Source organism: Callithrix jacchus, chromosome 3, assembly GCF_049354715.1.
Source record: "Callithrix jacchus isolate 240 chromosome 3, calJac240_pri, whole genome shotgun sequence".
In the NCBI taxonomy this organism is placed as follows: Eukaryota; Metazoa; Chordata; class Mammalia; order Primates; family Cebidae; genus Callithrix; species Callithrix jacchus.
In genome coordinates this window covers 123651875-123723963 of record NC_133504.1, presented here as the reverse complement: position 1 = coordinate 123723963, position 72089 = coordinate 123651875, and the positions used below count along the sequence as shown (strand labels likewise).

The following is a 72089-nucleotide window of genomic DNA, read 5'->3' as shown; positions in this document are numbered from 1 at the left end:
GATTTGGCAAGGTTTTTGCCTTTTCTTAAAAATGCAATTAGAAACTATCAGAGTGCTGGACGTAGGGTGGTAAAATAATTCAAAAAGATCAATCTATCTGCCCTGAAGGAAATAGACTAAAAAGGACAAGATTGAAAGATAAATTGGGGAGTATTTTAATAACCTACTTAAATTATAACACTATTAGGGCAAAGAGAGCAGTAGTGGAAGTGACAAGAAAGTGTTGAATTGGAGGTAGAGATAGATTAATACTTAAATCAGCAGAGCTTGATGGTTATAACCAGGACATCTAGGAGAACAAAATGGCATGAAACTCAGAAGGAAGAAAAAAAAAATCAAAGATCTAGAGTGATAGTCAACACTGTTTAGTTAAAAAAAAAAAAAAAAAAAAAAAACTAGGAAAAAAAGAGAAAGAAGGAAAATGTCCCTGGTTTTGACCTCTGGATGTCATGAAGGTTGATAGAGAGTGCTTTTAGTGAGTGCTGAAAGTGGAGGCAGGATTGCAGTAGATTAAAGGAATTGGTGATGGCTGTTGGTGGAGAGTACTTATTTAGAATATTGGCCATGAAAGAAAATGAAAATGGCAAGCCTTCAACTGTTCAGTTGTTGATTGTATAGTTTTAGAATTATCAGCTTGTGCTTTTCTCTTGGGCCCTTTCTGTGTTCATTACAGTCTTTAGTAAAAGAGAGTTGACATCAAGGAAGAGGTTAAGATTATTAGTTAAAACGGAAGTTGGGAATACCAGTGGTTTTCCCTTCTTCCAGTCACCTCTGTCACTCTGACCACAGATAGCTGAGAATTGGCTCTTACTCTGAGTTTCAGGAAAGGGATCAATGTGTGTGAGTCATGTGCTTACATTAGATGAAGTCTTGATTACAGTGGGAGAATCTGGCTGTGGGAATATAAATATGTCTCTTATCAGTGGGTAGGGCCTTTTTATACATGGGTGGGGCTATGGAACAGAAATCTGAATTGAAGACCATACACATTAGCTATATTGAAAATTCATTCTCTTGCAATACACATGATGGCTCCTGGACCTGCTGATAATGTTGCATAATTTAGAAATTATGAGGAGGGTTCAAGCTAATGAGTATAAATCTTAACTGACATTTCAGGGGTAACAATTTGTTATCCTTAGTATAAGAATCTCCATTGTGGTATTGCTTAGGTTGGGGGTAATCCCCAGTAGTTAATATGTGTTTTTTTTTCTGATCCTTTGTTATTATTTGGTACTTATTAGAAGAATTTAATGTTTATTATTAGTACACTAATAGCAATTCATCATTTCTCCTTAGTACCAATCTAGATTGTAAAAAAAATTTAAACATAAACTGTAACAGAGTGTCTGAATTTAGGCCCACACTGTGAAATTTAGGTCCTAAAATACATGTAAAGAACTAACCTTGGAAATTAAATTATAAAATAAGTAACTGAATTATTTCAAAAGCTTTTACATGGCGAAAATGCAAATTCAGCATATAATAAAAAGAACTATGCCTCTTTCACAGATTCTAATGAACCCTATTACATTTTCTTGCTAGAATGTGCAGCACTTGGTTTCAGGCTTGGGATACATTCACAGGAAACAAATCCACCAGGTCATGGCCCTTTATAACAGTCATACATCAGTTTACGACTATGGAAAAGGGATTTCCTGAGTGTACATTCCACCAAAGGACAACTTTAGGGGTCAGGCTTCACTGTTATTCACCAACCTCAGTAGCAGGATCTTATGTCACTGGAAGCCAGTTATAGCATGTAATAAAGATGTAGGTGTTTATGTGTGTGCACACATCTAACAAGAAGCTCAGAGTCTAATTTATATTTATGGCTACTGATACGTCTTTAAGTCATACTCTAGACTGCAGAAAATTATTTGTTTTAATTACAAAACAATTAGTTTGTTTTAGCAAATTTTCAAAGTAGCGTCAAGTAAAAATGTTAGGTTACCTTTTATCTCCTACATGTTAAAATTACCACTATTAACATTTTCATGTATAGTTTTGCAATCTTTTATGCATGTGACTATGGGTATGCATACAAAGTAATGGAGTGATTCTTTGGGTACCATTGTGTATCTTGTCTTTATCGCTTAACAATGGCATTTTACATGCCATTAGTAATTATTTTGCAGCATTTTAGTGACTGCATAATCTTAAAACAACACTCTATTATTGGATGTGTGAGTTTTTTCCAGTTTTCCACAGTAGCATGTAAATTTTGATGAGTTCCCTTGTAACAAAATTGTGCCTCTATTTTACCATTTCCTTTGAATAAATCCCCAAAGTGAAATTACTAAACCAAATCTAAGAATAAGCAAATATTGTTTATGATACAACTCACAGCAATTATTTTTTAAGTTGCAAGTAATAAAATAAAATATATACATATTAATATCTACAGGAGACCTTGGCAAATGATTCAATCATAAATGATCCTATGAGCTTTCACCCTACCTGATTCATCATTCCTTCTTCCTCTCTGAACAATTTGAGAAAAGTTACAGATATTACAAAACTCTGTCTCTGAATACTTCAGTGATTATTTCCTAAGAATAAGGATATTCTCTTACATAATCATAGTCAAGCTGTCAAAATCAGAAAATTTAACATTGATTGAATACTTTTATCTGACATTCATTCCATATTCACTCAAATTCAAATTGTCCCAATAATGTCCTTTATGGTTATTTATTATTTTTTTCATTCAGAATTCAAGCTAAGATCACAGGTTGTATTCCATTATCAATCTCTTTAACTTTCTTTAATATTAAACAACTCTTTAGCATTTCTTTGGATTTTTGATCTGGATATTTGTAAGATTACACCTCTGTTCCAAATTGTCCCACATTTTGGGTTTCTCTGCTGTTGGTTCATAATTAATTTAGATTATGAATCTTCAGAAGGAATATACTGGAATTAATAATGTGTTCCTCAGAATACTTTATACTGGAAACCCTAGGATGTCAATTTATCCTGTTCGTAATATTAAAATTGATCATTTTGTTAAGATGATATGTATTAAATTTCTCCACCATAAATGTACTATTTCTCCTTTTATAACTAATAACTAATTTGGGAGGATCCAAGATGGCCAAATAGGAATAGTTCCAGACTGCAGTTCCCAGCAAGAACAATGCAGAGGTTGAGTGCCCACCACATTTCCAAACCAATTTTTACTGCCCATAGACCAGGAGATTCCCTGGACGAAAAGCGCCATGAGTTTTCAGCCCCGCAGTTTCAGTATGTGCTGGCTTGGCGCACAGAAACTCACACAAGTCTGGGCGGCCGTTACAACTGGCGCCTGGAAGGCCTGGGAGACAGAGCTGCCCATTCAACTGAAAGGGAGGGGGCAGAGACAGGGAGCCAGGCGATCTGGCTCGGCAGGTACCACCCCCACAAAACAAGCAATCTGTAATGCTCTGGATTGCCAGTTTTGCAGCAAGCGCAGCTGGACCAAGGTGGTCCAGCTCAGTGTGGGGAAGGGCAACCACCACTACTGACAGTCTGCCACTACCACTTCACACAGCAGCTGGGCAGAGCCTGCAGCAGCTCAGCAATGCCTCTGCTGACAGACTGTGACCAGACTACTCCCTGTGGGACAGGGCGTCTATGAAAAAAGGCAGCAGCACGACAGGAACTTATAAATAAACCCGACCTTCCTAGGACAGAGCACCTGGGAAAAGAGGCGGTTATGAGTTCTTCTGCAGCAGACTTAAAAGTATTTGCTCAGCATCTCTACATGGAGCAATGGAGCTCCCAGCACAGCACTCAAGCTCTTATAAGGGACAGACTATCTCCTCAAGCAGCTCCCCAATCCCTGCATACCCAAAGAGACACCTCATAAAGGAGAGCTCAGGCTGACATCTGGTAGGGATGAAGATAACAGAAGAAGAAACCCACAGCAACCCTTACGATCCCCAGGCAAGCAGGGTCTAGAGTGAACCTCCAGCAGTCCTGCAGCAGAGGGGCCTGACTGTTAGAAGGAAAACTAAGAAACAGAAAGAAATAACTTCATCATCAACAAAAAGAATGTCCACTTAGAGACCCCATCCGAAAATCACCAACTACAAAGACTACAGGTAGATAAAGCCAATAAGATGGGAAGAAACCAGCACAAAAATGATGAAAACACCAAAAACCAGAACACCTCTCCTCTTCCAAAGTATCACAATTCCTCACCAGATAGGGATCAAAGCTGGATGGAGAATGAGTCTGATGAATTGACAGAAACAGGCTTCAGAAGGTGGGTAATAACAAACTTCTCAGAGCTAAAAGAACATGAGCTAACCCAATGCAAAGAAACTAAGAACCTAGAAAAAAGGTTAGATAAGGAGCTAATTAGAATAAACAGCTTAGAGAACAATATAAATGACTTAGTGAGGTTTGGTTTTGTTTCTGGTAAGTAGGAACACATTCTCAATGTTTTGTCAGAAGTATTCCTGGGCCATAGAAACTAGGAAAACAAACAGCTTCCTGTATCTTCCATGAATGGTGGAAGGTAGCACCATGAGAAGATAGTATTATAGCTCCAGCATTTCCTTCCAGTGGGACATTTGGTCTCCTTGGCCTCTGTATAGTTGCAGAAGACAGCAAAGCATATTCAGGTCTTTCTGCAGCTCGCTGTCATCAAGTGCCCATAAAGAAGACTCAGAGCCTCCTGTGAGGGGCTACCCTGTTTTAGAGACTGTACTGCAGAAGTGGGGAAGAGGTAGCACAGTGGTGTATACAAGTCTAAAGAAACCTCTCAGCAACCAGTTGGAGGGACTTGATAATCAGGAATGTGAACAAAGATGTACCTATGAAGATATTAATGAAGATGCTTTTTATAAGAGCACATACTTAGGCACCACATAAAAGGTCGGTGAATAGGGAACACATTGCTGGTTAGGATGTGAGTTAGTACTTTTTTTAAAATCAATTTTTCAAAATGTAGCAAGAATCTTAAGCTGGTAATTACACTTTGTGAAATCTATTCTGAAAAAATATTCTGAAATTCATGTAAAGAAACTTTACCATTATGTCCATCACATTATTATTTGTAAAGGCAAAGGCTGGGAACATCTTATACATGTCAGAAGTATTCCTGGGCCATAGAAACTAGGGAAAAACAAATCCATATAAATAAATATAATATTTATTTATTTATTTATTTATTTATTTATTTTTAGACGGAGTTTCGCTCTTGTTACCCAGGCTGGAGTGCAATGGCGCAATCTCGGCTCACCGCAACCTCTGCCTCCTGGGCTCAGGCAATTCTCCTGCCTCAGCCTCCCGAGTAGCTGGGATTACAGGCATGCACCACCATGCCCAGCTAATTTTTTTGTATTTTTAGTAGAGACGGGGTTTCACCATGTTGACCTGAATGGTCTCAATCTCTTGACCTTGTGATCCACCCGTCTCGGCCTCCCAAAGTGCTGGGATTACAGGCATGAGCCACCGCGCCCGGTCCAATATAATATTAATAAAAATACTTTAATACCATTGGGAAATGCTCTGTATAAAACAAATTTGTTCTTTGGAAAACAAATCCATAAAAATAAAAGTAATGTTTATGAAAATATTTTAATACCATTGGGAAATGCTCACCACTTAATGGTAAATGAGAAAATCAAAATATAAAACTGTTTTAGTTGAGTCCTCTGGGAAGCAAACAATTGGGCAGGATAATGCCTGTGACAGATAAAGGAGGTGATAAAATAGGAGAACAGACTTCACAAGACAATGCATGTCTGACAACTGTAGAGGAGAGAGGGAAGAAAGAGCATGGGGTAAGAGGAGACCCTGGCTGTAGCTCAACCCCAAGAAAATCTCAGCCAACAGGAGCTCTGGCACAGAGAGTGCTGAAGATGGTGCATTGGACGGAAAGGGCTAGGCCCTAATACTCAGGGCTCTGCTTAGTCACGTGCTAGAGCTTCTCATGAGAACGCAGAGATGCCAGAGAACAGGGCAAGCAGGGCTTCTCAAACATTACAGCAGATTTTAAAGAGCCTGTTGGCTGAAGACTATTAGCTAACTCACTCCTCACCGCTGATCGGCACATTCTTTCTGAATGGGAGATCTTACTGGTGACCCTTCACACTGCTACAAAATCTACTCAGTGTGATACTGGCTTTGAGAAAGAGAAAGATAAATGAGAGAAAGAGAATAAGTAAAAATAAAGTTAATCTTTATTATCTCTGTATAATCTGTGTGAATATGAGTTCTGAAAAAGTCATTTATGTATTTTACGAATTTATTTGTTTTCTTTTCTTTCTTTCTTCTTTTTTTTTTTTTTTTTTACACTCTGTTGCCCAGGCTGGAGTGCAGTGGCACAATCATAGCTCACTGCAGCCTTAACCTCCTGGGCTCAAGCGATCCTCAGCCCCCTGAGTAACTGGAACTACAAGCACATGCCACCACATCCTGTTAATTTTTATTTTTATTTTATTTTGTTTTTTGAGACAGAGTCTCTCTGTCATCTAGTCTGGAATACAGTGGCATGATCTCAGCTCACTGCCACCTCCACCTCCTGGGTTCAAGCAATTCTCATGCTTCAGCCTCCAAATAGATTGGATTACAAGTGCCTGCCACCATGCCCAGTTAATTTTTACATTTTTACTAAAGATGGGGTTGCACTATGTTAGTTAGGCTGGTCTTGAACTTGTGACCTCAAGTGAGTCACCCTCCTCAGCCTCGGAGATTGCTAGGATTACAGGTGTGAGCCACTGTGCCCAGTCTACTAATTTTTACATTTCTTGTAGAGACTGAAGTCTAGCTATGCTGCCCAGGCTGGTCTCAAACTCCTGGCCTCAAGGATCCTCCTGTCTCAGCCTCCCAAACCCCTAGGATTACAGGCATGAGCCACCACACCTGGCTATTATTTTACAAATTTCTACAATATCATGTATTATTTTTACAGTAAGAAAATTGACAAAAAGAACTCACATGAAAATGAGTGTCAAAAGGAATAAAATACATTCCCACTCCCATCTGAAATTAAATAATTGTTTTTAAAAGCTTGTGTAGATTCCTGTGTCACAGTAATACCTAGTTACTTTTTCTATTGGAAGAGGAATACACAATTCTTCAGTAATTTGCAAAGAAATCTGTTTTTGGTAAATGTTTTCCTGTGAACTCGTGAGGATTTTTCAGTACTGTTTTCAGAATGAGCTCTAAAGTTGATATTTTAAAACAAAATTGGGGGCTGGCACGATGGCTCATGCCTGTAATCTCAGCACTTTGGAAGGTCGAGGTAGGTGGATCATGAGGTCAGGAGATGGAGACCATCTTGGTCAACATGGTGAAACCCTGTCTCTACTAAAATAACAAAAATTAGCTGGGAGTGGTGGCACATGCCTGTAGTCTCAGCTACTCAGGAGGCTGAGGCAGGAGAATGCTTGAACCTGGGAGGCGGAGGTTGCAGTGAACGGAAATCACGTTACTGCACTCCAGCCTAGAGACAGAGCGAGACTCCAACTCAAAATAAATAAGTAAATAAATAAATCAAAATAAAATAAAACCAAAATTAAAAAATATAAAGTTAACATTTATCACAACCTAATAGCAAGTCCTAAGTTTCTTTCACCTTGCCTAATTAGTGAAAGAACATGTTAAAATCTTCTTGTACTTGTCCGCAAAATCACTTTGAAAATGTTTATTTCTTTCTATCTTAAAAGTAAATATAGAATTTAGAAAATATAAATAGAAGAAAAAATTTTCCTAAGATTTCAATGCCTAAGACAAAGATTATCTCTGTTTCTGGTATTCTTTTCTGTACATAGATTATATATATAATTTTAGATTTTCTTTTTGCATTTAACACAAGACTGTTTCATATATTTTTTTTGAGACAGTCTTGCTCTGTCCCCCAGGCTAGACTGCAATGGCACGACCTCAGCTCACAGCAGCCTCTCCTCTGCCTCCCGGATTTGAGCAAGTCTCCTGTCTCAGTTTCCTGAGTAGCTGGGACTACAGGCACATTTTTGTATTTTGATAGAGACAGGGTTTCACCATACTGGTCAGGCTGGTCTCAAACTCCTGACCTCATGATCTGCCCACCTCGGCCTCTCAAAGTGCTTGGATTACAGGCATGAGCCACCATTCCTGGTCTGTTTCATATGAATTTAATAGCTACATAATATTTCATGATATATAGACCACAGTTTAGTTTCTCACTCCTCTGTTTCTGGACATTTATTTTCCAGTTTTGTCTACTAAAATAAATATGTTCGTCTTATTCTTATGCAGATATTATACTAGCCAAATTTTTTAAAAAATTTTAAATAATGTACAGTTTGGAAGGATTTTTAAAGTTTGTGAAAAACTGAAGGCTATGTAAATGACTGTAACACTTAAAAACAGAAACTCTTCTACATTTGTAACTCTGCCTGCACAAACTGTGAGTGCAACACAGGTGTTGCCAGTTTTAAAAGATGTTAAAAATAATTACATCAATAACCAAGGAAGAATATTCCAACAGCTGCTTTATTTATGAACGTGTTAAGTTCTGAAAGAATGTTTCAAAATTCTTCTTACGCTAAAGTCAGTTTATAGGTATTTTACCATATTGAAATGAGTTAATCCTTCAAACCATTAAAAACTTGCCATATTTGTCTCTTTCTTGCTAATATATATTCTACAAAGCATTTTTTAAACAAACCATGATCTTCTCCACTGACAGTTGGCTAGGGCCATAACATCCTCCTTCATTATCTCTATCAGGATAATACAGAGCTGCCAGGACAGCATGGGTTATGTTCCACATTACTGCTCTCTTTGATATAGCTTAGAAGCCAACAGCTCCCAGCCTATGAGCTATCTGTGACTTGCTAGAAAAGCTTCAGCAGCCATACCTTCAACCTTTAAGTTTCCTAACTTGTTATTTTCTATTCCTAGTCTTTTGTTGAATTAATATTAACAGGCATTCAATACTGATGTATATTCTCTAACCATAATCTGAAGATCTTCCACTTTTGTCTGTAACATTTTCTGTTTTTAACTACTGTGGATAGCATATAAACAGTACTCTTGGCCTATTAATAGTCTCTTACTGTACAGTGATCTATGTTTCTGAAACGTCTCAAAACTAAGCCAAACAGCCTATAAAACAATCCACCCAAGGGCCGAAGTGGCCCCTCACAGTCTCATATGCCACATTTTAATGGCGAGCAGAGCTGATCTACTTTTGCATTGTATTTCTTTTTTGTATACATAAAGCATATATATGTTTACAAGTTGAAAGTTCCCGAGTAGTGATGTTTCTATAATAAAAAGTAATTATATAGATATCTCTATTTGTACATTTACCAGATTCTATTTATATGATGTAACTGGCTTATACTGAAATATTTTTTATTCCAGATCTCTGCTACTCAGCCATAAATGTTCTTGCCAATATTAACATCAATCTTTGTATTAAGACTGATGATTTACTTTAAAAGGCCAATGTAACAGAGGAGGCGTTACCCACTAATCTATTAGCACCTTTAACTACGTCAGTATACATTCATAAATCAGATTAATGGAAGAAGGTGCCCACCAGGAGAGGGATTTCAATGTGAAGAGAATGGAGGAAAAATGGAAAGTTTGAAGATGATAATCCTGGCTACGAAGAGTGTGAACAGTGAGAATTGAGGGGACAGAAGGAAGTCTTTAAAGGCCAGGGAGGGAAGCAATAGATAAAGAAAGGGATGTTGTGCAGAGATATGGAAGACATCAATATATAGCCTTTGGCCTTCCGGTTTTTCCAAATATAAGAAAATTCTGTAACTTGTGCAATGAAGTTTGTAAAGTAAGCTAGCCATATCATTCTTATCTTTCATCTTTTCTTCTCCTGGTAATAATGCTGCTTTCCCAAAGAATAACAATACAAGCAGGGACTAGCTTTGTGTTTAGTTGTTTGCTTTTTAAGTCAATGCTCAGGATATGTTGGTTATAAAGGAAAATGTTCATATGGTAAACTAAATTCAATAATACATCATTCAACAGGTCAGGAGTAAGGTAATTCAGTACCGCAGGTCGTCTAATAACATCATCATTTTGTTATAAAATAGATGAAAAAGAATACCCGGCAGAGGCCACTGTCTATGTGAAGTGTGCATGTTCTTCCCAGGTCTGTGTGGGTATTCTCTAGGTACTCTAGTGTGTTAGGTGAATCGGGTATCTACGTTGTCCCAATCTGAGTGTGTATGAGTGTGTGTGTGTGTGTGTGAGTGTGCCCTGCATGGAATGACCAGGGTGGGTTCCTGCCTCATTCATGAGCTGCTGAGAGAGGTTCTGACCACCTGCTACCCTGAATTGGAATAAGTGGATTGGAAAATGAATGAATACAAAGTATTGTCAAATAAAAATTTGTAAAGTAGGCAATGATCATACAAATGCATGGCACAATCACTCAGAGGGCCGACCGTATTGGTGATTGTTTTTGAACTGTGTGGTGGTGGGAGATGCTCTGGACAATTTTCTCTTTGCAAATAGGTATAGCTTAATTTAACTCCCAACTCCCAGCCACTACAACTGCTGTCACTCACTGATTCACCACAAATTTAGTAAATAATTATCTTCCTCACATTTATTAAACTTTCTTTTAAATGTATCTATAGTTCACATATATTTCAATATTTAATATTAGAAGTGTTTTGTTTCTTACTTAAAAGTATGGTGATGTTTCATGACCAGATATATGCCATAGGAACTTAACTCTTGCTTCTATCAATTAGCCAATGGTAATATTGGTTTCATTATAAATCATTTTGCCTAAAGTCACAGTTTTCAATAACTCATCAACCACATTGAGGATTTACTGTATGCTGTAAAATTGACCAGCATAAACTACTAATAAGAATATTAACACTTTAATGGGGAGAAGGTTATTTCACTTAATTTTCTGAAGTTAAATTTACATAACCACAACTTTGTTAAATGAGCACACATTTGCTCTGTCAATACCCACCAGTGAAAGTCCAGAAACATACATGAAGTCAAAAAAGTCATGTATATCAACTGTGCTGCTGTGGTAGCAAGAAAGAGCTGCAGGGTATTTTTGGTAAGACAGAATTAGAGGGGGCTCATCACAGAGTTCGGGTCTGTGCTGGACGATTTTGGGGAAGATTAAAGAAGTCAGGCTTTATTCTGGATTGAGTACTGTCAGAAAGCATGGGCAGTTAAAAACTTAGGTACTTAAAAAATTTGTATTTAAGAGGCATTAGGAAAGATTAGGGACTCAGTTGTCATCAATAAAACACTCTGCCCAAAGGCACAAGGACCCCTCACAATCTCATATGCCACCTTTTCATGGCGAGCAGAGCTGATCTACTTTTGCATTGTACTTCTTTATTGTATCTATGAAGTGTATATAAGTTTACCAGTTGATAGTTCCTGAGTAGTGATGCTTCTGTAATAGAAAATAAGGTACATTTACCAGATGCTATTTGTATGAGATAACTGGCTTATGCTGAAATCTTTTTTATTCCAGATCTCTGCTACTAAACAATAAATGTTCTTCTCAATATTGACATCAATCTTTGGATTAAGATAAATGATTTCCTTTAAAAGGAAAAGAAACAACAGCCACTCGTGTTACCTGGGAGAGCAGGGTATTTGGTTATTTTAGTGATTGTGTTGCATCCTTGTCTCTGTGCTTGCAATTATTGGGCAGTGATTTTGTTTTTCATTTCTACCGTGGTGGTGAAGTGGCCTTGTCTGGCCTTTCTTGGTATTCTGTGGGTATAGATTTTATTCAGTGGGGAATACCATCGCCTAGCTGTCAGTATTAAGGGCTATTTTATTTTGCTATTTCTTTCTCAGATCATTTATTTCCACATTCAACAAATATAAGATATAAGTTTCAGTATGCACTGGCATTGTGTGACATTCAAGGACTAGATTGGAAAACAAGACAGCTAGGTACAGCTCAGCTAGCAATAAAATGATCAAGGATATGTCTTTGTACTTCAAGTGCCCAGGTTTAACTCCAGGCTTTATTGCTTCCTATCTCCTTGCATAAGTTATTAAATAACACTAATTCTCAGTTACCCATGTGTATATGGAAATAATAGTAGTAGCTCCCTCAGGAAATTGTTACTGATATTAAATAAGTGTTAATTATCATCATCATCATCAGGGAAGACAGCTATTAGATAAGAAATCATAAAGCCATTAAATGTTACAAAAGAGAAACCACAGACTGATATGGTAGTATATATCAGGGGGACCTAAACAACTCTGAAGGCATCAGGGAAATGTTCTCCAAAAAGAATCTTTAAAGCCCTGAGTACAGGCTGGGTGTGTATCACGACTATAATCCGAGCCCTTTAGGAGGCCAAGGCAGTTGGATCACTAGGTTAGGAGTTTGAGATCAGCCTAGCCGAAATGGTGAAACCCTGTCTCTACTAAAAATACAAAAATTAGCTGGATGTGGTGGTGCATGCCTGTTATCCCAGCTACTCAAAAGGCTGAGACAGGAGCATTGCTTGAACCTGGGTAGCGGAGGTTGCAGTGAGCCAAGATCACGCCACTGCACTCCAACCTGGGGAACAAGAGCAAAACTCCTCAACAAAACAAAACAAAAAATCCGAGTATATTTTAGATTTTAGTTAAGTAGAAGAAGTGACTAGAGGAGTTTTTACCCAGAGACAAGAGGGAATTTGAGCAAACACACTGAGATGGAAAAACACAGGTCACATTTGAAGTCCTGGAGAAAATCCTGTAAGATGAATCTAGATTGAAAGGAGCAGATATTGGGAGATTAGACTGGTGAAGTGAGCAGAGCCAGATTAAGCAGAACCTTAAGGTTATATTAGGGATTTTGAGCTATGTCCAAAAAAGAGTAGCAAGACACCAATAACAGGGTTCTCACTTACCTCACATGCCTTTCCAGGAGCCACTGCTCTGTAGCCACACTAAGGGGCTTGATTTTCACCTCTTTATTCCTCTCTCTGGTTCCCAGACATGCTCCTGAAGAGGATAAAAGCATTTGTATATTAGTTCTGTTGACTAGCAAGGCCCTGATTTGTGCTCAGTGCTGGTGGAGATGAAAAGGAAAAAAAAAAAAAAGAAAGGGAACACTACAGGCAAGTTAGCTTTTCAAAGTTTCAGATGATAGAATATATGCCACATTTTTCTTTTATCCCTTTATCCATGTATGTTTGACATTACATTTTATATTTGGATTTAAGAGTCCATTATTCCATGGATTGTCTTTTATCTGATGCCTGTAGATTTTTAATTTTTTTCAATACCTTTAATGCATTCAGCTTCCAAGTAATCTAATTGATGTAAGATTATTAGTGTGCAGACAAATAGTCTATAGATGTAGATCTTTTCAAATTACATATTTACATCTATAAAAATCAACTCACACAAAAAATGTTAAAAGCATAAAATTATTTATAAATAGTTCTTGTTTTTTTCCTCTTTAAAATTAGTGTAATTATCTCCCCTAACTTCAAGGATTGTGATGAGAATTACATGGGATAACATATCTAACGGATATGCACTGCATGTGTATATCACCTTCCCTTCTGCCAGAAGGACTGTTCTTAGGAGAAGCCAAGGCTAACTGGATGGAGCTAACACATTTAATCTGTATCTTTCATATTCCTCAGTCTGACTTAGAACTTGTCACCTGGAGGGTACCAATGGAGTTGATATTTCTGGCTACAATTAGAATATATACAAGAAAGTTAGACAAAAGCAGCAATAAATTCAAAGCTGTTTTGGATTCCATTTCTCTTTGAATTGTGTCCAAAAAAGAGCAAGAGCACACCAGTGCATTCCCCAGTGAAAATCTTTGCAGTCACGGGTCCACAATAACTTGTCAGACTTTGTCTAGGTGGAACTGAGCTGAAAAAAAATCTAGCAAAATAAACTGCCCTAGGCTACCATTCCTGTGATTTATTTGGATGAAAACACAAAATTATCTGAATGCATAAGGAAATTATTAAATTAAGTGATCTAAATAAGATGAATTCAATGTCTGGAGAGAAGATGAGTAATTTTTTTTTCCAAAGCGCCAGAATTCCTGCTGACATCACTTAGAATCATTGGTTTTCCGGTAATTATTCCACCTTCTCTTCAACCTTGTGTTCACTCCTCCATTTGTCTACATTTTTGTCTTACTTGGACAAAAATCACACAAACTCAAAGTTGTAAAACCAGCATTCTATTACTTAGATTTTTGAAATTCAAGTTGGTAATTTTGCCTTTAAATGGGAGGTATCTAAATTTTTGAATAAAATTCAATTTCGCAATATTTTACTTTTATAAACAGCTGATAAAATGCATCAGAAAGATCCATTTATGTCAGTAGTTCTGAGAAATGAATACTTCAAGAAATTTCCAAATGGTATCATGAATTGTACAACAGAAGTATTCACAAACAAACCAGAATTGAAATAGCACAATGTCTTGTTTTACCTATGTGACATGTACATGATGTAAATAAATTTTCTTTCCATACGGTGGTTTGTATAGGTGGGGACATGGTTTTGAAATGGCCACACATACTTGCACGCTATTCATGCCTGGGCCTTTTCCACTGAAGAGGAATGACTAAGAGTGACCAACCACAACAGCTCACGAGGCCGAGAATTCCAGGAAAGTCTTCTTGCCTGCCCAGGCAATCTGTCATTGGTTCAGGGATAGAAAGCCTTTCTTATCATCTTCACAACCACCTACAACTAGGAAAAATTAGTTAAACACAGTAGTTTTAAATTGAATATTACTTATCGCAAGATGATCAGAAAAATAGCCAGTGACAAAAACACATGACTGATTTTGCCATATATTCTTCACAAATATAATTTTATATAATCCCTTAACCCTGTGAGTATCAGTCTGGGCTACATATTACTATTAAATTTAGACTTAAAAAAAGTTTATGCCCAGGCCTTAAACCAGACAAATTAATTAGAATTTCTTAGAGTGAGATTTGGTGTTTAAAATCTCCTCATGATGTTTATATGCAGACATGGCTGGGAACAATTGCCTCAACCAACAGAATCATTAGTGAACTTTATAAAGTAGAAATACTTGGGTCTCACCCTCAAGGATTCAGACTTAATGGTGTGGAATGTGGCCTGAACATCAAGAGTTTTTTAAACTCCACAGATGATTCTGATATGCAGCAAGGCCAAGATGATGACCTTATAGATTTTCTGCCTCCTCTGTTCACAAATCTGTAAAAATCTAGGGAGAAGAAGGCTCTTAAAGCAGTGGCTCCAATATGGGGTCCCTTAAGAAACTACAGAGCTATTTATAACTATAATAGTTCTTCATATTTATTTTATATTCACTATATTTCATAGTGTTTTCCAAGGCATCAGATCATATTGAATAGTGGCACCATCATAGCTTACTGCAGCCTTGAACTCCCGGGTTCAAGCTATCCTTCTACCTCAGCCTCCTGAATAGCTGGGACTATAGGCACAAGCCACTAAGACTGGCTAATTTTTTTTTCTTTTCTTTTTTTTTTAGAGACAATGTCTCATTGTGTTGCTCAGACTGGCCTCAAATTCCTGTGCTTAATGATCCTTCTGCCTCAGCCTCTCAAAGCACTGGGATTACAGGCACCCAGCCTAGAAATATTTTTTAAATAATCTAAAAAAAATACAAAACGGATACCCCTCTAGTGTTGCCTATCATCTTCTTGTATCTACTAGAATTTAACTCATATATAACTTGTCTAATAAACTACAAGTTCTTTAAGATTAATTTCTATATAATATTACCTTTGTATTCTGTGCAAGTGTTCCATAAATGTTTTAATCTTATAAATGTTCAGTCAGTTTCTCTTGAATAAAAGACTGAATAATTCTGTTTGCTTCAGTGAATATTATTAGGCATCTCCTCTGGGCTACCTCTGCCGCAGCCCCTCTCAATACAGTGGACTTTAAAGCTGCCAGCCCCCGTTTCTAAGGAGCTTACATTACAGGAAATGTATGAAATACTGCGATATCAAACTTCCAGGACGACTCCTTGCCCCACATCTGTACTGACATGCCATAGCAGAGCTCTTAGACTGACATGAGCCAAAAAAACACAGGAGACATATGCCTTTCCCTTGGCTAACAGACAATCAAGAATCAGCCTGTCTTGGATTGTTGAAATCTTTCTATCATTTTAAATCAACAATTTCCTATTGCTTTGAGCTTCCTCACACAAGAGATTTAAGCACAACGAAAGGAATGTATTAGCAATACTTAGAACAAAAACCTGAAGTCTTAGCAGATGATGCAAATGCCTCAGGATGTCATGTAATCTATATTCAATCTCTCCATAGGAAAAAGATGGAGAGTCTTTTATTTCTACTGGTGATTTATACCTGCAGTATTTAAGATGAAGATATGTGCCAGGAGATGTCTCAGCACGCATGAGTTTAAAAACCAATTAAAATAAAACTGTATGTGTGCATGTGTAATGATCACTCATCAACTGCTCTAATAAGGATGGCTTTCCCCTAGGTTAGGTAAAATTTAAAAAGTGGCTAAGGAAACTCTCAAAAGGTCTGCTGTTAATTCAAGCTTTTGTATTCTTTCAACCTGATCCAGTGTCAGAGCTCATTTATCATCCTCTCAACAAAGATCAAATGAGTGCTGCTCTCCCTTTGCAAGAAAAACAGGGCATCATCAGAAAGACTGATGGAAACTATAACCTTATTTGAAAAGCAGCCTCATTGGCCCTCATGATTTCAAAACTGCCCTTGGGGAGGTGGGGAAGAGGTGAAGAAAAATCATACATCCCCCTAACTTTACTCCTCGAGTCCCATCCTGATTCACTGTCACCTTGTCTGTAGGGTAGACCAGGTAAGGCTTGGCAAAAAAATAAATTTTCTTACAGCTACTAAATTCTACTTTGGATTTTACAGTTTAATTTCATTGTATTTTGTGATCTAAACATCTTTTAGTTTCACGGGCAGGCCGAATAGGAAAATGACAGTGGTACTGTTAAGAAAAAAAACTCTGAGCTTTGCATGAAGCCAAGGTAATATTCAGTGTAAACACCCCCATTAAATAATTAATTTTATGCTGGTATGTAGGGTGGGAGTGGGAGGGAGACTTATTTTGAGTTTTGAGTCCAAATATAAAAGTGATTTATATGGATAAAAAATGTTAGTCTACTTTTAAGTTCAACTTCAATAGAGTTATTTATCGTAATAGCCATAATTATTTTTAAAAGCACCTTGAAAAAATTTCAGTGTGATCATTTAACCAAATTACTAAGGTAATAATCTCAGAGTCTAAACTAAAGTTAGTAGGGTTTTTTGTTAATATTTCTTACTATGTTTCTACAAATGTTCATCTTAGCTTTATTGTGTTCCAAAAACCATAGGTAACATCCAATACCTTATTGCCTTTTGAAATGAGGTAATAAAAAGAGCTAATTACTGGGGAAGAAAAAAATAAACCTTATGTAGTTGAACAGCTGACCCTATATTAGGTGTCAGTTTCTTTTTCTAAAGCAAAACAGAATGATAATCCAGTATGTACTTTTAAAGATTGTAAACTGATAAACAGTATATAATCATCTTGGCATGAAGATTGTGTAGAGGAGAATTTGGTAACTACTAATTTTGTTTCCTGCACATGTGAATTCCTGAGCTCCACTACTAAGCAGTTAAGATGAAAATATCAGCTGATACTTGATGTAAACACAAGAGAAATTTCATTGAAAACACATGTCTGCACTGCAAATATGAACATTTGAAGGAAGAAATAGTTACATCAGTTTTATATTACCCAGCATTTTGTTAACCAGAATTCTCTATTAATTGGCACTTCTGAAAATTTCCAGTGCAAGGGAAGTTATTAATCACTATTACAACCCTGGTATATTGAAACATTGCAAAACATATTTTAAAGCTAAGCTAAGCATATTGTATACTCCAGTACTACTTGAAAATAAACAATACTTAGGTAATTCATGTTTAGCATAGCTTAACCATAACACTATTCCCTAAGAATTCCAGATATAAGACTTCTTATAAAATATATCTGTTTGAAGAATTTCTCCTTACATAATATTAGTAAAAAAAATTTTTTTTGTCACTGAGGCCAATTAGAAAAGTAAGTTACATGGAAGAAAAATTATTAAGTATTTATCTCATACTCCAAGTGTCAATAAATTTGACATCGTTGGTTTCACTTGTCCATCAATTTCCAGGTATTAGATAGTTTCTCATTAAGGTTAGTTCTTTTGGCTTTGTCTGTGACTTTTGTACTGGAGAATAATATTTTATGGCCCATTATGGAGTTGAAGCACAGAAGTGCGATGGTGGAAGTCCTTACAAATTTTAAGAGTTGTAAGACCTCACTCACTAAAGGCATTAAAATGGCAATTTCTCAAAGTATAGTCCTTGGGCCACTTGCATCAATAATCACTTGGGGTGTTTCCTGCACATGTGAATTCCTGGGCTCCACTCTAGAATGAATGAGTCAAAATCTCATCACAGGAATGGGCGTTTTTATTAAGTGTCTCAGTTGATTCTTAACTCAGGCTAAAGACAAAAAATATTTGCTATTTGCCTTACAATGACCTTTTTCATAATTTTTAATATGAAAGTGCTATAAAAACTGCAAGTACTAAAATATTTAGACTCTTTCTGCCTAACATGATTGTCTTTGATGGGGCTATATCAATAATATGCCTTAAGAAGTCTCTAAGAAACTTTTCCAGAGTTACATGATGATGATGACGATGGTGGTAGTAGTAGTGACATTGAGGAGCATAAGAATGGTGATAATGGTGATCATGATGATGGAATCACATTAATTTTGATCAGGCTAACTTTTTCTTTTCTTTTCTTTTTTTTTTTGAGACAGAGTCTCACTCTGGAGTCCAGGCTAGAGGGCAATGGTGCCATGTTGGCTCGCTGCAACCTCTGCCTCCTGGGTTCAAGTGATTCTCCTGCCTCAGCTTCCCAAGTAGCTGAGGCACCTACCACCACATCTGGCTAATTTTTTTTTCTTTAATAGAGATGGGGTTTCACCATGTTGGTTGGGCTGGTATCAAACTCCTGGCCTTAAGTGATCCACCTGCCTCAGCCTCCCAAAGTGCAGGGATTTACAGGTATGAGCCACTGTGCCCGGCCTTGCTGACTCTGGAAAAATTAAGCACAAGACTCATTTCAGAGCCTTTGCACTTATGTTCCCACTGCCTAGACTTTAAATGACTTACTCTTCATTTCTGCTCAAAAATCACCTTATCTGAGAGATCTTCCCTAACCATCCCTGAATGGTATCTTCTCTTACTCACTAGTGTCCTTACTTGGATTTGGATTTGTTTTTCTTCATAGGTATATCTTATGTATTTATTTACTTGTTTAATTTTTCCCCACCAGATGGTATGATCAATGAGATTAATGTATTCATGTATTTTGTTCACTGCCTTATTCCCAGAGCCTAGCACAGTAACTGGCACATGAGAATGCTTTATAAATATTTGTTGAAAGCGAATGAGCCAACAGACACAATCATGACTTAATCTCTCAGCAAACACATGTATTAAAATGACTTGAAAGGGAACTGAAATGTGAACTTGGAGAACCCCAGTTTGCCCCATGCTTTTCACGCTCCAGCAATGTTGCCTCCAGAATTAATGTACTAAAGGTAAATATGTTTTAACAGTTTAATATTCTCAATATTTAAGACAGTCTTTAATAAACTGGTCTCTCTGCTTCCACTATTGTCACATTCAAATTCATCTTCCATACAGAAGCCAGGGTGATGCAATTACATCATTCATCTTTTTAAAACACTTCAATGGCAGCCCATTGCATCTGGGATAAAAGACAGCCAGGGCTTTGCATGGTCTAACTTCACCTGAACTCTCACCACTTTGATCTTTGCCTGATCAGCTCCTCCAATATTGTCAACTCTTTGCCATCCTAAAAGGGACATCTATATTGATCTATACCTGTACTGTTCCGCTACCCCTTTCCTTGGCAAACTCGTACTCCTTTTTCATGTCTTAGCTGAAATTTTTTCCGAGAAACTTTTTCTCAGAAGCCTTTCTTGACTTTGATATGTAAACAAGTTCTTCTTGAAACATTTTTATCGATAGCCTTCTGATTTTGTTCCATAACACTTATTAAAATTCATATAGTTTTGATGATATATTATTATTTTTAAAATCTTATCTCTATTTAGCTGCAAGTTCCATTTCAGAGAATGTTTGTGTGTTTTTTTATTCTCTAGTAATTAGCACATGTAATACAGATTCTTAATCAAGGCATATTAACAGAATGAATGAACTATGTAAAATTAACCTCTGGTAAGAGCAGTATTACGACAGCTGTTTTATTCCACTGTGAATGCTGTCGAAGTTTCCAGAAAGCTAAATTATTTTTTAAATGGTCATTAATTCGGTTATTCTCTTTTTATTGTTAATAGTAATTCTTATGCATTATCTTGTTATTTGCTTTAATCCTTTAAAACCTTTCTGAGGTAACTTCTATTTCCTATCTGTCGATGAGACTCACTGCTAACAATGGGAACCAGGACTTTTGTCTAGTTCTGTTGACTCCAAAACTTATGCCTTAACCTCTACACTGTACTGTCTCTTCGATGTTAGAGCCTCTATTAAGTCAGTTTCCTTTGTGAAGCCTTGAACACTTTTATCTATATTTGGGGATGCCCTGATTTCATATTCATTAAAACACAGTTCTTCTCTGTGCATTAATCTTTACAAAATTTAATGGAAGTAAGATAAATCAACCTACTTCAATAACTACTGCAATAGAAAATTCAATTTAGTAATTCATATAGGGTATTTTGTTTGTAGGTTCTGGGTTTGAGGCCTTACAAGACAAATTAGTGCCTTACTTATTTTCTTAATACTATGTCAAAAATTTTAATGAGTACAGCGATAACTATATATATGTGCGTGTATATATATATGTATATATACATGCATATACATATATATACATATATACATACATATACATATATACATATATATACATGTATATATATATAAAGGTTTGCCTAATATGTAAGGCTTTTGTTTGGCAGCTATCGGGTATGCTAAATGCCAGACTTAAACATGCCTCTGCATGTACCACTATGTTTGCTCTCTCTAACCTCCTCCTGGCATTCAGGCTGATAAAGAAGTTTCCCAAATCAATGAAAATGCCAGATCAGCTATAGAATTCATAACGTTATTTGCTGTGAATCAAAGCTCATTTGATCACCACTGGCATTCTGGATATTGACCTGAGTCCTCCTAAATTGTCCTCATCTATTTCAAAGTAAACCTCAGTTGACATTTTAAAACCTCAATTAACAGAAAATCAATCAATTCTATTGAAGTAAGTGAAAGGCAAAAATTCTTTCTGTGTGAAAGTCCACTGGGACTTTAAAGACATGCATAAATGATGTGTGAGTCACCCATGCGAAAGAGTTTATTATGTATCACTGTGATTTTAACTTTAATCACAGATCTTTTTGTTAGACAACTGTACTTATTTAAAAAATCATTGTAGAATTTTAATTACTCTGTGTACCTTTATGTTTATTTTAGATACCCAATTATGACTATTCTTTCTTTGATTAGGACAATATGCTAAGACAGGAAATCAGAAACTTTATGACAAGTGGCCTTATCTATTTTGCTATACATTCTGCAAGAAAAATTGGGGATAGCTCTTTAAAAGTTTAGAATAAATGGGCAAATTCCCAACATTTTTCCTTCCCATTAAAAGTAGTAATTGGCCTATTTGGCAGGCCATAAATGTTGCTTAAAACTGAAGAGTGTGAATGGTCATTCAAATTCTTTTTTTCCCAGACTTACTAGTTAATGTGTGCTAAGGTGAGCATTTAGACTTTAATGTATAATTGAAACCTCCTGTTGTCTTATTAAACACCAGACTTTCATTTAGGTTTGGTCCCAAGATTCTTTATATCATGCTCCAGAAGTTACTGAGGCTGCTGGCTTTTAAGCCATACTCTTCATGACTTACACAGAATAAGAGTTTAATAAAGGCTGCATTAATTGAATTCATGAAAATGAATTCCATGAGAGCATCCATGATTTGGTCATTCTCTCATCTGTTAAACAAATGTGCTGAGTTTCTACTATGTTTTGGGTACCGTGGTGGGTACTAGTCGTCTGTTGTGAACAAAACAGATATACAACAACCTTTAAAAGCCATAGCAGTGAGAATCAGCTGCATGTCAGTTCTGTTTCTGCCTCTGAGACTTGTGAAGACCAAATATTAAAGAAATAAAAGCTTATGTAAATATAGGACTACAAATTCTCACATGTGCAATGCAAAGTGTAGTTAAAGAGGCTCATGCGTTTACACTGGGGTGTGCAGAAGTAAGTTTCAGCAGGCTTGAAAGGTGCGTAAATGTTAACCAGATGAAGCGGGGAGAAATGTACTTCAGGCAGACAAGATGTCTTGGGCAGGGATCCAAAAATACGAAATAATTTAGTCTCCTCCTGAAACTTAGAGATGGTAATTGTTGCCTAAGTATGGTGACAGAAGGAGCAAAGAAGTGAAGTTGGAGCTGAGTGACCTGATTTATTTCCAAACAATATTTTAGATGGTATAAAGCAAGGAGTGTGATGACACCTAATTTAGACAAGCAGTCAGAAATCATGCAGGAACTTTTGGGCATAATGAAGTTGTTGTTTCCTCTTACAGAAGGTACTAATTGTAGGAGTAACATAATCCCATTTATAATTTAATGGATCACTCTGGAGGCTATAGGTGTATGATGATAAAATCAACCTTTTGGTTTTATTTCCAAGCACTTTTGGTTTGCTTCAAAAGAAGCAGTGTCAAAAGGACACTAAATATTAATATGAACAAAACTCAATTTATATTTTTATTTGCCTATTTCATGTGGGTTCATGAGATTTGTTTGCTGTATATGGCACATGTCTTACAGAGTATTTCTGTTTGTTTAAGGGCTTAAACACTAAATAAGAAATGCCAGTAAAGAATTTTAAGATTTCTCGAATAGCAAGTATTAAATATATTCCAATAATTTTTAAAACTGGGAATATATTAAGTTGGTGCAAATGTAATTGCTGTTTTTACCTTTTTTGCCATTGAAAGTAATGGCAAAAACTGCAATTACATTTGTACCAACCTAATAAATATGATAAATAAGCTATGATAAAAGACCTGGGCAAACAAATCAGGTGAGTATGCTAGATGCCTGAGGTGCAGAAGGTCCACAGAAGTGATGGTCTTCCCATTTGTGACCACTGAAAAATTCAAATACCTCACACAGCAGGTAGAGAGAGACCTGTGGGATGCTTTAAAGCAACTAATTAGGATTGCATTTTAGAACTGTTTCAAAGCACTTCTTTTGCCACAATTAAATGCTATCAACTTTTTTTGCATTTCTTCTCTTCAAGAAATGACCTCTCCCTTCCTTCCAACCATTTTTAAATAGAACTAAATGCTGAACAATTTATGATGCTCTCCTATTAGAGCGATTCTTTTACTTTCATCATCTCCTTAACTTTGATGTGTCAGACTCTCCATTCCAGCCAAATCAGTTTCTGGAGTGATTTGGCTACTTGGGGAACACAGTCACTCTTTCAGGACACTAAGGACTGTTCATGTCCCCCAAGAGCCGGGTGTGTGTACATGCATGTGGGAGTGAGGGGGTTCAAAGCATCCACAGCTTCCTTTATTCCCTCTTCCCCAAACCCTCACTACACACCCTCTAATGCTAGTTGACTCATTCATTCTGTATGACCCATCATCTCCTCTGGAACCTGTCCATGTTTTCCCCGCCTTCCCATTTCCTCTGCCTGGAGCTCTAACTCTAAGACAGAGAAATGCTTTCCTAAAGAGATGAGTGATATCACATCCTTTTATAAACTGTTTATCTTATCCCTAGCCCATGCTACACCCAGCAAGTTTAATTCCCTTTGTGCAAGAGATCTCCTTAACATTTGTCCCTGAATCAAGTTTGTTTTAAATGCATGATGGCATCTTGCTACTGAAAATAGTTCTCTGAAAAAATGCTTTAAAATATAGAAAGCAAAGTAAGGAGTTCTTTCTGTCTACCCACCATCATGTATAAATAAAGAATTTTTTATCTGTGCTGTCTGCCAAAATGAATACAACTATATGTGACAAGATTACTTGGCTATTTCAAGTCATACATGCCCTTCTTTTGGCATGCAACAACTACTGGATGTAGCTACTAGAAACATAAAGGTCATTTTCTGATATTATCTACTTCTATGAGGCAACATGTCTTTTAAAAACAAGAAAACTATAACTTTTTACATTTGTTGCCAAAAAAAAAAAAAAAATTGAAAACAGCTAAATACAATGAGAAAATAAAGTCACCCTTAATATAATCACCCAGGGATGAGCAAAGCTACCTTTGGGGACCACTCAGTTCACATTTTCCAAAATGAGTTTCCATGTTCTCATACTAGGAGAGGGTTAGAGATGGGGGTAGGGATAAGAGAAAGACAATCAGAGCCAATGGCATCAAAGTGTACCCAAGTGGGTGTATTAAATGAACATCATTTCCTTGTCCATGCAGATGTCACAAGAGCCTCTGTAAAGAGAAAGAAAAGAAGGTGGTAGCGGGGAGTGAAAGCAGAGGGAAGTGTGTGAACAAAACTCCTTTATCCCTATATCCTCTGGACACTTCCTGAAATGATAAGAAAAGTCAAAAAATAAAATTTAATAGCACATACTATATTAAGTAATTCACCAAGTCTCTTCTGAGACACATTAACCTGGCTTTCCTTGTGGATTTGAAGTGTCCATAGATTGTTAACCTGGATATGGAAAGGATTTTAGTCCATTCTCTTCAGTTGCGAGAGTGTGGCCAGATATATTTGTAAGTTTACCTTCTTCATAGTTCATATAATATCATATGGTTATTAGTACCACCATATGCACATTCTAAAGCAGTAGTCCCCAACCTTTTTGGCTCCAGGGGCCAGTCTCATGGAAGACAATTTTTCTACAGACCAGGGAGTGGGGGATGGTTTCAGAATGATTCAAGTGCATTATGTTTATTATGAACTTTATGTCTATTATTATTGCATTAATGAAATAATTCATTATATGTTCTATAATGAATTGTAATGTAGAATGACTGAGAGCCCTGAGTTTGTTTTCCTGAAACTAAATGGGCTTATCTGGGGGTGATGGGAGACAATGACAGATCATCAGGCATTAGATTATCATGAGGAGTACACAACCTAGATCCCTCACATGTGCAGTTCTTAATAGGGTTTGCACTCCTGTGGGAATTTAATGCCACTGCTGATCTGACAGGTGGCAGAGCTCAGGTGGTAATGCAAGCAGTGGGGAGTGCCTGTAAATACAGGTTAAGTTTCTTTCACTTGCCAGCCATTCATCTCCTGCTGTGCAGCCCAATTCATGACAGGCCACCAAACTGGTATTGCTCCCTGGCTTGGAGGTTGGGGGCCCTCTCTAAATGACTCCTAAGGCAGTATAACATGCCCTGAAACAATTCCAGGCTCAGGGGCTTTGCACTTGCCATTCCTTCTGCCTGGAATATCGTCCCCATAAATTTTTGCATGGTTGTCTCCTCATCTTTCATCCAAGCTCAAAGATAAGTTTCTTAATACTTTTAACATATGATAAGCCATCATCACCTCAATACTCTCTAACTCATTTTTTTAACTATTGTACACCCTTTAGAATTGTTATCTTAATTTATAAATTGTTGACATTTCCATTGTAATAAGAATAAGAGCCTTATCTGTCTAGTTTAAAGCTAGTTTTCATCTATAAAGCACCTGGCACATAGTAGATGCTGAAAAAATGTTTATTGAAGTAATGAATGAATAAAGCAAGCACATTATGCAAATTATGCTGATAAAATAAGTTTATTGGGCTGCCATGGTTGCTCACACCTGTAATTACAGCACTTTGGGAGGCCAAGGAGGGTAGATCACCTGAGGTCAGAATTCAAGACCAGCCTGGCCAAGATGGTGAAACCCCATCTCTACTAAAAATACAAAAATTAGCCAAGTGTGGTGGCACACACCTGCAGTCCCTAACTATTCAGGAGGCTACGGCAGGAGAATTGCTTGGACCCAGGAGATGGAGGTTGCAGTGAGCCGAGATGGCCCATTGCACTCCAGTTGGGAAACAAGAGCAAAACTTCATCTCAAAAAGTAACAATAAGTTTATTGAAAGCAATGTCTAAAGCTTAGATTTTCAACTATCTAATCATTTGACAGCTCAAGCAAACAAAAGCAGAAAATTCTGGCATAATATAACATTGGCCTTTCTAGGAATAAAAACACAGAGGACATCTAGGCCCTAAGGATTCTCTTTCATCTGCTTACTATTTCTCTTGCCTAGCTGCTCTTAATTTATGCAGGTAAAAACACTTGCACATTGTGGTGTCCTTGATAAACATAAAACGTTTTTATTTCTATTATCAAGAATCATCTTACATTCGCCTTGCTTCTTTGTTTAAAATGAGGAAAACAACAGTTACATGAGAGAGAACTAGCAGACATAAACTAAAAGTGCAGCACATAAAAGCAATCCACCTTCCCCGAGTGTCTCCCATGGATAGAGTGCACTCACTGTCCTCAAAACAACCCTACAATAATATTCCTTTTCGTTCCCAGTTTTCTACTGAGGAAACTGAGATTAAGTTGTTGTTGCTGTTGTTGCTGTTGTTGTTTTGAGCTGGAGACTTGCTCTGTTGCCAGGCTTGAGTGCAGCGGCACGATCTCAGCTCACTGTAACCTTCACCTTGAGGGTTCAAGCCATTCTCTGCCTCAGCCTCCCAAGTAGCTGGGATTACAGGCACCTGCCACCATGCCCAGCATTTTTTTTTTGTATTTTTAATAGAGATGGGGTTTCACTATCTTGGCAAGGCTGGTCTTGAACTCTTGAGCTCGTGATCCACCCACCTCAGCCTCCCAAAGTGCTGGGATTACAGGCGTGAGCCGCAGAGCCCAACGGAGATTAAAAGAGTTTTTAATAGTCTGTCCAAGATCACAAAACTAAAAATTCAATCTGGTTCTGATTCAAAAACTAATGTTTTCTGCTCTAACATAATGCTCCAGAAGGGCAGTGCTGTGTGAAAAGGGGAGTCAATTCTATTATCACTTTCCCCATTTCCTACTCCACATTTCATGTAGCATTTCAACATGATGGCTCCTAGCAACAGAAGAATTCCTCGATAGAGGAAAATGAAGATCATTTAGTCCTCTGCCTCCTCATAAACATGTTTATTTCCCCAAGATCTCATTTCCTCAGTGATTTAGACTTATTTTACTATGATCACTATGAAGAAGAAGAAAAAGGAGGAGAAGGAAAAGAGGAAAAAGAAGAGGAGGCGAAGGGGAAGAAAGATGGTGAGAAAAAGAGAAAGAAAAGAAAGGAAGAAAAGGAGGATGCTAAGGGAGAAGAGGAGGAGAAGGAAGAGAAAGAGGGAAGAAGTGGGGAAGGAAAGAAGGACAGAAGAAAGAAATACACATTAAGGTTCTAGGCACAAGGATCTGTCACGTGTGTGTGTGTGTGTGTGTGTGTGTGTGTGTGTGTGTGTCTGTGTCTTTTTTGGCCTAACTTACAGACATCTCTCGTATTTCAGAAAATGAAGCTAAACAGAGAACCACCTTTCCTCTATTTTCATCTTGTACCAAAATGTTTGGTTCAACTTCAATCTAGATTTTAGGTTTCCCTGTTACCACGGAAATTATTCTCCTTCCATAGAATTAATAGCCTCTGATTTACTATTTCTGGTCTTTGGTGAATAACCTTTAATAGTGGCTATTAGGTTTTTTTTTGTTTGTTTTTGGTTTTTTTTTGGCTATTACTATAACTTTTATAGGAAATACATCATTAAGTGAGGCAGGGGAGAAGTTGGGGTAGAGGATGTGGAGGACATAAAAAGAGAAAAGGTGATGAAACTTAGTTTTAAATACACAACTGGAAAGGAGATAGAGTGATCCTATTCACCCTAACTCAGCCCTCAAGAAAGAAGAGGCGGAGCAGTGTTGACTATTGCTTAAATTGAACAGGACCAGCTAGTGTAACTGTGGCTATTTTGTGTGTGTGTGGGATTGAAGCTTCAACTCCCAGTGAACAGACTGACTCTTGGCTCCCACATCCACTGTTCATAACAGTCCCACCCACATTCCAGGGTCTAGGACCAGTTGTGTTTCTAGCAGAGTTGAGGGAATTTAAATTGTCATTTAAAGTCATTTAATATAAGCTACATTTGCTGCTGCTCCTTCCCTGATTAGCGCCTTCCCCAGCACTCCCTGATTATGGTAACTATATGCTTATATATTTCCAGTAATTAGGTACTTATCTTGTTCATTCTACTGAGATCCTGAATTTCTGCCTTTCCTGAATCCCCAAATGGAGTCTTATCTTTGGACCTCCACCCTCACTTTGAAAAGTTTTGACATAGACAATACATCCATGTAATCATTACCCAAAACCAGATATAAAATATTTTTAGCACTTTAGAAAGTTTTCCATCCCCTTTGCAATCAATTTCTTTTCCCTCCTGCCCCTCGAGCAGCCATTTTCTGATTTCTGCCACTCACTTTACACATTCTTGGACTTTGTGTAATTCAAAAAGTATTTACACTTTTGTGTCTGGCTTGTTTCACTTCATATAATACTTCTGAGATTCAACCATGTAATTACATCTTATCATTCTTTCTTACTGAGTAGTACTACACTATACAAATACGCCATATTTGTTTATTCATTCTTCTGTTGATAGACATTTGAGTTGTTTTCAGTTTGGGACAATTATGAATAAGACAGTTATGAATAGCCATGTACATGTTCTTTGATAATACATATAAGTGAAATTGCTAAGTCATAAGTCAGATATACTTTTAACTATTAAAAACTGCAGTTCTCCAAAATAGTGAAAAAAAGTCCCACACCAAAACTAGAAAGAAAAAACATCCAAGAAAAAATGAATGTATTAGCGATTACAATCAGCTAAGCACAATGTTTTACATGGGTAATTTTTTTAATCTTTACAGCAACCCATTGAATCACACTAAAAACCCCATTTTGTAGACAAGTAAATCAAAGTATTCAAAGGTTAAGTAACTTCTTAAAGTCATCTACATAATAAGTAGAAAAACTAGATTTGAATCCAGACTGTTTCCCTCCAAGAGTCAGGTCTTTATCCCCTACTCAGTAATGCTTATATTATTTAATACTTATTTCATGATTCTGTATGTACTCTGGAGACTGGTATCTTCTCTCTGCTATGGCTTGGGATGTGGCCTTGTGCTAGAGCATTAGACTCTTTAAAACCAAATCTTCTATCACAGTGTTAAATCATGGATGGGAGAATGAGAAAAGATGTTATGAGAACTGCAAATGAGATATTTACTTAACTTTGGCTAAAAGATTTGACCAGTCCCCAGATGGGTATAGAATTCTGTGACCTCTATCGTACCTTCTAATTTTTAAAATTATTTGATATTATGAGAGAGGAAGCTGAAGTTTTTGGCTAAAGTGATGATGGGAATTAGAAGGTGCCATAGAAGTCGCAGAATTCTATACCCACCTTGAGATTGGTGAAATGTTTTAACTTAAGTAAATAATCTTGCTTGGAGTCCTAATACAGTCTTTTCTCATCCCCCCATCCACATTTTGACACTGTGATAGAAGATCTGATTTTAAAGAGTCTGATCCTCTAGCACAAGGCCACATCCCAGGCCATAGCAGGGAAAAGATAGCAGTCCACAGAGTACATGATGATAAACCAAGTTATCAAGAGCTGGTTGTAATAAACTAAGAATAGCATGTAACTCACTTCCAAGCTGTTGGTGTTAGCTCTATAGTGCTGACAACAAGGAAAGTAAACAGTCAACAAAATGGTTATGACTCAGACAGGACATAGTATGTTTGTAGAAAGCCAAGTCTGGCTCTTTCTTTGTATCCCACGTAGTTCCTCCTTATGCTGAGTTTCTTTTGAAGTCAATTAAAGCTCTGTGATGGGAATTCATTAGAAAACATGTAGGAGAAAACAAATCTAACAGTCAGTGGCTTAAATAACAATCATTTAGGGAAAAAAATTACATCCGATTAAGAATCTGTCCTAAATATTTTCTGACACCATACAGGTAACAATCAATTATATTGAAATAGGAATAGATACTCAAGTGCTCTTTCATTTTTAATACTTACTATGCATAATTAATTTCTATAAACATGCTTTTGTTTTTATACTCTATTTGATCATAAAAATAAAAAAATTGCATCAGAACACACATTTTCCATTTAAAGATACATCAGGAAAGTTTAATTCTGCCTTTCCGAATTCTCCATCTGTAATTAAGTCGTTTTATTCATGAAATGAAAATTTTACTTAAAATTACTTGCAACTAAAAAACTCAAATTTACTTATCCCTGAAGGTGTTGATTCATACTAGAATAGACTACAGATATTCTAAATTTTAAAATACTATCTGAAATTTATAATAATATGCCTTAAGAGAAAATCTTAAAAGCTTTCAAAAAGGGGGAGGTATCCTAAAAGAAGAGTCAGACTGATGATGTTCGACTTCTCAGCAGCAAGACTGAACATTAGAAGGCAAAGAAGCAATTACTATAATGTATGGAGTGAAATGATTCTGAAACTGAAGTTTGATACATGGCCAAACTATCAATTATATGTGAAAAAAAAGTTATTTTAAGATGTAGAAGGACTCAACAGCTCACACATCCTTTGTGAAAATGTTTGAGGGGATACTTTAGGGTAAAACCAAACCTATAAACAAAACTGAAAGGAAGAATATGAAAAAGAATGACACCTGATACAAAAAAAAACAACCCAGTACTCACTGAATATGAGCCACAAGTAGTAGGAAATGAGACAGAAAGATCTTTGGGATATGCTGATCCACAGAAATGCTTGGAAAATTCTTCTTTGAACAGCAAAATTTCAATGATATCCCTTTCTCTGCAAGTACAATGTTTTCTTTGTTCCCTAATGTTGTAAATGCTGTTTATTAATTTTTAAATAATCTATGTAAAAAGTATAAATAATGCTAATTGTTGTAATAGAATAGAATGTCAAAGTTATAAAATAGAGCAATATTAATGTAACAAAATAACCATGGAGGAGATTAGGAAGTAAAAAGTGAAGAAGTAAATAAATAGAGTAAAATGCACTCATTTCTATTTTTCATTAGGAAAGAGTCAATATTCTCTATGTAAACTCAATCAATCAAAAACAGTGTTGTAAATATGTTGTTTTAAATCATAAAGGCAATGGAATAAAGAAGAATAAAATTATAACTTACAAAAAATTGAGAATTGCGCTGGGCTCAGTGATGCTTGCTTGTAATCCCAGAACTTTGGGAAGCAGACAAGGGCAGATTGCTTGAAATCAGAAGTTCGAGACCAGCCAGGACAACATGGCAAAACCCCATCTCCACCAAAAATACGAAAAATTAGCCAGATGTGGTGACATATGCCTGTGATCCCAGCTACTGAGTAGGTTGAGGTAGGAGGATCACTGAGCCTGGGAGGCAGAAGCTGCAGTGAGTAAAGATCATGCCACTGCACTCCAGCCTGGGTGACAGAGTGAGACACTGTCTCAATTAAAAAAGAGAATTAAATGGAATTGGGAGATAATGGTAGGTATTACTTTTTTCCCATAAATGGAACTAAATAATGTCTAAAACTGATAAGTTGGCAATAGAGTTATCACAATAATATATAAAATTATGATAACCATCACCAGAAGAACTAAGACCAAATGGATATAAGAGATTACATCTAGAAAATGGCACTGAGGAAGTGGTAGTGGAGGCAAGAGACCTTTAAGAATTATTTTATGCACATTTGTACCCTTGATTTCTTTTGATTTTATCATATTCAATAATTACTTTAAAATTTTAACAATAAAATGAATGAAACAACTTGGTTTCAGTTCTGTGGTTTACTTATTTTTATGTATTGGCATTCCAAAAGGAATTTAAGGAGGCTCACTTCTATGAGAGTTTTTAGGTTTTATATTTATTAAAATTTTTTATGCAAATAATGTATTTTCAATTTGTTTTTTCTAAGGCATACTTTTGACATTTTGAGAATATATGTTGAAGAAAAAATGTTCTAAAAATACATGGTTGCTGCAAGGCAACACGTCAGTGACTTAGGAGAAGTTAGAGAGGTTTTCCTTTCAATCACACCCTGGTGATTCTACTCCATCACTGATAGTCACCGTGTTGGGTAGAAAGCGGACCCATCTTAGATGACACGCCTAAACTTTGAAATGCAAGATCTGCTGTCAATGTTCCCAACAGTCCAATACAGTCTTTTTATTCTACACCAAAATTTGCCCTTTTCATGTTGAAATCCTTAATAAAATTCTCTTCAGCTTGTACTAGGAAAATCATTTCTTGATTGCCCATACTGAATTCCATAGATTAATATCAGATGCTTCAAAAAGAAGTCTCCAAATCCCTGAATCATATATAATTTTCAAATAGTACATATTTTGATAACTCTTGAGTGCATGAAAGTGCTACATGGTAAGATCTCCAGAATGACTCAAGTTTAGTAGAATGTCCACAGGAACAGTTCTTGGTAAATAACAGTATTTCTCAAAACATGAGGAAACAAAGCAGGATGATGTCAGAGAAGATGAGGCCAGAGGAGCACCACTGACTGCCTGGGTTTTGGCTTGCTGTCTGTTTATGTGGTTTGTGACAAAGATAAGAGGTCATGGAAGAAGAGTATTTGTTATTATAAGAGTGAGACATCAGATATGTCTTAAGAGTTATATCTGTTTTATGGTTTCTATATAAGGCTGCTGACAGTGGTTCAGCCAGCTTATGGACACAGCTCTGACAGTTGCTTTTATCTGGCTACGAATTAGATTTAGACTAAAGGCTGTTCTTTTGCCTAGAACACTAGTATACTCCTTCCCCAACCAATGCCCCCAAGAAAATATTCATAAGATCACCTTGTTACGTTCTAACTAGTTCAACTCACCCTTTCCAGGTGTCGTTTTTTTCCGGGAAGCTTTGCTGAATCTGCCAAGTCTAAGCTAAAGGCCCACACTATGTAAATCTCGGTACCATGTAATTTCCTTAGTATCATGCCACTTAATCACAATGCACTGTTGTTATCTGCTCCTTATCTGTATCAATTTCTGCACTCTAGGGCCTATCACAGTGCCTGGGATGTAATAGGTGCTGAATAAATACTTGGTGAATGTATCAGTGACCTGTAGGCTTAAAACTCCATCATGGTTATTCTTGGAGGATAAAGCTGACTTGGAGAGGTAGTCTAACCAAACTTGCACTAGAGTGAAGTAAAAATCCAGAAGGTGAATTTATAAACTTGTAGTGAGAGTTATGACTAAAGTGATGAGACAAGGGAATCCATCTAACTTTCAGAACTAGAGAAGACACATTCTAACTAGAAAGTTGAAATGGCATTAGACTGAGTGAGGCAGATACATGCATCTCTTCAATAATGATGTATCGGCTACAAGAGAAAAGAGATCGATTCCTTCAGTTAGAGAAGACCCTTCTTAGAAATGAGGTCAGAAGGACATAGCCAACATTAGCCTTCCTAAATCTCCCTTCTGATTTGTCCTTCAGTTTTATTAAATTAGTCAATGTCTTACAGGCCTAGGAGAAATTTCGGTCTTCTAGAGTTATTTCACATATCTGTTCTGCTCTATTAATTATAAACTCAGAGGTCGATTTGTTTCTAGGTACTTTCACCCTATGATACCATCAGTATTTCAGTTTATCAAGCAATTAATTTTCATTTTAAAGCATTGTTAAGCACCTACAGTATGTCTAGTGCCATGCTAACCATGATATATAGTGATTAAGTGTGTCAGCTTTGGGTTAGAGAGACCTGGATTTGGATCCTACCTCTCTTGAGTAAACGTATGACTTCCAACAAATTATCTGAATCCTTGATTTCCTCATTTGTTACATAGGGGTGATAATAATAACATTATAGGGCTTTATGAGTATCTTATGAGATAAAATCTATAATGTTTAGAGCATAAACTCTCAGTAAATGCTATCTAAATTATGATAGCTTTACTGAAAGTTAAATTGTGATAATATACACAATTTAAAGGAACTCTTTCCTGTCAGAGGCACGACTTGCTATAAAAGGAAAAATAATCCCCAACAGTTTCATAATAAACAATGAATTATGATTTTTTTGTGTGTAGGAAACACATATGGCTTTCTGTTCCTATCTCAGGACCTGCATACTATGATATTATTTCCCAAGGATATCTGATGTGTATAAAATTGTGCTACGAATTAAGGGTGATGAATAGATTAATAAAATATATCCCTGCTTCCATTCTTACATGTTGTCCATGTTGGACATGGTTAATTCTCATTCTCAGAAGTTTTTCAAATATCTCTTTCACTTAACTTTGGTCACCATAGTAACCTAATCGCTAAGTAGTTTCTTACATAAAAACAATGTTTATTTTTAAAAATGACATCAATTCATTTAAATATTACCTTGGGAATTGTTAAATAAAGATGGGAACTCAACGTTCTTGGTTTGATTACTAAATACTCACTAATCTATTCAATTCAGTTAACCAATATTAATGGAACCCGTACCATGTACCTACCAGGGACTGCTAAAGGTGACAAAGAAAAAAGCAGCTCTTTTCACGCAGGAGCCAGTCTTGTACTATCATCTACCATCCGGGCCTTGAGGTTCTTAGTTGAACATAAACAACTTCACGGAATATTAACATCAATCAAGGCCACTCTGTGGCCATGACGTATTAAGGCAAAATCAAAATAGTTTCATAATCATGTCTAAACGTAAATAAAACTTGAACTTTGTCCAAGCCACAACCCTAACAAGACATCCCCCTATGCTGACACATGTGAGTGACTGCTGATTCTTTAATAATTACAGGTTAGCCTCTCTCCTTGTATAGATTTATTAAGATACCCAATCAGAATTATGCCAACTTCCTGGCAGCATCTAATGTGGAGCAAAGCCCTACTCTTTTAAATTCTCCCCAAACCACCTACCTCAAGCCCAAATCCTTTATGTCCTGTCCAGCCCATTCTTAGGAGACACCCCTGGCTCCCCATGCTGTATGTTCTTCTTGCTGCAACGTGTTTAGTTGTGTTCCTGGTGGTCTTTGCCTGGAGGACATTGACATAGAATATAATATTACAATGAATACAACCGAGTTTCTTGATTACCATATCATCTCGTATCGGGCTCACCTGCTTATTAGAAAACTAAAATGATAGTGGCTTAAGTAAGATGGAAGTCTTTCTCTCTTATGTAAAAGAAGTCTGAAAATAAAAAGAATAACGTGCTGTAGCAGCTTTCTTTTTCACCATCCTAGCATATAACTCCCAATTTCAGGGCTGGTTCATGGTCTAGTATGACTCCTGGAGATGTAGCCAAGTGTCCATATTCCAAGCAGCTGGGAAGGAATAAAGGAATGTGGGAAAGATGATAGGAATGTGTCTCCTACCTTTGTAGGCTCCCTTCAAGAAGCCTTCCAAGAAATTCTACACATCACTTTTTTCAGTTCACCAGACCTAACTGGCAGAATTTAATAATGTGGCCACCATTATCTTCAAAGTATCCTGGTTAATGTTGTATTTTAGTTGAACACCTTGCCAGTCTAGATAAAATCAGGCTTCTGTCACCCTGATTTCTCTTTCTAGGAAAGAAATGAAAATGGATGCTGATTAGAGTTTATGACATAATTATTGATACAGCAATTTATATCTACAAACTAGCTCTTTTACATTGCTGTCAATTGGGCTCACTCTTGCCTTCATAATTCTGAAAAGTTTTGAATTCTTACAAGCTTATCAGCCTGTAAATAGTGGTTCTCAAGTTACGAAGTAACTTATAACAACATTTAGTTTTCATTGCTTTCTAAAATATGCATCAGAACATTTTTTATTAGAATCCCTAGTACTTTCTTCATTGATTTCATTATAAATATAGTAAAAATAATTAAGATATTTTGAGTAATTACAAAAGGTCAGATATTGTTGCAACTATTTGAATGTAATATTACATTTAAACCTCACCAAGAACCCTATGATTTCAGTACTGTTACTATCATCATCTCCCTTTTTAGAGATGAGAAAATGGAGCCACAAGGTATCTAATTTGCACTGGTTGGCAAGGGGAAGAGCAGTGATAAAAACCAGTATTCTCAGATTCAGATCTTACAACCTACACCATCTCACTGTGACACAAAGGACAGCACAGATGTGGAAGCAACTATCAAGTGTAAGAAAGGCTGACAGCTCAAGAGACAATTTTCTTTCAAAAGTGAGCTTCTTAGTGGAAAACTGATGCAATCAATTGTAGAAATCACAACTAGGTTATTTGGGTGATTATCTTCTTGTATAGTTTGGATCTTTTATCCTAAAAAATAAAATACATGACCTTTGTACATATATTAAGACATAACAGGGAAACAATTCCCCAACTAAAAGATAAACAACATTTTTATATACACTTACAGAATATCTCTAGCCATGTATATTTGTAGACATATATTCTTATATAGTATGTACATATATCTTTGTGAATATATTCAGTTTCATTTTGTACAGTTTTGTTAGGTTATTTTATATAAATATAGATTTCCTTAATGTCAATAAATATACATATACATAAAATATACAAAATGACTTGTCTTATTTTACTCTTAAAAATAATACAGACCTGCTCTTGTACTGTTTTTTTTTTGTTTCCTCCTGTGTATATATACACATTGCCATCCAAAATCTGAGTGCAGATAAGTAAAGATGCATTTAGTATGTCTTAGAAAAATGCCACTGAAACTAATTTTGCACAGATTGCAATATTGTTATAACAAAAAAATATGTATCATACTGTAGAACAGGCATATCTTTAAATATGTCCAAATTGGGTAGATTTAGTGACATGAAATTTAATATGGAATTTTTATGAGTTACTATATTCTTACCGCAGTTAAAATAATTTTCCAAAGTGCAAACTGCATAATTTTTTCTAAGATGTATTTTAGGCAAAGCATGTCTTTAAAGTTTCTATCTTTTCTATTTAAATAAGCATATACATTTTATTACATATCACTTTGAGATGGAAAAATTAAATATAATTTTATTTTTAAAAATCCTTTACAATATTTTATTCATGTTTAAATAGCACTCCTCCACCCTGTATCAGAATTAGCTCAGGCCAATTGTACTGTAGAAAAGCCAAATATTTCCTCAACTGATACAAGGTAGTGCTTGAGAGTCTCAAAATTTCTGGAAAATTGTTAGTAACAATATTGTTGAAATGCTTTTTATCTTGAGAAGTGACCATAATGGGAGATGTCTGAAATTCCTATGAAAGGAAAGAAATCTAAGAGTGAAATTATGCCTTCTATAAATAGCAAAATCATTCAAAACTCAAAATATGAACAAAACTACTGATTTCAAGAAGAATACTTGATATATTTCACATTCGTAAAATTTATAACCAGATTTACAATTTCTCTTTTCTACAAATTCTACATGTGTCTGTACTTTTTCATGTTTACTAACAAATACTTTTTCTTATACTGGCCATGTAATTTTAGTGCACATGTTCAGTAATCTTTCTGAAGTGTGAAACACAAAGGCCAGTTCCTTTGTGGTTTAATCTGTGCCAGCTTAGGACAGACAGTACAGGGGTAGTCTCTACAAGTTATAATAAGTTAGTAATTGCTTCAGTTACAATATCACAAAACTGCTATTCTCATTAACTAAAATAAAAGCTCATTGTGTTCATGAGAAAAAATACAACAAAATCTGTATATAGCTTAGCTTTGCTAAAAATGCATAAACGTTTAAAGAGATTATTTGAACTCATAACAGAAATGCATTAAATATTGATCATTAATAATACTATCTTATCATTCTTAGAGGTATGCATCTGTTGTCAAGTTTTGAATAACAAGGAGGCCAATAGAGGAGTTTGGCAACTACAAAAAATGGCTATCACACAATATTTCAATATACAATAACTGGAGTGAAAAAATGTAAAATAAAATGTAGGAAAACAAGGAAAATATAGAAATGCATTTTAAGTACAAGGTGTTTTTTTAGAAATAGCAATAAGTGGGCACAGCGGGTCACATCTGCAATCCAAGCACATCTGTAATCCAAGCACCAAGATGGATGGTTCATTTGAGGCCAGGAGTTTGTGACCAGCCTGGCCAACATGGTGAAACTCTGTCTCTACTAAAAATACAAAAGGTAGCCAGGCATGGTGGCACATACTTGTAACCCCAGCTACTGCAGAGACTAAGGCCGGGAGGTTGAGGTTGCAGTGAGCCAAGATTGTGCCACTGTACTTCAGCCTGGGCAACAGAGCAAGACTCTGTCTCAAAAATAAAATAAAATAAAATAAAAATAGAAAAGCATTGGCAATAAAAGCCAAAATAGACAAATGGGACCTAATGAAACTCCACAGCTTCTGCACGGCAAAAGAAACAGTCACTAGAGTGAATCGGCAACCAACAGAATGGGAAAAAATTTTTGCAGTTTACCCATCTTACAAAGGGCTGATACCCAGAATTTACAAAAAACTAAAACAGATTTACAGGAAAAAAGAAACAAGCCCATTCAAAAATGGGCAAAGGATATTAACAGACACTTTACAAAAGAAGACATACATGAGGCCAACAAACATGAAAAAATGCTCATCATCACTGGTCATTAGAGAGATGCAAATCAAAACCACACTGAGATACCATCTTTTTTTTTTTTTTTTTTTTTTTACTAAAGAATGCCCAGCAACATTCTTTTTTTCTTTTTTTCCTTTTTTCTTTTTTCTTTTTCTTTTCTTTTTTTTTTAAAGAAGGGGAAAAAAAGGAAAAGAGGGAAAAAGGAATATTACTTCATTCCTAAAATGGGTTTCAATAATGGCCAATCAATATTTTGAGTGTTTAAAGTGGTTAATGCATATTTTATGTGTTTAAAATGGAGACCTCTATTGTGTTTATTTGTTCTGGCTCTGAGTTCAAGTCCTGGATATCGTTATCAATTTGTTGTCTCGTTGAATCTAAATCTCATTATGTGTCTTATGTATCTGGGTGTTAAGATCTCTTATTGTTACATTAATCCTTTTACCCTTGCATCCTTGTAGCTTTGAAATCTATTTTATTAAGTGTGAGAATTGCAACTCCTGCTTTTTATTTATTTATTTTTGCTCTCCATTTGGTTGGTGAGTTTTTTTCCATCCCCTTGTTTTGAGTCTTTGTATATCTTTAGATATATCGTTAGATTTTGTGGATAATGTATATTTTGTGTGTTTAAAATGGAAAGCCCTATTGAGTTTATTTGTTCTGGATCTTAGTTCCAGTCCCGGATATTGTTATCAATTTTCTGTCTCGTTGAATCTAAATCTCATTATGGGTCCTATGTATCTGAGTGTTAAGATCTCTTATTATTACATTAATCCTTTTATCCTTGTATCCTTGTAGCTTTGAAATCTATTTTGTCAAATGTGAAAATTGCAACTCCTGCTTTTTATTTATTTATTTTTGCTCTCCATTTGGTTGGTACGTTTTTTTTTCCAGCCCTTTATTTTGAGTCTATGTATATCTTTGGATATACCGTTAGATTTTGTCTGTATCTTTTGATTGGGAGATTTGGTCGATTTAAATTTAGGGTTGCTGCCGTTTGATATTAACTGGCTATTTTGTCCTTTTGTTGATAAAAATTCTTTTTTATGTTAATGCTCTTTACTTTTTGGTGTATTTTTAGAAAGGGTCATACTGGTTGTTCCTTTCTGTGTATAGTGCTTCTTTTAGAAGTTCTTGTAAAGCAGGCCTGGTGGTAATAAAATCTCTGAGTACTTGCTTGTTCCTAAAAAGTTTTATTTTTCCTTCAAATGTAAAGCTTAGATTGGCAGGATATGAAATTCTGGGCTGAAAGTTCTGTTGATTAAGTATATTGAATATTGGCCCCCACTCTCTTCTAGCTTGTAGGGTTTCCGTTGAGAGATCTGCTGTAAGCCTAATAGGCTTACCTTTATGGGTAACTTGATATTTCTCTCTGGCTGCCCTTAATATTTTCTCCTTCGTTTCGATCTTGGTGAATCTAACGATTATGTGCCTTGGGGTTGGTCTTCTTGAGGAATATCTTTGTGGTGTTCTCTGTATTGCCTGGGGTTGAATAGTGTCCTGCTTTGCTAAATTAGGAAAATTTTCCTGGATAATGTCCTGGAGAGTATTTTCCAGCTTGAATTCATTCTCTCTGTCACATTCAGGTACACCAATCAAGCGTATATTAGGTCTTTTCACATAGTCCCATATTGCTTGGAGACTTTGCTCATTCCTTTTTATCCTTTTTTCTCTATTCTTGTCTTGTCGTTTTGTTTCATTAAGTTGATCTTCAACCTCTGATACCCTTTCTTCTGCTTGATCCATTCGGCTGTTTAAGCTTGTACATATTTCACTAAGTTCTCGTGTTGTATTTTTCAACTCCATAAGTTCATTTATATTCCTCTCTATATTGTCTATTCTTTTCAACATTTCATCTAACCTTTTTTCCAAGTTCTTAGTTTCTTTACATTGGGTTAGAACAAGTTCCTTTAACTCCCAGAAGTTTCTTATCATCCACCTTTTAAAGCCTACTTCAGAAAATGGAACACAGTCCTTTTCCATCAGGGCTTGTTCCGTTACTGATGAGTCCTTTTCCATCAGGGCTTGTTCGGTTGCTAATGAGTCCTTTTCCATCAGGGCTTGTTCCGTTGCTGATGGGTTCTGATTTTGAGTATACTCGGCCTTCTTAGGCTGTTTTTTCCCCTTCATTGTGGATGACCCGCCTTTCTAATTAGTTTTCTGAGTCGACGTCAGACTTATTGATTCCCAGTGCTGGGATCCAAGCAACCCACTGTGGCAGCCTAAATAGCAGCGGTAAGACTGATGGTGCTCTTCTGCCCGGGAATCTCTGGTCTGGCTTCCCTCTTGAGTCCGCAACAAGCGGCTCTGAGTTCCCGGAGCTCCAAACTCCGGTCAGTAGGGGAAGCAGTCCCGTTGGCTCTGCATGAAGAGCTGCTGCACCGAGAAGCCGGCAAAACCGCTGCGGCGGCCACAAGAGTCACGCTGGCGACCCGTGGGGCTCCTCCACTGGGAATCGGCTGATCGGTGAGTGACGAAAATTCGTCTAAAAGTGTGGCGTCGTCTCGTTCTCTGGGCTTTCACTGGGAGCTACAATCCTGAGCTGTTAGTGGTCGGCCATCTTGGATCGATCTCCCGAGATACCATCTTATGCCAGTTAGAATGGCGATCATTAAAAAATCTGGAGATAACAGATGCTGGAGAGGATGTGGAGAAATAGGAACACTTCTGCACTGCTGGTGGGATTGTAAATTAGTTCAACCATTGTGGAAGACAGTGTGGCGATTCCTCAAGGCCTTAGAAATAGAAATTCCATTTGACCCAGCAATCCCATTACTGGGTATATATCCAAAGGACTATAAATTGTTCTACTATAAGGACACATGTACACGAATGTTCATTGCAGCACTGTTTACAATAGCAAAGACCTGGAACCAACCCAAATGCCCATCGATGATAGACTGGACTGGGAAAATGTGGCACATATACACCATAGAATATTATGCAGTAATCAGAAATTATGAGTTCGTGTCCTTTGTAGGGACATGGATGAATCTGGAGAACATCATTCTCAACAAACTGACACAAGAACAGAAAATGAAATACCGCATATTCTCACTCATAGGCGAGTGATGAAAAATGAGAACACATGGACACGGGGAAGGCGGTACTACACACTGGTGTCTATTGGGGGGAATAGGGGAGGGACAGCGGGGCGGGGAAGATGGGGAAGGATAGCCTGGGGAGAAATGCCAAATGTGGGTGAAGGGGAAGAAGGCAGCAAAACACACTGCCATGTGTGCACCTATGCACCTATCTTGCACATTCTGCACATGTACCCCAAAACCTAAAATGCAATTAAAAAAAAAGATTTTTTAAAAAATTTAAAAAAAAATAAAGTGACTATGATTGAGAGTCCATAAAACTCTTCCTATTGGACTCTGCCTACTTTGATCACCTGACTTTAATATATTAATATTTCTGAAATAATGAAATGCCAAATCTCATCCTGAACTTATAAATTCATAGACTTAATAACATACTAAAATTTGAAAGCCTCCTTAATCAGTGTATCATAGTTGCACAATTTCTATTTTCTAACCTTACATTCATAACTGAATTAGTGAAGACTCATAATAATTTAGGACAGGTATGATTGCATTTATGTGATGAACTGGTTCCTTAAGAATTACATGCAAAGTGATTTTTTCTTTTTCATATATTCAAACATATTTTTAGTATACTAGTTTCCTATTTAAAGAAATAGTAATTGAATAATTTTGTAACTTGAGTTTTTTAGATATAAAATAAATATCTTCATCACAATTAGGTCACATGCATCTCAGCCAATGTAGGCTTCCTGTTGAAATTAACTTCTCTATTCCACACGTTTCCAACAAAACTTCCATATATGTGAATATACAGGCCCACCAGTTTATCTCACTGAATACAGGAATCTTGGATTTTTTCACCCATGTGTCCCCTAACTGAACCAATTCTTAAAGGTGAACATCAGAATTTTCTTGAGAGTTCTTTAAAAAAAAAAAAAAACCCACAGGCCTGGACCTCACCCCACAAACCTACTGAATCAAGAAAAGAGAATGAAATATACATTTTAAAACAGTTATCAGGTGAATGTGATCAGCTAACTCGTTAAAGAGCTAAACAAACAAAAGCTTTTATCTAGCAGTGTTTAGAGGGGGTTTGAGAAATGAGTAGCGAAATGAATTATTCTGCAATGTCCTAAAATTCAGAGAGAAACTGAATTACTTAAGTGTAGGGGCTGTCTCATACTTCTCTTCACCATCTCCCTCCAACATTCCAAGTTCTCTATGTCACATATTTTTTTTTCCATCTAAAATTATTTTGTGTATTGTTTCTTAACTCTTCCCCCTTTATAAGATATAAGGTTCTTAAACAGGGACGTTACAACTTATTCAAAGTTTTATCCCAGTGCCTAGAATAGTGCCTAGTTCTCAAAGTATATATGATGAATAAATGAACTACCTAGGAGATTCACTTTTTCTATAAATGTAGTTAATAGTGTTAACAGTTGGCAGTAGTTCTCCAGGTTCTTTGCCTTTTGAACAAAGAATTGGACATGTACAAGCAAGCAGCCAAACCAGAGATTCATTTTAAATAGGAGTACATTTCACAGGGTGGGAGTGGGCTCCAGCAAGAGGCTCAGGAGTGCTGGTTACACAATTTTCTGGGGTTTATACCCGCTAAAGGTTTCCCATTGGTTCACTCTAGTGGCCTGAAACCAGTCTGATTGGTTAAAGAGCAGCCTGTGACCAGTCTGATTGATTGTGGGAGGGGACCAATCAGAGGTACTTTCATTTTCTAACTGCCAGCAGCAACTGCTACACAGCAAAAGGAGGGGTTTAAAAGGGCGTATCATCTGATATCCAGGCAGCACGAGTCAACCTTAGGTTCTCCTGCCTCATTTCCCCCCTGAGAGATATGAACCCCGTAAGTTTTTACAGGAGCAGCAGAGAGACCGATGGTCTTTCTTTTTCTTTTCTTTCTTTTTTCTTTTTCTTGCTTTTTTTTTTTTTTTTTTTTTTTTTTTTTTTTTTTGAGACAGAGTCTTGCTCTGTTGCCAGGCGCCAGGCTGGAGTGCAGTGGCACAATCTCGGCTCACTGCAACCTCCACCTCCCGGGTTCAAGCAATTCTCCTGCCTCAGACTCCCAAGTAGCTGGAACTACAGGCACCTACCACCACACCCGGCTAATTTTTATATTTTTAGTAGAGACGGGGTTTCACCATGTTGGCTAGGATGGTCTCGGTCTTTTGACCTGGTGATCCGCCCGCCTCGGCCTCCCAAAGTGCTGGGATTACAGGCCTGAGCCACCGCGCCTGGCCTTCGATGGTCTTTCTTGTATGATTGCTTCATGCTGACTCGGGGTGGAGTTTTGTATAATTGCTTCATGCTTACTTGGGGTGGAGTCCCTACCTACCGGGAATCACGGAACTCTTTCCATGCTCGATCTGGACACTACAGGATAGTTTTTTGATGGCCAGGGATGCTATCTTCATTTGTAACTTGCTGGAAGCCTTGTTGCTGGTCATCTGAAGCTTGATGGTCTCCTGATGAGAGGAAAGGAATTTGATTAAAAGATTTAATGAGAACTTCAAAGGTTGGATACCTATGCTGTCAGGAATGAATTAAAACATTCTGCTTATTTACTACAATGGAAATGATTCCAACCATGTGAAAGAAGGCAAAATGCAAACTATATATATGCAGATAGATAGATTAGATAGATAGATAGATAGATAGATAGATAGATAGATAGATGATAGATAGATAGATAGATGATAGATAGATAGATAGATGATAGATAGATAGATAGATAGATAGATATAGATAGATAGATAGATAGATAGATAGATAGATAGATAGATAGATAGAAACATGGTTACCATTATCCAGCCTACAGTAACTATGTAATAAAAACACCAAGGAAACTTTGTAGGTATTCACTTATATTTTGGCTGTCTTCTAAACAGGTACTTCAAGTCTTTTACAGGATCACAGGTGTAGTTGTTGATGGGAACTTCAGGTTCCAGGTCTGGGGCTTCGGGTATCAGACTTGATACTTGAAAGATGTGTCCAACTATCTAATCCTAATACCTTGACCACAGAAGGTGTGGTCAGTGCCACTGAAAACAGTCCCTTCCGTTTGGGTTGCAGTTGTTGAACAGATGATCCCTCCTTCCATGTTTTAACTATACCTGATCTCCTGCCTGATTTTGGTTTGCTGGTTAGTTGCTGGCATGGGAAACCTTACAGTTGCAGACTTCTGTAAACCCTGCTGCTGAAATTGTCCAGTTAAATAGGTGTTTTACTAAACAGGCTGTTTCTGGACTGGTTAATTAATTTCAATAATTAGATCATTAGTTAAGAATGACCTTCTATATAACATTTCATATAAGCTTATATTAATTTTTTTCTTTAGGGGTATTAAGAATCCTTAAAAGAGCTATGGGCAGTAACCCAAGTTTCTAATGTTACCTTACACAGCTTAACTAATGCTCATTTTAGGGTTTTGTTAGCACTTTGTACTTTCCCGGAGGATTTTTTTAAGGATTGAGGTAATCCTTAAAAGAGTATAGGCAGTAAACCAAGTTTCTGATGTTTCCTTACAGAGCTCAACTAAACACTCATTTTAGAGTTTGGTTAGCACTTTCTACTTTCCTGGAGGACTGAGGCCTCCTTGCTGAATGTAAATAGTATTTGACTCTGAGAGCTTTTATCAACCCCTTGAGGTATTTGGGAGATAAAGGATGGACCTTTGTCACTTTGGAGACTCTGAGGTAACCCAAACTAGGGAATTATTTCTTTTAAGAAAAACTTTACTACCTCATTAGCCTTCTCTGTTCTGCTTGGATAAGCTTTGACCTAACCAGTAAAGGTATCTATCTATTAACACTAATAAAAAATTGTATCCTCTGCAGGCTGGCATATGTGTGAAGTCTAATTGCCAGTCTTCCCCTGGATAAGTTCCTCTCCTCTGGACTGGTTCTATTAGAGGAGACATTTTGTTTCCTGTTTTGTTAAGTGCATATAGTGAGCAGGCTTGACAGCCCTGCTTAACCACCAAAACTAAGTTAGGCCCAATGAAGAGTCTGTTAACCATGGCCAGGGTGGCGTCTCCCACCACAGAGAGAGTCATGCAGAGTTTTTATAATCCTCCATTGGGTTTGTTTGAGGGAGATGTATTTTAAATCTCATATACCACCAGGAGCCTTGTTTTTGTCCCTCTTACCCTTTATTAACTGTTCTTCCTGTAGTGTATATTCAGATTCCACTGGGGAATCAATCATAGAAAGGAAGCAGTACTAAGATCTGTTGGGATTGTATCCTGAGGACTGCAGGTTTGACTTCTCTAGCAGGCTTTATGTTCCCTTGTGCTATAGGGGTTAAGTCCCTTTGATGCCTCTTACAGTGAATTGGTCTTTGGCAGGTGTATTGCTTCCAATAGCTGAAGAATTTCAGGTCCATGGTTTATAGGGGAGTTTGCTAGTTAGTAGTCCCCTTTCTTTCAAGATCATAGTATGATTATGAACCACAAGGAATACATATATAGAATCTGTATAGATGTCAAGCTTCTGTCCCAACATTAATGCTCGGGTAAGATTTTAGCATTTTCTGCTGATGTGCCAGGGGCAGTGGGTGGGTTTCAATAATGGTGTTGTGATTTAATATTGCATATCCAGCTCAGTGCTCCCCATCTGATACAAAACTAACTGTGAAACGATCATCCTCAGAATGTGTGAGAGGCTGATATTTTTATATCAGCCTGGCTAACATATGTGTTTACAATGACTTGCTCATAGAAACGATCAGTTATTGGGCCTATGGGTAACAATGAAGCTGGATTCGAAGTGTTACAGGTTTTAACAGTTACATCTGGATTGTCTAGGATCATGGTCTGGTAGTTGGTTAACCTTTCTCCCATCATCCAGATGTGTCCCTCTATCTCTAAGATTGACTTTACCTAATTTCCAGCAGTTGGCCCAGAGCAATTTTAGTGATTTCCTCCAGTAACATAGCAGGGGTCGCTATTGCCAGCAGGCAACTTGGCCATCAGAAGACCACTCCATCAAACTTTTTTGAAAAGTAGGTGGTTGGTCTGGTTTCTAATCCTAATTTCTCAGGTAACACTCCCACAGCTATGCCCTTCTTCTCTGCTTAGTTAGGTCTGGGATGTCAAAAGTGCAAGCCTGGATAAGGGCCTGTTTTAGCTTGGTGAAGGCTTCTCTCATGTCTGGGATCCATTCCGTTAGCTCATTTTCAGGACCCATTGTTGCTTCATATAGGGGCTTTGCTGTGAGTCCAAAATTGGCACCCATATTCTGCAAAACCTGGCCATTCCCAAGAAAGAACAAAGCTACTGGTTGGTTGGAGTGGGGAGTGGTAGCGGGACACAAGGCAAACCACATATGGCTTGCACTTGTTCTGTGAATATTTGCCAGGTTCTGGGTTTAAGACATACCCTAAATATTGGGCTCATTGGGGGGTAATCTGAGCCTTCTTTCTGGACACTTTGTATATCTTGTCAGCCAGGACATCCAAGGTTTTTATTCCACTTTGGTCAGAAGCTTCCTGGGTTGGGCTACACACCAGGAGGTCATCCACATATTGGAGTATACTCCCATTCTCCAATTGCATATCCCTTAGTTCCCTTTCTAAGGCTTGGGCAAAGAAATGGGAGCTCTCCCAAAAGCACTGACGGAGCACTGTCCAAGTGTATTGCTTTCTTCTAGTATTAGGATTTTCCCATTCAAAGGCAAAAAGGTATTGGGTCTCTGGGGCCCAGAGGAATAGAGGATAAAGCATCTTTTATGTCTAGGAGTAAGAACCATTTTGCTTCCCATGGCATCTGAGCCAGGAGGGTATATGGATCTGCCAACAATGGGTGGACAGGGATAACAGCCTCATTAATTATTCTGAGGTCCTGTACTAACTGGCATTACCCTGAAGGCTTTAGAATGGGTAAGATGGAGGTGTTGCGGGAAGAACTGCAGGATTTTAAGAGTCCATGAGTAAGTAATACCTCAACTATCAGTGCTAGGCCTTTTCTTGCTTCCAACTTAATTGGGTGTTGTGTTTGATTGGAAAAATATTTGGGGTATTTAAGCTGTATTTTGACTGGCACTGCTGTTTTAGCCTTCCCTGGTTTCCCAGTATGCCATGCCAGTTGGTTAACCTGTTTATTATTGTGATCTGGGGCACTGTCTATATATTTGACTTTTAGCAATTTCACTGGGTGATGCTTCAATTGTAGTAGTGCCCTTATTTTAACCATAATATGTCTTCCCAACAAGGGGACTGGGCACTTGGTACTTCTAGAAATTCCTTTTGGAAGATTTCTCAAATTGACAAATCAAAGGAGTAAAGAATCTTGTTTTTGACTTTCCTTCCATTTCCCAAACACTCGTGAACCGGGAGGGAAGTTTTCTTGCTTGAGCAGTAAGGACAGAGTAATTTGCCCTTATATCAAAAAGAAGCTGAATTTGGGAGCTCATGATGTCCAGAGTTACCCGGAGCTCCTCAGTTGTTAATTATGGTGTTCCTGGACAGGGATGGTGAGGAAGACACCGGGCCCCTACAGTCTTCATCTGATTCCTCTTTTTTCCCTGGTAGAGTTTTGCCTGACTGAGCCCCTTGGTGGGAGTGGAGGCAGTCAATCCTCCAGTGCCAGGGATCATAACTGGCACTCTCACGTTTTTGGCAGGAGTTTGGCAGAGGCTTAATACAGTTCTTTGCTCAATGCCTAGGTTCCTTGCACTTTAAGCAAGAGTCCCTGTTGGCATTATCCATATGGCCCTTTGGGTTTCCCTTGGATGCTTTTTGGGTATTCAGGGAGGGCATCACCAATGATGGCTGCCATAATTTTGGCTTGCTGTTTTTCTTTACTCTGTTCCCTTTTTCCTACCTCCAGATCAAGATTGTTATACACCATAAAGGTGGTATCAAGAAGCTGATTTGGATTTGTTTGTGTCTCCATCTGTAGCTTTTGGAGCTTATGACTAATGTCTGGGGTAGACTGGCTAATGAAATGTTGTGCCATTAATATTTTGCCTTCAGGAAAAGAAGGGTCCAGATTAATATATTTTTAAAAGGCTTCCTCCATGAAACATGGCTAGATTTTCTTCCTCTGTGTAAACTCCCTTACTTTATCATAATTCACTGCCTTACTTATTCCCTTTCTCATCCCTTTAAGGAGGGCCTCAAGAAATTTAGCCTAGTTGTTATAGTTCCAACTAGGATCAGTAGTGAGGACTGTGTCTGGGCCCAGGTGATTTCCCTGAACGTTTCTGGTGAATAAATTGTCCACTTCCCAGTGGGTGGCCTCAAAGATTCATTCCTTTTCAAAGGTGGTGCTAGAATGAATGCATCTGCAAATTTCCTAGGATTCTCAGGAGAGCTTCCTGACTTTTCCTTACACTGTTGCATATTAGTGATAGGAAGGGGCCTGCACTAGGAATTGCCCCTCAGCTTCAGCTATTTCCCTAAGGGGTAGAAGGGCTAGAGGGAGAGTCAAATATGGTGTTCACCTCTCAGTGTGAGGGGGACTTAGTAAAAGTTTGGGTTTTAGCCTCAGGAGCACTTGGAAAGGGGCTATATGGGGGTGGTCACTGTTCACCCTGAGACAGTTGGCTCTTGTAAAAGGGGGTCATCTATAATATCCATTAGGTTTTGGTATAGGGCCATGAAGGCCTGTATACATGGGATTTCTGATCATTTGCCCTACCTCTTACAAAATAGGCCTAATTTCAGGACAGTGACCAATGGTGTAGGATGCAGTCAAGGGGAGAATCAGGTAGAATAGATGGAGAGTTGCTCTTAGAAAAATCAGGTGTGCTAGATGAAGAGTTGACCATAGTGGTCTGGACTTGGAGAAGTATTACAAGACCCAAATTTTACCCAGTGTATCCTCCTCTAAGAATTCTGGTCCCCAAGTGGGGTCCCTGGGGACCTCCCCATTTTAGGGTCCCTGACTTAGTCTGTCAGATGCCTCTGACCTTAGATGAGTGCTGGCACCACTTTCACCACTGATAACCCACTATGAGCTCTCCTTCTTGTTTCCGGATGAAGGCCTCAACTTCCAGAAGGCTTCAACTTCTACAATTACAAGACTTTGGGTTTCCCTATCCCACTTAAAACAATTCTTTAACCCTCCAAATTTAGGCAAGATTAAATCATAATAGATTCTCTTCCATTCACTGCAACCTCCACCTCCTGCATTCATGCAATTCTCCAGCTTCTGCCTCTCAAATAGCTGGAACTACAAGTGCCCACCACTGCAGCCAGCTAATTTTTGTATTTTTAATAGAGACAGTGTTTCACCATGTTGGCCAGGCTGGTCTCAAACTCCTGACCTCAGATAATACGCCTGCCTTGGCCTCCCAAGGTGCTGGAATTACAGATGCGATCCACCATGCCTGGCCTGATATATTCTTCAGTATGGATAAATTGTAAAATAAAAAGCAGAACATTATATACATATAAATGGAGCTCATACATTTATTAATAATATAGAATGTTGCTTATACATTGGAGGATTATTTAATTCTGGTTTGGAGGTTTGTGTGTTGACTTATAAAAATAACTGTGATGCAATACTTACTCTAGCACTATCCATAAAATTCAGTATTAACATAGGAACATAATTATACTTTTGGTTTTATAGCACATCTTTCAGCAGAGCCAAAGTGAAATCATTTCACTATTCATATGAAAGAAATATCAGGATTCATAGAGTAGGCACCAAAATGAGTGGTTAGGAGCATTTGCTCTTAGGACTGCCCTTAACATTATATGTAGATTAAAAGACCATTGATTTATCAGGATACAGAAAGGTTGGTACTCAAACATTTTGAAATTATTCCTCCTGGTCTCAGCCTAGCACGCTGAATGTTGAATGTAAAGAATTCCACATTTACATGGGGTTGGTTTCCTACTCATGCACATATTACAGAATGCCATTACACATCAGTGGGTTCTGCATTGTGATGCGATTGTGATGATGCTCCATGTTACCCTCTGATGCATCACAAAATGCCCAAATGGTCAGTCTTTTTTTTTTTTTTTTGAGATGGAGTTTCGCTCTTGTTACCCAGGCTGGAGTGCAATGGCACAATCTCGGCTCACCGCAACCTCCACCTCCTGGGTTCAGGCAATTCTCCTGCCTCAGCCTCCCGAGTAGCTGGGATTACAGGCACGTGCCACCATGCCCAGCTAATTTTTTGTATTTTTAGTAGAGATGGGGTTTCACCATGTTGACCAGATGGTCTCGATCTCTTGACCTCGTGATCCACCCGCCTCGGCCTCCCAAAGTGCTCGGATTACAGGCTTGAGCCACCACACCCGGCCAAATGGTCAGTCTTAATGTGAAGTAAGTACAAAGTTCATGGCTTGAAAATATTGAAAATTACTTCACTTGCTCTGTAGCTCCATTTATGAGTCCCTTAGTTCTTAAATATGATTTACATAGCATAACTACTGTAATATCAAGGATAATCATGATAATTGCCATTTATTGAGCAGTCACTATGTGCTAGGATCTGATGTTACTTGTTCATGTATCTTATCCATTTGATCTGCTTAAGAGCATGTAGGTATTTTTATTTACAGATAAGGAATCTGAATCTTTCAAATAGTAAGTAACTTAGTATGCAGTGGAATTTGTATATGAAAACTCACATTGGTTTGAATCTAAAGCTCATTCAAAGCACTAGGCTATGCTGCCCCCATGACCTAGGTTATGTGCCACATCATTATAAATTATCATCCTTTATATTTCCGGTTGGAAAAAGACAAAGCAATTTCCACTATAGATGGTCCACTTTCCTTTCAAATGGAAAGTGAAACATTTCTGATGACTGATCTGCACAATGTGTTTTCACCTCAATAAAAAAGTAAGAAAATGGAAGATAATGCATATGCTAAATAGCTTGATTTAACCGCAGTGTACACATATATCAAAACATCATGTAAAATGCCACAAATATGAAAAAAGTTTACCACTAATGGAAAATATAAAAAGAAGAAAAAAATGAGAAAAATAGGGCTAGAACAGAAACAAAGTCTATGAGAGCATGAAGATGCAATAGTGAAGACAAACTGCCTGAGCTCCAAACAAAATTTCCATCAAAATCTTTTGAACTCTGTGGGCAAGTCTCTCAATCTCTGAATCACGATTGTCTCATCCACCAAAACAGATGACAGTGCAGGCCCCTACTTCACTTTGGAATGGGCATGACACCTTTCTATCCTTATTGTCCTTACTTGGTTGTATCCTGACATCAGGTCTCTCTTCCATCTAAAAGATGTGCTGGGAAGGCCTTTGAGGGGCCTCTTTATCTTTCCACAGAGCTTTCCATTAAACACAGGTACAATTAAACCATGTCTTTGTTTTCCATGGCACGCTGAACCCTTCTTATCATGTGATCTATTAGAATTACTTACCTATGTTGGTTCATACCACTGAGCTCCTGGTGAACCTATACTGCTCCTCTTCATTAAAAAATAAAGCAGGTGGCTCATAGAAAATACACTCTCGACAAATGTGGAATAGAAGGCATAATTCATGACTATTTCATTCTACTAAATGCATGATATTATTTTGACTACTATTTCATTCTACTAAATGCATGATATTATTTTGACTACACATTATGACATACCATTAAAAAGTAAGTGATCTTTTAAAAAATTTCCCAGAATTAGGACAGATGCACTGTGACCCACATTCTTAAAAGGGCTGTGTTACCAAAACAACCAGGGAAGAGATACATGTCTCCAGGTGAAGGAAAAAGAACAATACTTTTTCTCTTCTTTAAGTCAAGAAAAATCCAGTTCTTTAGTTGACAGTACATCCAAGTTAGTCAAATTAACCAGCTTCCTGTCTCCTCTTCATTTTATCTGCTTGCCATGATTAAATATCCTACTAGCTGACATTTTCATCTTGGAATTTGAAAGGCACAGTCTCTTGAGCACTACCCTTCACCCAAATGCCAGTATGCCACCAGTAGAAATTGTTCCTTTAGACTAAGTATTGTTCTTCCCAGAAACCCTCTTTTCAAAGATCAGTTTAATCCTACCTTCCTTGAACAGAGTGGAAAACAGCAGATTTCAGAATTAGATAAAGGATTCAAATCCACCTGGCTTTAAACACTGCTGGCTGTGAGATGGTGCAGGTAAACTTTTTTTTTTTTTTTTGAATTTTTATTGGATTTTAGGTTTTGGGGTACATGAGCAGAGCATGCAAGACAGTTGCGTAGGTACACACATGGCAGTGTGCTTTGCTTTTCTTCTCCCCTTCACCCACATTTGGCATTTCTCCCCAGGCTATCCCTCCCCACCTCCCCCTCCCACTGGCCCTCCCCTTTTCCCCCCAATAGACCCCAGTGTTTAGTACTCCCCTTTCTGTGTCCATGTGTTCTCATTTTTCATCACCCACCTATGAGTGAGAATATGCGGTGTTTCATTTTCTGTTCTTGTGTCAGTTTGCTGAGGATGATGTTCTCCAGATTCATCCATGTCCCTACAAACGACACAAACTCATCATTTCTGATTGCTGCATAATATTCCATGGTGTATATGTGCCACATTTTTCCAATCCAGTCTATTATCAATGGGCATTTGGGTTGATTCCAGGTCTTTGCTATTGTAAACAGTGCTGCAATGACACAACGTGCCAGAACCTCTGGGACACATTTAAAGCAGTCTCTAGAGGAAAGTATATAGCAATAGGTGCAGGTAAACTTTTAAATGCATAGTATGGCAATAATAAATCATCAAAAAATATTAATGTTGATGAGGGCCCTGGGCCACATAAAGAAACGGGGAGCGAGGGAATTTGAAATTCTGGCCACTTCACAGAAATGGGTGGAAAGGGGGCCTTGGTTGAGATAGAGGCCCATCCTACATGAAGCAGTTCCTCATTAAGAGGTCTCTCTCGTCCTTTATCCTTGCTGGAAACATCAGGCTATCACTGCAAATTCACTCTTGGTCTTAAAGTACTTTTACAGCTAAATACGGAACTATTCTATTTAATCCCTGTCTGTTGTAGATGTTGAAATCAACCAAAGTACACGAAGAGGTTTGTCAGTTTGAAATGTCGGGACTTTTTTTTTTTTTTTTTTTTTTTTGAGGAACTCCAATCCTGCCCGCCCTCAAATACGGATGGGCTCTTTTGCTCCTCGCAGCTAGAGGTTTAAGAACCACTCCCTCCCCGAGAACTGTTTACGCACGAGAAGGCGGGGCGCGTGTCCTCCTCCTGTGGTTTTCGGGTAGCACCTTCTGGGGCGCCGCCTGCTTCCACCCAGGGCCCGGCCCTGACGTCACAGGCAAGAGAATTATAAAGCGGCAGGTGCGCACCGCCCTACGGACGTTCGCACACCGGGGTGCCAGCGCCACAGAAGTCCCCGGGAGAGCCCGAGGCGCCGCGTGCGTAGCCCCGAACTCCCGCAGCCTTGGAGCGCGGCGCACAGTCCCGGTCTTCACTCGCTCTTCCCACACCCGTTCCTTTCCGCCGCAACTCCGGTCCCAGAGACCGATTTGCCCCAGAGACTTAGACGCCGCCGCTCCGAAGGACCAATGAGAGCCCCGCTGCTGCCGCCGGTGCCGGTGGTGCTGTCGCTCTTGATCCTCGGCTCAGGTGAGGGTCCCCCGCTCTTAACTGCGGGCTCTTCTCCCACAGCAGGCAAAAGCTGTTGCCTCTTGAGTTTGGCTTTTACTTTTCCAAATCTGCGCCGCGGGAGGTGATCGCTATAGCTCCCTCCCTAGGAGGAAGAGAAAAGGGAAGACGTCTCAGACGTCCAGGACAAGATGTCCCAGAGAATCTCTGTACTTTTTCCTCTAGTCCAGCTGAGGAGGCGGAGACATCGTTTGAACCGAACCCTTGGTTTCACAGTTGAAAAGATCAAGGTCTAGAGAGGTGAAGTGATTTCCGCAGATCTCGGGCGCAGCAGCCTTTGCTGCCTCCTACTTAATTCTCCATCTCCTCCGTCTAGTGATTTCATCTTTACTTTCTCAGAGGGAGTGTCCCGGCGGGAGGTTAAAAGCTCCACTCTGATGCTGTTTTATTGAGCTCTAAAAGAAAATGCAAGATAAAGCAGTGGCTTAACTCTGGGCTCAAAATCTTACTTAGTATTCAATTTATTCTCTATGTAGTAACAATAATGAAAAATGGCAATAATAGATATAATTACTGTTTATATATGTTTACGTTTTATGTACATGATCTTTTAAAAATATGAACACATATTAAGAAAATCTGATATTTACATCTAGAACCTATTGAAACAGGCCAGGATGGCATTCTAGCAAACAAAATGCATTTGGAATGTGAAGTGATGAGACTATTTAGACATTACCTATTAAGTAATTGTATTAGATTAATTTGCCAATTTGGCAGGATTTTTTGATGTGGAAATTAATATCTGTGGAGAAGAAAAATATCATAAAAGCAGCTCTGTAATTGGGACAGCTGAATTTGCTTGCTGGCAAAAATGTGAAGTTTCTTTCACAGAAGTGACTCAATCACAAACAATAGCACATGTGCAATCACTGCTTTGATGTCAAAAGATAAACATTTCTACCTAACACAGCTGACTGGAGAGAAAGGCACTCTACCTTTTCTTTTCTTCCCTTCTTCCCTCCCCTGCAGGCCATTATGCTGCTGGATTGGACCTCAATGACACCTACTCTAGGAAGAGTGAACCATTTCCTGGGGACCAAAGTGCTGATGGATTTGAGGTTACCTCCAGAAGTGAGATGTCTTCAAGAAGTGAGCTTTCACCTGAGAGTGAAATGTCTTCTAGTAGTGAACTGTCGTCGGGAACCGACGATGACTATTCAGAAGAGTATGATAATGAACCACAAATACCTGGCTATATTGTAGATGATTCAGTCAGAGGTGAGTAGAGGATAAAGCAAAAATTTAGCCTATGAGATGTAGGTTTAATGAGCAAAGTTGCTTCAGAAGAAAAGCTCCTCCCCAAATTTTCTACTAGCTTTATTTTACATGCATCTGTTGCATACTCCCTAGGTACACTGAGACAAAAAGAACCACAATGTGGGCACATCCTATAGGACCAGAGTGATCATAGATGGTTTATGTCCCATTTTTAAACCTAATCTTCACAATGACTTTAGGAATTGTTATCCTCATTTTACCGATGTGATAACTGAAGCTCAAAAAGGTTCTTTTGTTCTAGTTTCCACAGGTAACAAGCAGGTGAGCTAGAATTAGAGCTCCAGTTTGTTTGATTCTATGCAGAAGAGACACTAAGCTCTTTCCCACTGTGCTACTTGACCCCCATCCTGAGAGACAAATTTAGACATTGTCTACTTTGTATCATAGTTTTTGAATCCCTTTCCCCAACACCCTCCTTCCCTAGATAAACTGCATTTTAACACAAATAAGGGAACAGAGGAAGTAATGGGACAGGAGGCATTAGACTTTAGCATTTAAGTAGTAGGTGATGAGAAACTGATGGAATAATGATAATAATACCATCTGGAAATATTAAAGAAGGGTGAATATTCATAGATTTTGTATTGCTAAAATCACCATTTAACCAACCCCAAATACCATTTGTTGGTTAGATATTCATGACCTATGGTTTCATTCACTTTCCTGTTATTTCATATTTTAAAAAGGTCCTTTGCTTGAAGTGAAAGTAAAGAAATAAGAGATAAATAGTACATACTTTGGAATTTGAAGGAAGCATAGGTTAACAATAAATAAGATGTAAATATCCTAGGCGCATCCACTACAGAGGCAGGGAAAGATGGTTTCAGAGGTCTTGAAGGTCTTTTCTTTCCCAACTTGGAGGCTCTCAGAACTAGTGAAGGGACATCAAGTGGTATCACAGGGATAGTGACTGGGGTAAGTGGGAGGTGAGTAAACATTTAGGAAACACTCCACTTCTCTCTCTTCCTTCTGAAAGTGTGTCTTTCTGTGAGGTGGGAAGGGGTTCATTAATGCTTATTTTTGAAGGCATAAGATTAGACCATCAAGGTCTCTAGAAACTGTTCTCTTAAACATGTTTCAAGTTGTTAACACTTCAGAAGGCCAAGTAAATGATTAGTAGTACAAGTGACTAATGTTCAAAATTGCAATGCATTGTGAAATAGAGTGAAAATGTTGGTTGAACACCTTTGAAAGGCTAAGTTAAATGTCTATGATGTTAGTGTTTATTGCAACACTTCAGCATAGTGACTTTTTATTATTTGTCTCTGTCTATAGTTTGTAATCTATCTGATAAAATCAAGTTATAATCAATCAAAATATTTCTTTTAAAAGACTTTTCTATCTTGTGCTTTTTTTGTCATCACAGAAAAGTTTCAACATAAAAATTACATAACCACCTCTTAAACATTTGCTCCAATTTTACTTTTGTTAAATGTTATTATAATAATCTGCTGAAATACATAGTATTTATTTAATGTTCCCTTAATTACAGGTATTCTATCTTTGATACCCTAGATGACCTTCATTATGTTTCCATTGTTTTACATTTAATGGGTGCTGCATGATCTTTATGACTAACAGTGTTTTTTCTTCACTGGGATCTGTTTGCTAAACATTCACTCAGATAAACCTTTTCAGACATTAGTGTAACAAAATGCACAACACTAACATGGAAAGTCCTTTCCTATCTTTAGCATGCATGTAAACTATACCTTGCATAACTGCAAGACTGAACAAAAAGTTTCTGTGGATCTGATGACATAAATAAATCTCTGAAGCACTGAATACAAATATTTCTGGACTTCTGTTTTCAAATGGATTGACCACAGAAATGAGCTCCATGGAAAGTATCAATTGATTATAATCTGTTGTAATCTGGGAGGTGGAGCATTATGACATAGAGTAACTCTAAGTTATAATTCTCAGTTTTTCCACCTGCAAGTAGTACTCACTATTTCCCAACTATAATCATGAGTGGACACTACTTGCAGGTAGAAAAAACTGAAAATTATAAATTAGAGTTACTCAATCCTCTCTCTTACATTGCATTAGGTAATGAGGTGAACATAGCTGTTATCCCTGTGAGCTTTCACTGTTATGACATCTTTCTCTCATGTCTCTAAAATGATATTCAAGATTGAGAGATTCTTGCCAATAAATCTTTTCTTTCTTAGTTGAACAGGTAGTTAAACCCCAAAAAAACAAGACAGAAAGTGAAAATACTTCAGATAAACCCAAAAGAAAGAAAAAAGGAGGCAAAAATGGAAAAAATAGAAGAAACAGAAAGAAGAAAAATCCATGTAATGCAGAATTCCACAATTTCTGCATTCATGGAGAATGCAAATATATAGTACACCTGGAAGCAGTAACATGCAAGTAAGTTTTCCTAAAGTCCATAGATTTCTGTATTTCTAACACTATGTCTGAAACCCCTAACCATAGGAAACCATTTATTTTTCCAATGTATAAACCGAAGGTCAGTAAACTTTTTACTAAAGCACCAGATAGTAAATATTAGAGGCTTACTGGGCCAAGATTCTTATATGTACTTATATAACCAATTAAAATGTAGCCATTTAAAAATGTAAAAATTGGTGGGTACGGTGGTTCATACCTGTATTCCCAGCACTTGGCGGGGCTGAGGTGGGCAGATCCCTTGAGCCCAGAAGTTTGAGACCAGCCTGGGCAACATGGTGAAACCCCATCTCTACAAAAATACAAAATAATTTAGCTGGGTACAATGGTGGGAGTCTGTAGTCCCAGCAACCTTGGAGGCTGAGGTGGGAGAATTGCGTAAGCCCAGGAAGTTGAGTTTGCCTGATCACACCACTACACTCCAGCCTGGGTGACAGAGCAAGGCCCTGTCTCAAAACAAAACAAAAATGTAAAAACTATTCATAGCTTGCAGGCTGTTTAAAAAAACAAAAAAGCAGCAAATGGCCAGATTTGATCCATAGGCTATGGCTTGCTGATCCCTGGTATAAACCATCATTCCTCACACAAGCTCCTGCTTGCAGGCTCGCTCTCTCTCTCTCTCTCTCTCTCTCTCTCTCTCTCTCTCTCTATATATATATATATATATATATATATATATATATACACATATATATATACACATATATATAGTGTGTGTGTGTGTGTGTGTGCACACGCATGTTTTAAAGCTCCTTTAAAAAAAGGACCTAAAGGTGATTTTTACATAATCCTTCACGTTGCTTTAACCTCCGCCCACTTCACCTCCCACAAGCTGCTAGCAGATTAAATAATAGTGGAAGGTATCAACTACATAACAAATCACTGAACTCATCAGTTGGTCATAAAAGAAACACAAAGAATGACAAGGTGTGTCTTCTTGGAATATCACACCCAAACTAATCTCAACTTGTTTTTATACTAATAGATTCTTAGTTAGAATGCATTCTATGTTTTATTATTTGAAATACAAGTATATGGCATAACTTTTTTAGTGTTGGAATTAAATTGTTCTTTATGATCTGAAAAGTAAGCTTAAAATACACAGAATATTTTTGTTTTATATTATATATTTGTTTTATATTATATATTTGTTTATATTATAATTTTAAAATGTGGATTGTTTGCAGATGTCAGCAAGATTACTTTGGTGAACGGTGTGGGGAGAAGTCCATGAAAACTCACAGCATGACTGACAGTAATTTATCTAAAATTGCATTACCAGCCATAGCTGCCTTTATAGCTGCCGTGATCCTCACAGCTATTGCTGTTATTACAGTCCAGTAAGTATGACACAGCTTACAAATTCTTCATACGGTAATGGCAGGCTAAGTTTTTCAGTATTTCTCTCATACTCTACTCTGGTATTTTAGATGAATTATTCTATTGTCACACGATCTTTGGTTTATATTTTTATATTTGATTGATAAGCATCACAGAAAGTGGTTAATATTTATGACTGGCTACCAATGAAATTTAATATGTAAAGCCCTTTTTCAGAAGATGTAGACATTTTTTGAACTTAAAAAATTGATGGTTTTAGTTCACGTTATTTTTCTACTCATGGTTACTCTAGAATCTCAGAAAACATTTGTATCTTCTGTGAAGTCTTATGCTTCAGCCAGCCTCAAAAGCCAATTACAATCTGGTTTATAGTAGATTCGTAGTATCAGATAAACTGCTTTGATACCTAAAAACATCAAATAACTACAAATCTTCAGCATCCAAGCATAGATATGCTTTCTGCCCATATTAGAATTCAGAATTCTGAGTTAGGAATATTGTCACATGGCACTAATTTATTTAGAGTTTATGCTTATTTTGTTACTGTCAAATATGAGAACTCAATTATTAAAAAATAAATTTTCATTGCATGACATGGCATAGCAAGCATCCACTCCAGCATATCTTTTCTGTGCTCATAATAATAGACCATGCACTTCACTTCATGACCAATGAATGTTAGGACTAGACTGTCTCAGGTAGTAGGCAATGATGGGTACATCAAAATGGTATTGTCTGTCAAACAGAAGTCATGAATAAGGGAAGCTGGGGGAGGACATGAATGGCTCTGTGATGACTCACGTGCTGCTAGAGCTTGGGAAAAGCAAGGGACTCATTCTTCTAATTTTAGGTCTTGGGAAATTACTTGAACAGCTATCTATTGGTGTACATGATCTACCACTACTAACATCCAGGAAGCAAGGGGTTATCTTCTGCCATTGTTTACAATTATTTTAAATTTAGATCAGATTGTGATAAAATGATGCATAAAAATTGTTTTATTGAAAATATGAAGTTTGATATGTAGCTTAAATTTGTTTTGTACACCCTAGAATTTATCCTGTTTTTTTAGTACCTCATGCCAGATATGGAAATGTGTTTAGGAGAGATACTCTCAGATAAACCATTATAATTTCGAAGGATAGAACAAAACAATTGCTAGTTAAGGAAGATGTTTTGTAATAATTAAACTTGTAATTATTCTACTTGAAATACTTAATACTTCTTTGGAAAGTAAGGGATACATTTTGTTATGTTAGCACCCTTAAAATTAAACAGTGGCTTTTTTTTTTCCCTTTTCTCCCATATTCTCCTTGTAAAAGTTGCTGGGTTTGATTTCATAATTGAGGCGAATTTTCCCCTAAATATCACAACAAAAGAATTTTTTTATGATTTTAATGATAATGTTTAGTAGGTGGGTTAAAGACCTCCTAACAACAGAAGGAGGCCTCTTCTTTATACAACAAGAAGCTTTTAAACTATTGAGTTTTTAAGGTGGGAAGTAGCAGTAAATTAAAATAGAAGAATATATTTTGTACTTAGAAATAATAAAGCTCAACTTGTTTTGTAAGCCTGTTTTAGAAATATTTAATCATTTAACTTGTGCAAGCATAGAGTCCTCCTATGGCAAAGCTATATCATCATCATCTCCTCTTGTGCATGGCAGCTGTGCTAAGTTCTGCAAAAACAAGACATACGGTTGTATATCACACCTCAGAATTAGTATATCAAGACACATTTATTTAAATGTAAGCCCTCTGGAAATGTGTCAATAAAAAATCACATAAACACCCCCTTAGAAATTGGTAATATTTTATAGCCAGGTATAGGTTTAGTATCAAGTATAGTTATTACTAGTCTATAACTACTCATGAAGTGGAACTCCCCGTACTCATAAAAACACCAATCAAATGCACAGATGAATAGAACTTTGATAACATTAGAATGTTTTCTTCTCTGAAGGTTTAGAAAACTATATTTAAGGAAATATGAAGGAGAAGCTGAGGAAAGAAAAAAACTTCGGCAAGAAAATGGAAATGTACATGCCATAGCATAACTGAAGATAAAGTTACAGGTTTGAGTTCTAAAATATATCTTTAGATCATATCATGTAATTTTGAAAATTTTAACACTATATTACTTCAAGAAAAATAAGGAATGTGTTTTTAATTATGTATACACTATGAACAATGGCTACATTAAAGTATTGTTCTTTGAGTATGAGATAGAATTCAATATTGAGAATGGACTCTGTGTTTAATCAGTATTAGTAGGGATATAAATATGAGAGACAGATTCTATTCTCAAAGAACTTTTTGTTTAGTAGATAGAAAAAAAATGTAAGGGACCAGAATACCCAGAGAGCTAAATAAATGTCATGAGAAAGAAACCAATGGAGTATGAGAAGTTTCCAGTGAAAACAAAGAATCCAATGGAATTTATTTAGGGAGGAGGAAAAGATGTGTTCAGGGTAGCCTTGGAAGTGAACCTTAAGGGACTAGTGAGATTGGTAGAAGAAACTGTGAAGGGAAAGGAAGGATTATATTGAGAAATGGAATAGATCATTTTAGAAACTTGTGAAAAATGTCTTGATCTAGATGAGTGTTAGGGGAGATACAGTCATGATAATAGGTTGAACTCACATGGTGGAGACGCACAGTTGGGGGTGTCTGCACTAAAACTGTGAGGGCATGGAGACAGACAGTAGGTTGAATACTCTGTTTTACTAAAGGAGGTAGAAAGGGAGGGGATGCAGATTTGATAAATAAGTTGGTGAGAACATATATTTTATTTTCTTGTGAAGATAGAGAGCTGAGTATGTTGTGGGTAAAAGGTAAGAAGGTGTGAAGAGGGATATTTCATTGATAATAAATGTGAGCAACTAAGGGAGCTAAACTTCTCAATAAAGTTTGGCAGAAGAAGGAACTTTATTTCCTTAGATGTTCAAGAAAGATGATGTCATTTCAGTGAGTTTAAGAGCTACTTGAGGGCCGGGCACAGTGGCTGACGCCTGTAATCCCAGCACTTTGGGAGGCCCAGTCAGGCGGATCACCTAAAGTCAGGAGTTTGAGACCAGCCTGGTTAACATGGTGAAATCCTGTCTCTACTAAAAATACAAAAACTTGGCTGGGCGTGGTGGTGGGCACCTATACTCTCAGCTACTCAGGAGACTGAAGCCGGACAATCACTTGAACCCAGGAGGCGGAGGTTACAGTGAGCCAAGATTGTGCTATTGCACTCCAGCCTGGGCAACAAGAGTGAAACTCTGCCTTAAAAAAAAAAAAAAAAATTACTTGAGATGCTTGTTGAATATGCATATCCCTAAGCACAGCCCTAAATGTACTGAACTGTAATTTCTGTTTTTAATGTACACTTCAGATGGTTCTGATGCTAGAACAATGCTATATTTAGCATTAGTGTAGTATATATATTTCGTTCTTAGCCTATTACAGAATTAGCTCAATAACTCATACAATGGATAATTATTCAAACCAATGCTGTACTCAGTATTTACTACATCAAATTTTTAATGTTTTGGCTTCATGTAGTTAAGCTAAGACCACCAACATGAATAAGGATGGATTTTTGGTTATTTTAATGCCACTGAGATTTTTCAGCATAGATCCCAGGATTATTTTAGTAAAAAAAGGAAAAAGAATATACTGTGCTAGCACATAGTGGCTGCCTACTAACTGGTAGTTACTATTATTATGCCCTTGGTGCTAATTATCCTAAATTAACTGTGTATCATAAATACACTGAGACATTTAATCTTTGATTTTAATTGTGTCCACTGCATAGATCTGGTTAGGAAAACTATTGCTTTTTTATTAAGCTGAATTTGATGCAACAGGTTTGAGCATACGCAGACTTGTACTAAAGTAGGTGTATAATCAAAGCAGGTGTGAAAGGAACTCTAGCCAAAATAAGAGTTGGTCTCTGAAAATCTTAGCATTTCTCATACTGTGTACTAGAAAACAACTGACAGAAATTCTGATTCCTGATTTTGCTTCAAAGTTTCTTAAAGCTTTGCTGGGATTGAGCTTACCTGTAACATTTTGTTTTATTTTATTTTCTCACAGGATGTCACATTGGAGTCACTGCCAAGTCATGACCATAGATGATGAGTTGGTCCTCTTTCCAGTGTATCATAAGACAATGGAATCTTTTTGTTACAATGGTTTTAAACTTGCAATTGTCACTTTTTATGCTATTTCTGTATATAAAGGTGCACGAAGGCAAAAAGTATTTTTTCAAGTTGTAAATAATTTATTTAATATTTAATGGAAGTGTATTTATTTTACAGCTCATTAAACTTTTTTAATCAAACAGATTTAAAGTTTGAATATTAGTTATGATATTCCAAGACTCCAGTGTATTTTTCTCCTAACAGTTGATCATTTAAAAAGGCTTTTCTCCGTCTTTTTACTGTATTTATGTTGATTTTTAAAACGTATTTTTTATTAGAAAACACTCTTCATGGAAAAATTATAATCTAGAGTCACATATTCTTCCCACAAACATGAATGTTTATAATAATAGTCCCAAACTGGCCTTACTTATCCAACGTAGAATTTATACCAAGCACTGTTAATTATAAATCATCTAGAATCAAGATAAGGCACTACCTCTCTGTTACAGTGGACCTAGATACTATAAGAGAAACAAACTCACTGCCCATCACTATGACCATCATAGACAAAGAGACAAAAACAGGATTGAACATTACAAAGTAACATTTTAAGAGAACCAGGAAGTATTTGCATTTGAGACTGTTTTTTCTAATATCAAGACATGAATGTATGAGGCACCTAAAACCCAAACCCACTCCTTCTTTACCTCCCTTTGTTAAATATTTTCTTATGGTACTGTATTTTAAACAAATGGGTGTGTATTGATGGTGGATGCTCTTTCAAGAACACTGAGGTTATGGGATGGCTCACAGTTTGGTGCCTGGCTGATGAACTAAGTTGTCTGCTTGCCAAACAAAACAACCTTTATGATATGTGTATGGGGGGAGGGGAATATTACCAGCAATCATCATCTCATAGAAAAGAAATTCATGAATGAAAGGTACATTAAGCATTAACACCTTCATATGTCTCTGGCATATTATCCACCACATCCTTGCCCAGTGATCATCTAAGCAATGAACTCCCATTCTCAGCTACACCTTATTACCACTTGAAGAGTTTCAAATGTTTAAGCTCCTAGACTCCCCTCCCAGAGCTTCTCATTTCAATGAACTAGAGTGAGTTGTTGGTATTTACATTTTTGAAAGATCCCTAGATGTTTCCCATATGCAGCCAGTGTTGAGCTTCATCCTAATTCACTAAATATTGCAGATGGTTCAAACATTGTGTAAGACAGAAAAGCTCTACCTTTGAGACATTCCACCTAGTTAGCAGGAGGTGGTATGCATTCTCAATGCATTACAGTAAATAACTGGATAAGGTGTGCAGCAGGGATCCCTAGGATAGCTCCTAGGGTGCTATGACATAGATCAGCCCGAATGCATCAGGGAGGGCTTCCTGGAGAGATGCTACCTGAGCCTTTTTTTGAAGGATGAATAGGAGTTATGGTGAGAAGATTGTTATAGGCATAAATGAAATTACGAAGTCACCAAACAATATGACCTGAAAGAGAAAAAACAGAAAATCATTCAGTATCATTGAAACTGAAAATGTGAATCAAAAGAGGATCTAGGGAAGCTGAGTGGTAAGGACAGGGTCACACTGTAGACCCATGGGGAGCAATGGGAAATGAGGGTAGAAATTTGATCAGATTTGCATTCCAGGTAGGTCACCAAACCACAGTGTTGGGGAAGGATTTTAACCAAGTCAAAGGTCAGAAGTTAGGCTTGGAAGCAGTTGAGGTATTCCAGTTGGGAAGTAAAGAACACCTGAAGCTAAGAAGGGAAACTCAACATGGATTTGAAGTTTTATAAAAAAATAAAAATAAAAGCATAGCTGGGGCAATGAGTTGCACCTGTAGTCTCAGCTATTTTCAAGGCTGAGATGGGAGAAACACTTGAGACCAGGAGTTTGAGGCTGTAGTGTGTTATGCTCACACCTGTGAACAGCTACTGCACTATATGCTCAGCCTGGACAACATTGCAAAACCCCATACTTGAAAATAAAACAAAACAAAACAAACAAAAACAAAAAAAGATTATTTATTATAAAAACAAGGCTGAGAGTAAGGACATAATGAAAGAAGGGAAGAAATCTGAGATGACTCTTAGATTCCTGGCTTCAGTGTCTAGGTGGTTGTTGAAATGATTTAAAGTAAAGAATCCTTGAACTAGCTGCTTACTCTATATTTTAGAAGGGAAATATAGCTTTTCATTTATTTTTGACTGAAGAATGACTCTTCTCTATTTTGTAAAGTCATCCTTTAAAATTTGTAACAGGTTCATGAGGAAATAACTATCAGCCTGGCCAGTTAGTCAACTGAATCAAACCTGGTCCTCACCACACATTTGAGATTGAACATAGGGATGAAAAAGAGGAGGTCTACAAGTGTGATAATAAATTCTGCTTCGGATCAGTTGAGTTTGAGATGTCAGAAGGCATCCAGTAAGCAGTTAGGTACACAAGAAGTTCATGGAGAAAAAATCTTGTAGATTGAAAGTTATCAAAATATATTTGGTAACGAAAGTATAAGTGCTCAAGATTACCAAAGGAGGCTATAATAAGTCAGAAGATATATGTATGTTGAAAATTCTTGCCAGTGGTCACCACTGTGAAGGTTCTAGGCTTGCTATCCCATATACTTTTCTAGCCCTTAAAACAAAAGTTAATGAAGTCACTACAGTGGAGTAGAAAGGAAAACCCTACTCCCTTAAAAATAACGATAAATCTCAAGTTTATTGAGTAGTCTCCTAAGTGCTTTACATGTGGTAACTCCTCTAATTTTTTAGAGGGTAGATACATTTTATAAGTAAGTAAATCGAGGCTCAGAAAGATTAAGAAACTTGACCACAGTCACAAGTAAATGACTGTCTGGATCTCTGACTACAAAGCTGGTCCACTTAGACTACTCTCTACTCCTCCTATAGTCAAGGTGTTTGTTTTGGGTTTGGAAAATTCTACATATACGATAGTTTAGCATGGCTTTGACTGCCATTTGTTTTCAGACTATTTAAATAGCTGGTTTATCTCTTTAAGATCCAAATAAGATGGCATTGTTTTTTATGTACCTGTGCTATCACCAGTTTCCTCCTCATCTCCTAAAATACTACTGATCTCTTGTTTATGTGCACATATAGAATGAAAAACAGAGACAAAGATTTATCAGCCAAATAAATATTGGAAATACACGATTAAAGCTGGATACTGCTCATTAGCCACCCCACTTTCTGAAAAGGCTGTCATTTACTTGGTTAAATAGCATCTACATATGTGTGTTTTGCTTAAGTGAAAGGCAGCTTATGAAATGCTGGTCAGGTTAGACTACAGCATTCCTTCTGGGAGGCAAACTCAATTAATTTCAGGATGTGATAAATAACATTTAGTTTTTCATTTTCCTCCATTCATGATTTCAGATGCTAAAAGTCTAGAGTCAAAGTTAATTTTAGATGACTATCTGGCAGGTTAAATGAGTGTGTATCAACATTTGTTTTCTCTTCCCTGGGTGTCTCCAGCACTGTGTGACTTTGGAAGAGGGGCATGCTGTTATCATAGTCAGGTCCTTAAGAGAGCCTCATTTTGTGAATTTATCTCGGAGAACAGCAAAATATTTTCCTTATTTGCCTGTATTGTGCCCAAGCTTAGATGCTTATTCTGTATATGAAAAATCTACTTAGTAGCTTAAGATTCATAACATTCTGCCTAAGCCTATTTCAGCTGAACTAATGCTTTCTCCAAGATAACTTTATCCCCTCTCCCTTTTTGATCTCAGGTGAGGTAAAATTACTCTATTATATACTCTTATAAAACTCACTAACATTTCAATTAAATGCATATCTGTGTAATTCTTTATCTAATACCTTCTTCCCCTACTGGTCTATAAGCTCCGAAGGTCAGTGACTGAGTCCTTTTTACTGCTCCAGAAATATATGTTGATTGAAGAAGGAATGATTAGATGCCATCCAATATCATTTCTTTTTATAATTGTCATCATTACAGAAGGTGTTTTTTTACCCGAAGAATTGTATGTGTTTGAAGTGCTACATAATGTGTCTACTCATTAGCAAAAACCATATTATGGGTTATGAAGTGACAATAATAGCTTTATTTAAGAGTGTGTAAAACTTATACTCAAAATTTCAGTCAGTTTTCATTGGCCTCACTTGGCTATTCCTTTCAGAGGAAGTTTCTTTGGTCTGAAACTGCTTCTGATGTTAGATGTTCCTTCCTTCTTTATTCTTTTTCTTCAAAACAGTAGGACTTATTTCTTTTATCTAGTGATAATTTTATGTCCTTTGTGTCCACATCTCTCCCTTTCTTCCCTTATAAACTTCCTAGCTGCTGGTATCCTCTATTTTATTTATTACTTCTATGAGATGAACATTTTAAAGCTTCCACATGAGTAAGAACATGTGGCAGTTAACTTTACGTTTCTGGCTTATTTCATGTAACATAATATCCTCTAGTTTCATTCTTGTTACTGTGAATGGCAGGATTTCATTCATTTTAATGGCTGAATAGTATTCCATTGTGTATATACATCATAATTTTAAAACCATTCATCTGTTATTGGACACTTGGGTTGATTCTATATCCTGACTTCTGTGAATAGTACTGCAATAAACATGGGGATAGAGGTATCTCTTTGAAATCCTGATGGTTTTCCTTTGTATAAATGCCCAGTAGTTGGATTGCTGGATGACATGGTAGTTCTATTTGTAGTTTTCTGAGACACATCCATACTGTTCTCAATATTAGCTTACTATATGTTTATAAGTATCATTAGTACAACTATAACTATATTTGTAGTTGACTGTTCTAGTTAACATTCCCACCGAGTGTGCATAAGTTCTCTTTCTTCCACATCCTTAATAGCATTTGCTATTTTTTCCCTTTTTGTTAATAGCCATTCTAATTGGAATGACATGTTATTTCACTACAGTTTTTATTTACAATTCCCTGATGATTAGTATTATTAAACTTTAAAAATATTTTTCAGCCATTTGTATGTCTTCTTTGGAGAAATATCTGTTCAGATTATTTGTCCATTTTTTAATCAGATTGTTTATTTGTTGTTGAGATGTTTGAGTTTCTTTTATTTTCTGGATATTAATCCCTTGTTAGATGAGTAGTTTATAAATGTTTTCTCTTTCTGTAGGTTGCCTCTTTACCCTGTTGATTGTTTCCCTTGTGCAAAAGTTTTTAAGTTTGATATAATCTTGTTTGTTTATTTTTGCTTTTATTGCCTGTGCATCTGAGGTCGTGCTTCTCCAATGCCTCTGTTCTGTACCATTGGTCTATATCGCTGTTTTGGTACCAGTATCATGCTGTTTTGATTACTGTAGCCTTGTAGTATAGTTTGAAGTCTGGTGTGATGCCTCCTGCTGTGTTCTTTTTGCTTAGAATTGACTTGGCTATGCAGGATCTCTTTTGGTTCCATATGAAGTTCAAGGTGGTTTTTTCCAGTGGTTCGAGGTGGTTTTTAACTTATTTTATCTTAAAATAAGATAAAATCTTAAAAATCATGAAATCTTTTCTCAGACCAACATCCTGAAGCATTTTCCCTATATTTTCTACTGGTAGTTTTAAAGTTTCAGGTCTTATATTTAGGCTTTAAACCATTTTGAGTTGATTTCTGAATAGAGTGAGAGATAAGGGTCAAGTTTTATTTTTCTGTATATGCATATCCGGTATTCCAGCACATTTATTGAAGAAACTGCCTTTACCAGTGAACGTTCTTGGACTCTTTGTCAAAAAACAGTTGACTGTTTTTGTCAGGTTTATCAAAGATTATATGGTTGTAGATATGTTGTGTTGACTTCAATGCCTCTGTTGTGTTCCATTGGTCTATATATCTGTTTTGGTACCAGTACCATGTTGTTTTGATTACTGTAGCCTTGTAGTATAGTTTGAAGTCCAGTAGTGTGATGCCTTCTACTGTGTTTTTTTGCTTAGAATTGACTTGGCTATGCGGGCTCTCTTTTGGTTCCATATGAAGTTCAAGGTGATTTTTTCCAGTTCTGTGAAGAAAGTCAATGGTAGCTTGATGGGGATAGCATTGAGTCTGTAAATTACTTTGGGCAGTATGGCCATTTTCACGATATTGATTCTTCCTAACCATGAACATGGAATGTTTCTTCAGCTGTTTGTATCCTCTCTTATTTCGTTGAGCAGTGGTTTGTAGTTTTCCTTGAAGAGGTCCCTTACATTCCTTGTAAATTGTATTCCTAGGTACTTTATTCTCTTTGTGGCAATTGTGAATGGCAGTTCATTCTTGATTTGGCTCTCTTTAAGTCTGTTATTGGTGTATAGGAATGCTTGTGATTTTTGCTGGTGGGAGTGACAATTAGTTCAACCATTGTGGAAGACAGTGTGGCGATTCCTCGAGGACCTAGAAATAGAAATTCCACTTGACCCAGTAATCCCAGTACTGGGTATATACCCAAAGGACTATAAATCAGTCTACTATAAGAACACATGCACACAAATGTTCATTGCAGCACTGTTTACAATAGCAAAGACCTGGAACCAACCCAAATGCCCATCGATGATAGACTGGACTGGGAAAATGTGGCACATATACACCATGGAATATTATGCAACAATCAAAAATGATGAGTTTGTGTCCTTTGTAGGGACATGGATGAATCTGGAGAACATCATTCTCAGCAAACTGACACAAGAACGGAAAGTGAAATACCGCATATTCTCACTCATAGGCGGGTGATGAACAATGAGAACACATGAATACAGGGAAGGGAGCACTACACACTGGGGTCTATTGGGGGGAATAGGGGAGGGACAGTGTGGGGGAACTGGGAGGGATAGCATGCGGAGAAATACCAAATGTGGGTGAAGGGGAGGAAGGAAGCAAAACACACTGCCACGTGTGTACCTATGCTGTTTGTGTCCTCTCTTATTGTGTCCTCTCATCTTGCTTGTTCTGCACATATACCCCAAAACCTAAAATGCAATTAAAAAAAAAAAGAAAACATAAAGAAAAAAAAAAGCAGTTGACTGTAGATACATGGGTTAATTTCTGGGTTATCTAGTTTGTTCCATTTGTTTGTGTGTCTGATTTGTTTTTATTTGTTTGTTTTTCCAGTACTATGCTGTTTTGATTACTAAAGCTTTATAGTATATTTTGAAATCTGGTAGTGTGATGCCTCCAACTTTTTTTATTTTGGTCAGGAATGCTTTGGCTACTCGGGTCTTTCATGATTCCACATATATTTTGGGATGGTTTTCCTATTTTTGTAAAGAATGATGTCATTAGCATTTTGATAGAAATTGCATTGAATATGTAGATTTTTTGAGTAATATTGTCATTTTAAGAATTTTTTTTTCAGTTTATAAAATGAGATATACTTTCATTTTGGGGTTATCTTCTTCAGTTTCATTTATCAGTATTTTATAATTTTCCTTGTAGAGATTTACCTCCTAGGTTAAATTTATTTCTATGTATTTTTTACATTTTTTATAGTTATTATACATGGAATTTCTTTCTTGATTTCTTTTTTAGCTAGTTCATTGTGTATAGAAACAGCACTGAGTTCTCTATGGTGATTTTGTATCTGGTAAATTTACTGAATTCAGTTATCAGGTCTAAGTTTTTTGACAGGGTCTTTAGATTTGTCTATATGCGAGAACATGTCATCTGTTAATAGGGGCTATTTGACTTTCCCTTTTCCAATTTAGATGTCTCTTATTTGTTTCTTTTGCATATTTCCTCTGTCTAGGACTTCCAGTACTACACTGAGTAAGAGTGATGAGAGTGGGAATTTTTTCTTGTTTATGATCTTAGAGGAAACGCTTTCTGCTTTTCTCTGTTTAGTATGATATTAGCTATGAGTTTTTCATGTATGATCTTTATTGTGTTGAGGTACTTTCCTTCTATACCTAATTTATTGAGAGTTTCTTACCCTGAAGTAATGTTGAATTTTATCAAATTTTTTCTGCATCTATAGAGATGATCATATAATTTTTGTCCTTCATTCTGTTGGTGGAATGTATCATATTTATAGTTTTGTTTATGTTAAACCATTATTGCATTCCTGGGATAAATCTCACTTGATCATGATGTACGGTCTTTTTTTTTTAATATGCTGTTAGATTTGGATTACTAGTATTGTGTTGAGAATTTTTGTGTCAATATTAATTGGGGACATTGGTCTGTATTTGTTGCTGTTGTGTCATTAATCAGTTTTTGTTGGAAGGTTACACTGACCTCAAAGGATGAATTTGAAAGAATTCCCTACCCTTTAATTTTTAAAAAATTGAGAAGAATTGGTATTAGTTCTTTTTTAAAGTTCAGTAGAATTCAGCAGTGTACCATCTTGTCCTAGACTATATGTTGAGACACTTATGAGTGGTGTGTTCAGATTTTCTAGTTATTCTTGGTTCAACTTTTGTAGGTTGTATGTGTCCAGAAATGTATTTTTTCCTCTGTTTTTACTGTATTGGTGTATAGCTGTTCATAATAATCTCTAATTATCCTTTGTATTTCTGTGTCAATCAGAATCATTGTAGTGTTATCTGCATGAAGAACATTGTGTCAGATGAGTTGGAGTGTGAAGATATGTAAGAGTCTGCCTTCTAAGAAGGTATAATGAAAGTGATTCACAAGGAAATAAAT

At 37.1% G+C, this 72089-nt stretch overlaps 1 protein-coding gene and 1 long non-coding RNA gene across 4 annotated transcripts; one reads left to right on the top strand and one right to left on the bottom strand.

Moving 5' to 3' along the window:
* Window positions 1-21475: 21475 nt before the first annotated feature.
* Window positions 21476-44297, bottom strand: LOC144581947 (uncharacterized). 3 transcript variants are annotated; one of them, XR_013533445.1, is made up of 5 exons: window positions 44034-44297; window positions 36662-36724; window positions 35445-35636; window positions 34987-35103; window positions 21476-29932 (listed from the first exon to the last, which is right to left on the bottom strand). It is a non-coding gene; the product is annotated as an uncharacterized LOC144581947 (long non-coding RNA). The 3 variants fall into 3 exon arrangements; XR_013533446.1 differs by lacking the exons at window positions 21476-29932; window positions 44034-44297 and adding an exon at window positions 43080-43760 and having other exon boundaries at window positions 31133-35103; XR_013533444.1 differs by lacking the exon at window positions 21476-29932 and having other exon boundaries at window positions 31134-35103.
* A 9679-nt stretch (window positions 44298-53976) lies between these two features.
* Window positions 53977-63657, top strand: AREG (amphiregulin). The gene is made up of 6 exons (XM_002745725.6): window positions 53977-54248; window positions 55260-55508; window positions 57743-57944; window positions 59171-59323; window positions 61287-61398; window positions 63407-63657. Exons 1-5 carry the CDS (start codon window positions 54188-54190, stop codon window positions 61378-61380), a joined length of 759 nt encoding a protein of 252 aa, XP_002745771.2. The 5' UTR covers window positions 53977-54187; the 3' UTR covers window positions 61381-61398; window positions 63407-63657.
* The last annotated feature ends 8432 nt before the right edge of the window (window positions 63658-72089 follow it).

Bases quoted from the DNA above. Each gene is read 5' to 3' on its own strand.
- AREG (XM_002745725.6), top strand. From the start codon at position 54,188: ATGAGAGCCCCGCTGCTGCCGCCGGTGCCGGTGGTGCTGTCGCTCTTG. The intron at 54,249-55,259 runs GTGAGGGTCCCC...CCTCCCCTGCAG, and splicing joins GCTCTTGATCCTCGGCTCAG to GCCATTATGCTGCTGGATTG. The intron at 55,509-57,742 runs GTGAGTAGAGGA...TTTCTTTCTTAG, and splicing joins TGTAGATGATTCAGTCAGAG to TTGAACAGGTAGTTAAACCC.